The sequence below is a fragment of the Magnolia sinica genome, chromosome 6 (assembly GCF_029962835.1).
Source record: "Magnolia sinica isolate HGM2019 chromosome 6, MsV1, whole genome shotgun sequence".
Taxonomy (NCBI): Eukaryota; Viridiplantae; Streptophyta; class Magnoliopsida; order Magnoliales; family Magnoliaceae; genus Magnolia; species Magnolia sinica.
Window position 1 is genome coordinate 98,113,334 of NC_080578.1, and position 72,089 is coordinate 98,185,422.

Sequence of the window (72,089 nt, forward strand, 5' to 3'; positions counted from 1 at the left end):
AACAGCTAGACAAAGAACACTGTCCCCATTACACCACAAAATCAAAAAAGATAGTGGCCACAATATTCAAATTTGGAGATTTTGGGCACATGTTCAATCCACGGTGGGATAAACAAACAACTGATGGGCTAGATCACAGATAGCCATGGGCCCTACTCGTCCAAACTGAAAGGGTCAATCCCATCATTCATCTCTGGAGAAGTGTGATGTGATGGTTACTCCACTGGATTAGGATTTGTGTACAAGATCATGATTGTTAATCCAGTGGGCCACATTAGGAATTTGTGATGGCCCCAAAAGTAGGCCAATCCATAAATGATAGAGGCAACGGTCTAGGATTAAACATGGAGAATAACAGACTCACAGCAACATATATTCACCATGCGCAATCTACCCACCTATGGGAACCACCCTGCAAGAATTTTATCAAGAGGTCATTTCCGTTCACATACCATCAAATTGAGAGAGACTAGGCATATGCTAGGACACCGATTGGGTCCCTTCCGCAACTGCACCACCGCATGATGATCCAAAGTTCAAGGCCATCCATCAGGTGGGCCTCAGACACTGAGAAGTGCACTGATTGCAGTATCCTAATAACAAAAACAGTAGAGTTTCTGCCAGTTCACCATTGACTATTGACCAGTCTAGTTAACTGTCCGTTTGCAGGCTACCAATGGATCAAAATCAGTGGGACCCACTTTGTACACCCTCTCCTCAACCAATGGACCATCATGTGGCATTTACAGTGGCTGCAAGCACTAATCTCTTTTGTCAAAACAAGATATCAACAACATCATTTCAATTTCGTGGAGTAAGCAGACGTCACAATACCTTCTTCCACAGATTCAAATGCACAACTGCAACTTTCATATGAGAGGAAATGCACTAATATCTCATGCAGCCCCAGCAAAAATTCATGTAACAAAAGAGGTTAGAACAGCTAATATCATCTTTTGTGTTTTTGTCATCAGCAACCGGTATATTCCACAGCATTGCCTGCAGATGTTAGTTGTAAACCATGATCGGCTTCTACTTTCTTTTTTCTTTTTCTTTTTCTTTTTCTTTTCTATTTTGTTTCTGTTTTTGTTCATTGGTAAAGGTAAACAGTTTCTACTCCCCCTAACAGGTAAACAGAGAGGATCCATTTAGTCACTTAGCTTTGGCGCACTCCAGCCTGGCTGCGACCCACTTGTCGTCACTTATGGGCAGCAGGATCACACCTTCGGGTAGCTTCATGTTGGTCCCACGTGGGTACACCCGAATCCTGCTGCCCAAGACCAGAGGGCTGCTTCTTCCTACAGCCGGCACAGAAGTCAGGTCCGTGACTGACGGTTCGGAGCATTCAGAAGGTGTGGAAGATGACATCCCATCTTCCAGGTGCAGAGGTTCTGCAGGGAAAGGATCTCGGAGGCGCGAGTATATCGTGTCCGTCGAAGGGGATGATTCCCTGCTTTTCAGCAGAGGCTTGGCCGGGGAAGATGGTTCCTTACACTTTGGCATAGCCTCAATATGCAGTTCTGAAAGAGGCTGAGTCCATTGGTAGATGTGGGTTTTGTCCCTGTCTGAGGGCTCACTGGATGAAGCGTCCTGCTGATCTCTATCTGAAAACCATGGACAGAACTCATATGTCATAAATAACAAAATTATCTCTTGCTGTTTATAAATTATAATCTATGTTATCAATGTTCGGCCATGTCGGGTGCACCCTAAAGACTCAACCCGACCTGACTCATAATTTATAAATTAAAAATATTAGGATTACCAATAGATATCTAAATAGTTTATGTTATTAGTGTGTGGTGTGTGTAATAGAAACTTGAAGCTTTTGAAAAAAAAAAAAAAAACAAACAAACTTTTTTCTGTTTTTGAAGATTATTAAAGCATCAAACTACTTGATGATGTCTTTTTTCTTTTTTAATACAAACACAGACCCCACATGGCACTCAAACCCATGACTTCAATGTTGAAACGCAGTGCGTCTACCACTAAGTCATGCATTGAGACCCCTGGACGATGATGTCTTGGTTAAATCCTCTCCTTTATCAACATTTGTTGGATCAATTATCCTCATCAACATTAAGATTTTTAAGAAAATAAAATTGTGACTCACTGGGTGACTCAGTTCGAGTCACAGCATGTCGCACCGAGTCTTCCCAAGTGGCTGAGTCGACTCGACAAGCCTTCCCCCGAATCAGCATTGAGTCGAATTCAGTTCCAACTTTCCTAGCAACTCAGCTTGAAATCTCACCGAGTCTAGTTGAGTTGGTTGACTTTCAAATAAAAAAGTTGGAAAGTTTTAGAAGTATGGTACAAACCATGCCTGTCCATAACAAAATCAGCCTGACCATCTATATGCATATGTAATGCATGAACTGCAAGCTTGTATTAATGATAGAAGGAATTACAATGTCCTACTCAGAACCGAATCTACTGTTTGCCAAAGCACGAGATGCTGTGCATGAGGGGACCATGGTTTAGAAATCCATACGTTGACCTTACAGGACCCACTGTGGATGGAGAAAGCCTTGGCTGTTTCGCATCCATTGATTGTGGATCCTCAATGTAGCTCTTGAACTGTCAACTTCTTGGCTACCAGGATCTTCCTATACATGGGAACATAAGATGGGCCCCACATCTATGGAATCCTGTATTTTGGCTGCTGAGCAGGACCCTGTAATTCCTCCTGCATGCAAACTCTTTTACACAAGCATGTATCGATCACATCAGGGACTTGGAGCAAGATGTCATCTTTAATCCCTTCATTGTCATCCACAGATAGTATTCTGAGTTGAAAGCAAGATGTCACCTGTAATTCCTCCATTGTCACCCACAGATTCAGTGCTCCAAGTTGGAAGCAAGTTAGCTCTGGGCCCAGGGTTCTGTAGCGAGTCAGCACTGAAAGTCGACTGCAAGATGGAAGAAGCACTCCCAGGAGCATCCTGTGTTTTACAACCTATAGAAAGGTGTGCATGAATCCTCTTCGAAGCACCTAAAGAGGAAAAGCAACGAAGGTGTCAGTGCATTATTTCACACACACACACACACACACACACACACACACACACACAACGCAGAATGTCTTAGGCGCACAAACAATTCCTGTACACCAAGAATAAATCACGTTGGGGACTTGCTAGGGTTATAATGATTTGTAGGGGTGTAAATAGCGTTGAATCATCCACAGGTGGGGGATCTATGGTTAGAGGTCCAAGACTATTTGATGCAGTCCTGATGAATCCATCACACAGCAAAAGCAAAGAAGACAAGAATCCTTGACGAAATTCAATATGGGATAACCAACTCAGCCGAACCTGGTGGTGACTCAGCTACTGGACAGTGTAAAGCGCACAAAAACATTGAATTTCTACAAGCATCTTTCTACACATCTCACAGCTGGATGTTCAGGTGACAGCCAACGTACTGATCAATCATATTCAGGTGGGCAAGTCTGAGACCTGATGAGATCCATGGTCGGCACCCACAGATGATGGTGATTGTCCAGATGTGATGTCTTCTTGGTGGGCCAAAGGCTGTTTGTAGTGCCTCACAAGGGGTGAAGGTTCAATTGCACACGACACACTTGGCAGGTGTGAACAGGCACCGTGCCAGAGCATGATCCATCAGAACATGATCTGAAGGGTAGGCCAACTTGCATCCATATCATGGACCATCCAGCGATCAATGTGCCAAACTTTTTTCAGCCTCTACATGGCCAGTATCTTCATTGATCTGATGGGACCATCTGCAGATAAATGCCCCAAAAGGAAGTCCCCTACTGCAGGATCTGAGCCCTTCAATCAGTTGGCAACTGATAGATGGTTCACAAAACAAACTAAATAAATAAATAAAGCAACAGTTGGGAAGAAGAGCAAAAAGAATCGGTGGTTAAGATCTTCTAATCTGAAAGGTTTCTGGGACACCCTCTGTCCAATGTGGGGCCCATCAGAAGAACAATTTGGGTCACCGAAAAATAGGCCCCGTTCCTATGGAAATGGAATTCACAGCCCTATTCACATCAAAGTGCAACAGGACCCAGTAACTCCTCTAGAACAAATGTTGCCTGTAGCCTCTTCAACTCCATCCTTGGCTGCAATATTCAGAGAGGTAGATGGACTGGAGTTAGTTATGGGCCCTGTGCTCTTCAGCAAATCAATGACAACTGCTGACTGTGAGAAACTGAAGTGTTGCACTACGGAACTCACAGCTGAGATTCTACTTGCTCTACCCGAAAAGAGAAGGCATAATAGAATATCTTAGCACATGAGCATCGGTTTAATAGTTCGCCAGACTACATGTAACTCCTCTTTAATGGCATCACATAATCCTATTGGCTAAAAATAGGGGCCCTACTTCACGCATTGAGAACAGTATTTCTGACAAACTACAAAACAATTTCTAGCAGTATCTGACCTCATTCCTCATTCAACCCTCCATGGCTGGTTGGCAAGTGACCAATGTCAATGCATGCCCCTGCCACGGCTTATTCAAAGAGCTCAGAAAAAAGAAGGTTGATGTCTAGTGGGCTGTCGATCATAGAACTTTTCACCATTACCATCTAAAAGCCCACCCAAATTTGTTGGAAGTGTAAGACGATATTAATGGTCAACTTTCTTCAGTTCGGCAGAGTCAAGCAAAAACAAGGCCATTTTATAAGGGCTAGGCTCTGCAGTACCTATAATGACAATATCATATCCAATCAACCAAGCAAAAGCAAGCAAGATTATTGATTAACCATTCCACCTCAATTACTTGTCTTTCTTTATTGCTCCCATTGCAATACCCTCTCCCATTTTAGCTTCTTCGGAATGCAGATATTTAGATTGTTCCCTATCCTTTTATTACTTTCACTATCCCAAATAGAAATTTTGGAGATCAGAAACTCAGCTTAGAGTCAGCTTTGTCCTGAGTTAGATGCAACCCAAAACTCAGTCAAGTACAGAATCTGAGTTTTTCAAGTTTCCAAGTGTTGGTGACATAATCTGATTATCGGGGGGGGGGGGGGGGGGGTTGGATTCGAGATCTCAATGCAGTGTTCCAAATGCTCAATTATTTCTTTTCAGTTTTTATGATGTTAATCCCTTAACTCAATGTAAGCATTGATTGAGTCAACTAAGTAAAGTTTTCTTTACACTAGCTAGGACACTGACTAACAAAAGCTAATGCAGTACTGATACAGTACAAGGTCAGTCCCATACACTATAGGAGCAGTGCATTTGTCTCTCTGAGTCAGAATCAATACGTTTTCCTATCTTCTTTTGTTTTGAAAGTGGATGTTCCAGCGCAAATCTCAGCAATCAATCACACACGCTCATGTCTTCTTGTTTTGTCGTGGGTACTCTGGTCTCCAGGGCATTTTGGAGGATCCAGGCAGGTATTCAAGGCAGCAGATGATCTTGGAGGTGGGACTAGAGCTAGGCAGGGGCCGACTCAACTTGGTGGACTCGGTTTGTCTAACTCAGTCAGATCCGACTCAACCCGAATCAAATGGCAGAGTCGGGTTCGAATCAAGTAGCCCTATCCCGATCCAAAACCGGGCCAAGTTGAGTTCGTGTTACATAGTAACTCGACCTGACTCGAACTGAAACTCAATCCGGTCGGACTTGACCCGAACCAAAACCCGACTCAATCCGATTTTCAGGTACTATATAAACAAAAACAAAACCCATTCTCTACCCTAACCCAACTAGCCAGCCGCCACACCCAACCCGATCATGAGCCCCCTACTCCGGCACAACTGCACAACAGCACCCATCCGGCTCCTCTCTCTCTCTCCTCCACCCATCCACACAGATGCACCCGTTCGGCTCGATTTCGAGCTTCTCCTCCCCTCTCCTCCACCCGTCCGCACAACAACACCCATCCGACCACCCTGCCCATTCGAGCTCCTCTCTCTCTCTCTCTCTCTCTCTCTCTCTCTCTCTCGCACGGGAACACCCATCCGGCCACCCTGCCCATTCAAGCTCCTCCAGTCCTCCTCCTCTCTCTCTCTCTCTCTCCTCCACCCTTCCGCACAGCAGCACCCGTCCGGCTCAATTTTAGGTATTTTTTATTGTTTATTGTTTTAATTAAATAAATCATCAAATGGATGGCTCTAGGCGGCCTGGGCACGTTGTGGTGCGTCCAGGCAGACTTGGGAGCGGCCTGGGCTCAATGTGGTGTATCCAGGCTTGCTCGGAACAAGTGTGGTGCGCCTAGCCTAGCTTGGGTGCGGTGACGTCGGGCTCACTGTGGCTTGGCTCGGGTGTGGTGCAGTCGGGCTCGTTGTGGTGTGTCCAACCTGGCTTGAGTGCGGCCGGGCTAACCCTAAAACCTAACCCTAACCCTAAACCCTAAACCCTAAATCCAAACCCTAAACCTTGAACCCAAAACACTAAACCCTAAATCCAAACCCTAAACGCTAAATCCAAACCCTAAACCCTAAACCCTAAGACCTAAACGACTAAACTTAATCCCTAAATCCTAAATTGCTGGTGTGTTTTATTTATTTGAATTAAACAATTAGTGGTTAATTTTTTGGAATTATGGTTTACATTTCTTATTGCTTTGCTTATTATCGTGCATTAGATAGTTATCTTAATATATATGGATTACATTGCTTTTTGGCTTAACTTATTATTGTGCTTGCGCATTATATAGTTAGCTTATTATGTGTGGATTACATTGCTTTTTTCTTAGCTTATTATTGTGACTTGTGAGTTAGATAATTAGTTGCCTATTTGAGGATTTCTATGTGGCAAAACATAAATATAGTGTGTTTTTTGTGGCATAAAAATCACTAAAATTGTCTCATTTTGGATAATTCAAGGTTAGATAGATAGTATGCTTTCATATAACCTATTTAAATGTTCATGCCCGATCTGCACTCCATCTCCTCATTTCTCTCTAGATATGTTTCTTCCTTTTCATTTATAATATCAAATATCTTCACATTGCTTAGATATTTGGCATCGAAATGTGATGGAAGATTAACTTATCTTGAGAGATATGGGGAGATGCTACCGGATTTTCGGCGTGGGCGTTTAAATGAGAATATGAAAGTATTACAATCCATCCAACCTTGGATGAGTGACTAATTTAGGGTTTAGTATAAATCTTTAAAGCATTAGATTGTTAATGCTAATATGATTTATTATCTTTTAATTATTAGATGGCTAGTGAGGGTCTTTCCAATACCCCTGGCGGTTCATCAATTACATCGCTGATGATCATGGAAGATGAAAGATTAGGTCTAGAAGATGAAGAGGTGTCCATTGATATTAGTACCCCACAGCCACATATCACAGGAAAAACGAAAAAAAAAAAAAAAAGATCGGTAGTGTGGGAAGATTTTGAAGAAATAACCTTGAAAAACGACAAAATGAAGATACAATGCAAGTACTGCAAGGTTCAATATGCTAAACAAGTAGATGGGTCGACCACAACTCTGAAGAAACACATTTTGAAGTATCATAAATAAAATAAAATGACAAGTCAAACCTCAGGGCAACAGACACTTTCATTTACCCACTCTTTAGTGGGTCCGTCGCAAGGTACATTGTCCATCTATAAGTATAACAAAGACTAGCTGAATGAGTTGACAGCCATATTTATTATTACCAATGAAAGACTATATCAGATGGTAGAGAGTCCTTTTGTTGAATTAGCCAAAGGCCTTAACCTCAGATACGAGGTCTCCCATACAACAATAAAGAGAATGTGCATGAAGATGTATGAAAGCGAGAAACTCAAGCTGAAAGGACAGTTGGAATCGATTTCCCGAATTAGCCTGACATCGGATTTGTGGACGGCATCCAATCAACGAAAGGGGTATATGTCACTAACTGCCCACTACATTGATGTCGAATGAAGGCTCTACAAAAGAATCCTAAACTTTCGTTATCTTACGTCTCCTCACAATGGATTGATGATTTCAGACTGCATATACAAATATCTTGTAGAGTGGGGCATTGATAAGAAAATCTCCTTGATAACTTTAGACAATGCCTCTGCAAATGATATCGTGATAACGACTTTGCGGAACTAGTTTAGGGCCACCGATGACTTGTATTTTGGTGGAAAGATATTTCATATTAGGTGTTGTGCCCACATCTTAAACTTGATTGTACAAGATGGCCTTAAAATAATTGAGCCAACAATCGAGAACATAAAAGTGTGAAGTACATACGAGGGTCACCTTCACGATTATATACATAGAATGAGATCGTGAAGTGGTTGAATTTGTCATCTCCGAGAACGATGAAGCTGGATGTCATGACACGTTGGAATTCAACTTTTGAAATGTTGGATTCAGCGATAGCTTTCGAAAACGTATTCTCTCACTATGTGGAGCGTGATGGTGTGTATCTTTGGTTGCCTTCTGATGATGATTGGTCAAGAGCTAAATCAGTTCTCAAGTTCCTTTCAATTTTTTACGACACAACAAAGAAATTTTCAGGAAGCAAGTATCCAACAACAAATATATTACTACTAGAACTTTGGAGGGTAAAAGATGTCTTGCATAGAAGCTGTAGTGGACCAGACTTTTTACAAGTAATGACCATGGGTATGCAGTTAATGTTCGATAAGTATTGGTTTGAGTGCAGTCTGGTATTGGCTGTTGCAGTCGTTCTTGATCCTTGATACAAGATGTTTATGGTTATATTCATCTTTAATAAGTTGTAAGGTGAGAAGAGTGCCTCTGAGGTCGATAAGATTCATGATGCACTTGATGAGTTGTACAATTTTTATGTACAAACGTTGGGCTCCGCAAAAGACAAAACTGCAACCGCAAGCCTGTGTACTCCTCAAGTGGGTTCTAGTTCTGTTGTTGATGAACAACGAGACACGATCGATGATTTCATGTTTTTCCTAACACAGGTTGAGACTCACACGCAGACAACCCAATCAGAACTTGAACACTATCTCAAGAAGCCACTTGTAAAGTATAAGGGCGAAGATTTTGATGTTTTGGACTGGTGGAAGTCGAAATCTCATGATTCACAATACCATATGCTCTCGTTAATGGCACAAGATATATTATCAATTCCAATTTCAACCATGGCATCAGAATCTACTTTTAGTATGGGGAGTAGAGTCATGAACAAGTATCAAAGCTCACTTACACCAGAATCAGTTGAAGCGCTCATTTCTATACAGGATTGGTTGCGTCCAATCTGGGGGAAAGGGAACTCTGTTGATGAAGAGTTCGGTGATGAGGAGAGTAATAAACAAGATGAGACAGTAGTCCAATCGGGACACGCCACCAGTGAGCTCGGCCGCACGCCCGCACCGTACCCGAGCCAGCCCGGACCACCACAACGAGCCCGGACCACCAATCGAGTTTTGAAATAAATAAATAATTAATTATATTAGAAAATTAAAGTTTACCTACAATGGGCGGATTACTGCCAGACAGGTGGATTACTGCCGAACGAGTGGATTGTTGCCAAACAGGTGGAGGGAGGAAGTGGACTGGAGATGAGAGAGAGGAGGAGGAGGAGGAGGAGGGACGGCTAGACGGCTACTGGGTTCGGATAAACGGTAGTCCAATTGGCAGCGGCGCAGGTAGGGTTAGGGTAAGATTAAGAAAAAAAAGTAAACTTTTTATATATAGTACCCGATACCGAATCTAGTCGGGTTTTGGATCGGGTTGAGTCCAATCGGATAGAGTTTCAGTTTGAGCTAGGTCGAGTTACTATGCAACCCGAACTCGACTCGGTTGAGATTCGGATCCGGATGGGGCTACTCGATCCGAACCTGACTCTACCGTTCGGTTCGGGTCGAGTCAAATCTGACCGAGTCAGACAAGTCGGATCCACTGAGTCGAGTCGGGTCCTGCCCAGCTCTAGCTCAGAGTAAGCCCAAAGTTCTCCCACAGTTGAAGCCGTAAAAAGATAACCAAATGATGATTCTGGCGATGAAGGTGGCAGAGGGGGTTATTATTATGGAAAAGATTACTTACACGCAATAAAGGCATTCATCATACAAAGGATATTGAATGAATGAAAGTTTTATTGGTCTGTATGTGGATGTGGTTTATTTACTTTTGATTTTTTACAATGGTTTATTTACTTTTGATTTCAAAACGGGATCGAGTAGCGTTAGCTCTAACTCATTTTATGGGCATGGTTTATTTCCTTTTATTTACTTTGCAGTCGCGTTTTTTGCATGTTGTAACTTACAATGCAAAGAAGACCCCATTGCGGCCTTGCCATGGTAACCCAGTCCGATGACCCGATCTGACTTAGTGTCAACTCGATCCGACTCAGTATTTCTGACCGGGTCGAACTCGGTTCGGATAAGTCCAGCCCAGGCCCGAACTCGGATCAAGTCAGGCATGCCGGACTCGATACCAAGTCGAATCGAGTTCAGGTCAGCCCTAACTCGGTCCAACTCGACCCGATGCCCAGCTCTAGATGGGCCTAGGGTTTGAAAACCCTAGTTGTGATACAATGTAGAACCACAAGATGCTGCATTGTGGAAATTGTCATATCTCAAGTTAACTTAGAATAACATGAATATATAGAGTAGATGAAAGATTTGGGGAGATCTTACCAGATACACATATTAAGAAATAAGGAAATTTCCTAATCTAATAAGATTGCCCTAATATCCTCTAACAAAGAGAGAGTCAACACATTCAACAAGATAATTGAAGTAAAGTGTGCTCGAACATAAGTATCTAGTTACACCAAAATTTATCAAACAAGTACAAGCAATTATTGGGAAGACAAGGGCTTTAAATGGTTCATAGTGCAAACGTCGTGAGGGCTTCCTCATTTGTTTGTCAAATAAATATCAGCCAAAAATACGACAATCTAGCATAAAAATATTTTGTAGGATTTACACATCATATTTGGATTCATGTCACAGTGTGTCATAAAGGCCGCTATGGGACCGTAAAGATAACAGTGGCAATTGTTACACGCTACGGGATTGTAGTGGTCGTAATGGCCGCTACGGAAAAAAGGACCCGTAAAGGCCCTTTATTTACTTTTTATTAAAAAAAGGACCGTAACGGCCATTGCGACGCCTGTAACAGCCATTACACCCCATATTGTAAAGGTAACAGTGATGGCCATTACGGCCACAGTTACCCACTATGGAATACCTTGATTCCTGTTCAAAATGAAGAAGACTTCTTCTTCTTTTTTCCTTCTTCGGTGAAGGTGGTAGAAGTATTTATTCTTGTTCTTTTATAGAAGAATAGAAAGGAAATTTTGTTTTTTTATGCGAAGGGAGGGATAACTGTTAAAGAGGGAGAGCCTGGAAAGTTGAAACATGTTTCTATTCTTTTAGTTATACACATGCGTGCATGTGCACATGTAAGTGAATGTGTGGATGGATGCAATGCATATGGGTATGAATCTACGCACGAATGCATGGATGCATGCATGCATGCATGCGCCGATGAATATATGAAGGAATTTCTAATTATAATTATAACAATTTGATGAGGTTCATGTAACATGCAATGTCTAGCAAAGAAAGTGAGATGTTGACACCAAAAGGTGAATTGAACATGAACTTGTGGAATCAGTTTCACCCTGAATAAGAGATAAATATTGCCTGGATGTGTCTGGCACAACAACTTTGTAAATTCATGCACACTACAAATTTAACAGCATGCCTGTCTATATGGTGCACTAAAAAGCTTTGCTCTTACAAACAACATATGCCTCAAGTCAAAAGCTAGCTTACTTTAGAATCAATTTATTGCTCCAATTTTTAATTTTCTGCTCTTTCACGGCCAGGATTGTTTTTAGATCAATTAGATGTAATCTTGGGGTAATCATGAGGCCAATCATGAATCAATTACAATTTCAAAACAAATTATTATGTCAAATAATGTATTTTCCTTCTCATGACCTTTCAAAAAGAAGAAGAAGAAGAAATTATGCTTCTCATAAAAATAGATTAAAACATGCAAAAAAAAATAAAATAAAATAAAATAAAATAAAATAAAAATAAGGAAAACGTAATGCAGATCAACAAGTTATCTCAATTTTGTAGCACATAAGAAAATCTTAGTAGGCAATTGAACCAAATATTAGAGTAGTTAACAACAACCTCACACATTAATTCAGAACCATGAGTTAAGGGATAAAAGATTAAGCGATAACTTACGCTCTTTAAGACAAGACCAAGCAACCTTTGCTGCAATCATCTCTGCCTGCTTCTTGGTTTTTGCTGCTTTTCCAGAGAAAACCTCTCCTTCTATTTCAACAGTGGAAAAGAAAGTAGGCAAATGAGGTAGACCGGATCTAACGGTCTTATATACCGGTAGTGAAAAGCCTTCTTTCTGAGCTAATTCCTGCAAAAGGTTTTTGCAAAAACCAGCATCATCCTGCAGAAAGTAGGCCACAAATCAATAACCTCATTCATTAAGAAAAATTAAAATGCACAAAAAAAGTAGCTTACAACTAGGCACTAGCTCAATAACATTTAATGAGGAACACTTGCCTCTTGATCTCCTGCTGACAAAGATGCCAGAGCAACTTTTGCAGCGGCATGTTCTGCTTCTCTTAGTGTGCTGAAAAAATCAGGACTCTCAAAGGTTTGTCCATCTACCATAACGGTAGCCTTAAAGCGGAGGCAATGAGGCTGTCCATCACGAAGACTAGAATAGACAGGTAGACTCAGGTTTCTTTTCTGGGCCAAATTCTGTAGCTGGCTCTTGTAAATGTATTGCATTTCTAGAAAGAAAAGAAAAACAAAAACCAGGTGCAACTTTTGTGAGTACATGCTGACAGAAAGCAAGGTTATATAGGCTGGCAATGAGTAACAAGAACATTGGAGACAACAGAAGAATTTGTCAAATGAAATTTCTTTTTTCTTATGTAAATACATAAAAGTTTCAAAATCAATTGTCAGTGACAAACTAACCTTTGAAAAATCGCCAATCATTATTTACTGATCAGGATTTAGAACTTGCATATAAGAAAATCGCATATGCAGCTCAATGTCTAGGAGCAACTACCAAGTGAGCATTAAAAAGTCAAACATAGACTACATGAGCTTTTCATTTGTTTGGGTTCACAACTTAATTTCCAGATGCAGTAGGCAGTGACATGGGAATAGCAACGAATTTGCAACTGATCCTGTCTGAAAGACAAAGTTTAATTTCATGAAGCAGATATTAGAAAGTTTGCAAAGAGTACAGCAATCTTTTGTCACCAGACACTATATTAAGTTACTTTCCCTGTCGAATGACAACATCCCTTTGACCTATAATTGACGGACTTCTATTGAAATTTGAAAAGCAAAAATAAACTTTCAAAAGAGGAAAGGTAGAACCAACCACACATGCTTTCTTATCGCTCTTCTAGCAAGGGTCCCATGGTACCAAAACAAATAAAAAGAAAGGGAGAGGCTGATGACAAGTTTCGACGGAAACACAAGAAAAACTAAACAAAGAGGAAGAGAAGAGGAGGCCTTGCCAAACAGTCAACAATTCTGCTGATTCACATCTTTTACCTTCATCGGACTAGAAAAAACCATTTTGGCACAAACTCTTTTTATTCATATGGATGATGCCTCCACTCCCAGCCAAGCCCAAAGTCAACATAGCCTCTCCCAAAGTTCAGCTTTCACTAACCCAGAGGAGCAAACCATGTACAATTGGGATTGGTGTACCTAGAAGGGAAGCCAAGGAGGCCTACCAATCATAAGTAAGATTAATAATGCAGAGGCTACATAGCTCTCTCTTCACCAAACCTCAAAGGATCACGAAAACAAAGATTGGAGTCCAAAATTTTCTCCATGGACAAGACGCACACGGACACAAACGCACGCGCAGATATTCTAGAGCTCCTGCCCTTCCATAAGCCACACCTAATGGTATGAGAAATCAATCTTAGAAAGGATTGTTCCTCTAAGAGAAAGGAAAAAAGCCTCATACGTCAATTAAATCAATTAACCTCTCTTTGCAGACATGGAATCTCAAAAAGCAGCAATAACCAACTCAACAACTCTGAAGCCAAAGTGGAAATAAAATGAGAATATCCTGTTTCATCTCTTTATGGTTCTAAACATGCGCCTCCCTTATTGGACTCTCCACTAAAAGAAACTGGATCATGGAATGAACAACCCACTTCTACCATTATAATCTTGCAGTCAACTCCCACTTGATTTATCTTTCATGTACGTAAAAGGACCAATCATATCATCATCGTTTCAAAAAAAAAGGACCAATCAAAATTATTACAATGTTGGATACCTTTCCAGACACTCATCAGTACAGTTAGCATAAGCAGGGGACTTGTATCATCATGGAATATTAACTCTATTAAATATCAGCCATATATCAAGAAACATGAACTACAAAAATCAAAGTAGACAAGAACATAAAAAGGAAAAGGAAAAAGAAAGGAAAGGAAAGGAGTTTCAGACCTGTCAGTTCTCTATCCTCCCTGAAATTCAAACCATTTCTGTCAGCATGAGAATTTGTTGTCATTTCTTGATTTTTCTGCTCTAGTGCGGCTTTGGGGTTGGGTGTATTATTCAACTCACCGATTCCATTGGAAGGACCTAAAGGACATGCAGAATAAAACAATTGTAAGAACACAACATACAATTCTTTCTTCTTCCAGATATTAATTTCGCACAGTCAAGAGCCCAAGATTTGTTTCCCAAGGAAAAGAGCATTTCAAATCTTCTATTTGAGAATCCATCTTGACATCCTTAAAAAGTCTGATAACAGAAACATGCTAGAAAAATGTAAACCACCCAGGGAAACAAAAGATTCAAAGATCAAATTACTGATTTGAAGTCCAAAAATCTTCATAAAAAATAAGACCATATGTACCCTACAGTCGAGAACTATAACCTCACATGGACTCCAATAACAGAAAATTTGTATCCCTATTCGGAAGTAACTAAAAATTAAATAATAATAATAACACACGCACACAAATGCAACAAGATGGTCACCACAGCTAACTTGCGCATTGTATGCTTTCAATCCTTACCCACATACAACCACAAGAGTTGGCACTGAAACAATCACAAACCCTACAAAAAACGGATAATAGAAAATCAGGGTTTCTAATCAGAAAATCTATAGGAGGAACCCAAGGAGATTTGATAATCCTACGAGCATGTGTAGCTCAGCCACAGATGCCTCCACATGTTGACTACATGTGGAAAATCACAGCCATCTATCAAGGCAGGCCAAAAGTGTACGTGCCCTAGTATATCTTTTTTAAATGGTTTCCTGGACCCAAAACAAACAAACGGAAAAAAAAAAAAAAAAAACACTTAGTCCAGTCAACTTCAAAAAACACATGAAATCAGCCATACTTAGCATTTTAGGACAACTAATGCCAACCTGTGGTTTGCTCAGGAGCTTATCCATTGCATAATTCTCATTTTCATTCAGAACTCCAAGATGCAAAAGATCAGAGCACTTTGACCTCAGCCTTTCATCCAAGAGTCGTCCTTCATAAGCCTAAGAATAGGATCTTCAAAGCCTTTAAAGGGATCGATGCTAACGTATGGTCAGCATGCTTAGGATATTATCCTATGGACACCAACACCATATCATCCTAAATTCCAAGGTCTCAAAAAAGTCAAATCATTTAAGATCTGTATTCAAGACTTTACCTTAAAAACCTAAGGAATTAGCGTTTTCAAATATTTTTAAGGTAAAGTAATGGTAACCTATGCAAAGGCATTCCTCCAGCCACATTGAGCCTCACATTCATGAATCCATGAGGAATGGTTAGGATCTTATCCTGCAGCCTTGCGAGGTTGCTTTTAGCCTCCGATTCATTAATGGACATCAAAAACAATGGAATTTAGGGTTTTCAAAGCATTTTTAAGACAATAAGTGCTAAACTTCACATGCTAATAATCATACCCTAGCTTTTCATTCTTGACCACTGGACTCAAGGGAAAAAAAAAACAAAACATTTTATGCCCTATTCAAGAACGACACTTAAACCCAAGAAATTAGGGTTTCCATAGCATTTTTAGATAATTAGTACTAACCTTTTCTTTTCTTTTCTTTTCTTTTCTTATTTTTTTCTTTTTTTTTATTTTTGAAAGATGGTGAGCTTTTATTAAAGGAGAAAAAAGGAAATAACAAAACAAACAACAGACAGAGCCACCAAGGCAGCGACCCAGCTACATCCCAAGAAAAAAAATTTACATCCTTTAAGACTTGGAAGACCAGAAGCCCATTCAATGACAATTAGTGCTAACTTGCGCACAATATGCTTACAAACTCCAAAAAACATTTTTAAAGGCAATTTCAGTTTAAAGCCTTCAATTCAATAATCAGTCTTCGAGAAAACCTAGAAAGTAGCATCTCCAGAGCAATTTATTTAAGACAATCAATGCTAACATATGCATAGAATGCTTAGAAATTATCCTACACACCACTTTTAACTCAACAAACTCCAAGATTCTCTGAAAAAAAAAAAAAAATCAGATATTTTTTCTTAAGACCTTTTAATTCAAGAATCATTGTTTAAAACACCAGGAACTAGGGATTCCAGATCATTTTCAGTCAGCCAATGCTAACCTCTGCACGATATGCTTAGTATCTTATCCTACACACTCCATTTCATTCAAAAACAAAAATAAATAAATAAAATCTAAGATTCTTGATAAAACCGGGAAGTTCAGTTGAATTCCTTCAATGCAAGAATCAGCCTTCAATAACCCCCAGAAATTACGGCTTTGTTGGAAGCATTTCTAGACAATCAATGCTCACCTAAGGGGTCATTTGGATGGCTGTAAATGGGGCTACCAGTAAATGATTTACAGGTAAATGATGGTTTACAGTCTGCGTTTGCATGCTGAAAAATGCATGTAAATCATTTACAGCTTTCAGCCCCATTTGATTTCCCAGCAAAAAGCTGTGATTTCATTTACAGGCTCTCCATTTACAGCCTAATGGCTGGATTTTCAAAGATTGGCTCTCCATTTACAGGTTATCCAAACACAGACAATTATTTACCTATAAATCATTTACAGCTTACAGAAAAACAGGTCAAGCTTAACCTGTAAATCATTTACCACTTAAACCGTTTACAGGAATCCAAACTACCCCTAAGCAAATTCTGATCAGGATCTGATCCTATGCCCCCCAAGACTCAAAAGAGAATGAAAGGCGGGAAAAAAAAAAAAAACCACGCATTCTGAGCATTCATATCAAGAAATCATCTAAAAACCCTCAGAATTACAGAACTAATCTGGTGACAAGGGAAGAGGAGTGGCTTGGACCGCAGAGGAGATTATCAGTGATAACCAACAAACCTTATTTCTCAGAATCCTATACTAAACCCCCAACACCCAGAGGGAAAAAGAAAAGGGGGAGAAGAAAAAGGCATAATAAGCCTTTCATTTCAAGAAAGAACTTTCAAAACCCTCTAAATTACAAAAGCAACTAACCTGCACATATTATGCTAAGGATCTTTTTTTTTTTTTTTACACACGCACACACATCCCCACACACTCATGCTGCAGTGGGATTTCACTGCCTATGGATACTCGAACACTTGACCGGGTGTTGAAACTCCTGAGAGTCTACCACCAGAGCAAGAGTAAGGATCCTGCTGAGGATCTTACCCTACGCCCTAATAACTCAAAAGAAAAGGAAAAAAGGAGGAATTGAAAGGCATCCTGAGCCTTCAATTTCCAGAATAACTTTGAAAACTCCCCGTAATTACAGAATCCACCCGGCATTGATGGAAGACAAATGCATGGAAAGAGAAGGAGACAATCAGTGCTATATTACGCACCTGATGCTTAGGATGTTATCCTACACTCTCAAAGAACCAAAAGAAAAAAGGGTAAATAAAAAGCATTCCGAACCTCCACTGCAAGAATCAGCATAAAAAATCGTCAGAATTACGCAAATCACCTGGCAACAGTGGAAGAAGAGTGGATAGACATTGCCAGTGAAGAAGAGTGGATAGACACTGAAGGAGACTCAAAAGAAAAAGGCACTCTGAGCCTTCAGTTCAAGAATCGACCTCAAAAATCTTCAGAATTACGGAATTCACAGTGCATAAACAACAGAGGTGACAATCAGTGCTAACCTACGCACCTAATGCTGAGTATCTTATCCTACACCCCTAGACACTAGATGGAAAAGGCATTCCGAGCTTCCACTCAGAGAATCGGCCTCGAAAACCCTCAGAATTACAGAATTCACATGTTGACCGAGGAAGAGGAGTGCATAGACAGCAGAGGAGATGATCAGTGCTAACCTACGCACCAAATGCTTAGAATCTTATCCTACGGCAACAAAGACTCAAAAGAAAAGGTATTCTGAGGCTTCAGTTCAAGAATCGGCCTCGAAAACCCTCGGAATTACGGAATTAACCTGAAGAGTCTGAAAAAGGAGTGCATTGACAGCAGACGTGCTCACCTACGCAACTGATGCTGATGATCTTATCCTACGCCCCCAGAAAGTCAACACAAAAGGCATTCCGAGCATTCGATTCAAGAATCGGCCTGAAAAACAGACAGAATTACGAAATTCACCTGCTAACGACAATGGAAGAAAGGCAGCAGCCACGTCGAAGCTTCCAGCGGTGGTGAAATGCTCGAAAGCGAGCTTGGCGGCCATGTTCTGAGCTTCTTTGGATGATTTGGCGGAATCGATGGTCCGGAAATCGACGCCGTTGATGGAAACGGTGCCTTTGAAGCAAGGGTTGTGATCTGGACCCTCCTTTGAAGTGGCGTATGTGGGCAAGCTCCATGATTTCTGATGACAGAGCTCTTGCAGCCGAGATTTATACATTTTTCTTCTTCCTCTCTCTTCTCGGAGTCAGAAATGGCGGGGTACGATTGAGATTTTATCCAATTTATAGAGAAATGGGGAGAGCAGGAAGGGAGACGAAGGGAGAGAAGCGGAGCAGATTAGGTACAGCCCCGGCCTGATTGAAGACGGTGCGCTTCTTACTGCGGGTCCCACCTTGATGTATTTATTCTATATCCACACCGTCCATCTGTTTTTCCAAATAATATTAGGGTATGATGCAAAAAATTAATTAGAATAAATTCTACAGTGCACCATGCCATAGGAAAAACCGATGAATGACCATTAATGGTCCATAGAAGTTTTCGATCAAGCCGACATTTGTTTTTTCCATTCATACAATTTATCTAACGTATCAACAGGTTGGATGGAAAATGAACACTACGGATATGGGCCCTAGAAATTTTTTTAAGGGTAAGGCATTCAATCAACAATTTTTCCTATAGTATGGTCCACTTGTGTTTTGGATGTTCTTAATTTTTGCTATCGTACCTAAAATGATCTTCCAAAACGGATTGACAGTGTGGATATAGAATATATACATCGAGGTGAGTCCAATGGTAAGGGCTGCACTGTCTTGTGTGCAGCCGGGGCGGCACCTAATCCGCTCCCGAAGATATTACAATACATTGATCCGGACTGTTCATTAGGTTGAGCGCACATTTCATGACCTATCATGCAAATATTATACAAATCCAACAAATATTAACCATTGATCATTGACCATTAGAATGGACGGTCAGTAATGTTTACATAAAAATAGGATCAAACAAAATTTGATCCATCCGTAAGTTGTGCCCCATCAAGACGGTTATGATTCTAAAGAATCGTTTTTTTAGGTAATCACAGCCATCCGATCTATAGCTTAGAAAAAGGACGGCTAAACAAAAAAAAGGCTAAATAAATGATTGTTTAGATCATCCTATCAGTGTGATTTTTGCACAGTGGATCACCAAATTAGTGTAATTTCAGTTTTCAAGTCCAATCTAAAATGTTTTCAATTATTTGGACGGTTCATTTTTAGTGCCTGTGTATCAACCATCACACTCTTCCAGAGTATCCAAGTTTTCTTCTAACAGAGAGCGGTTGAGGAGTACGGAGGGAATAATTTGATACGTGGCCTGTGTTTCTCCACCGTATAATGGGCTTTTACGTATCAGAAGTGGGACCCGCATGGTGATCTGGACCATTGGCCTGTTTTGTCCCACGGTGGATGAAGATTTCAAAAAAAAGAAAAAAAAGTGTAAAAAATTTTCGGAAGGTTTAAGTGATCAATGGTATTATCTTTATTGTCTTAATGTGGACCGTTGTTAAACATCTATTTATAGGCCACAAATCGAACGGTTAATATTTTCTTATCAAGATATTTTCCTTTTCAGATAATATATTCACGTTAGGAGACAAAAAACTAATGGTTCAGATTCTTCGAAAATGGGCCCACTTGTCATACTTAAAAATCGTGTGTAGCATTTGAAAATAAGGACCGCGTATCACACAGTTCTTCTCTGACAGTTACTGGTTCCCGCTCTAAGAAGTACAGTGCAGTGATACCGTACATGCGCGACCATGGTTTGGTGATCCGAACCATGGTTCCCGTACATGCGCGACCATGGTTCGTGCTCTGATCTGATGAGATGGATGGATGGCTGGGAATGACTTGGAAGTATTCAAGATCGGAAAATCCTAACCCTTCGATCACTGTCCCAGAGAAAGACAGCTAAAAATAGATGGTATATTCTAAATAAAGAAGTTCATTCATCAAATGGTTTAAATATTGCAAGGTAGGGACCTTTTTTAAGTGTCCACCGTCGAGAGTGAAACCCATCGTATAAACGGTCTGGATCATCAAAAAATCTCACGACGTCTATGTAACGGGAATGGTTTAGGTATTACCCGAACGGTATATAATTACATTAGATGGGAGAGAAATTTACACTGTGGGAAGAGTGATTCCCACCGTTGAAACTATCCACAGGTTCATCACAATGTTTATTTGAAATCGTACCTGTGCAAAAGTTTTAAAAAATACAAATATCAACGTGATCTAAGGTCGTGTTTGATTTTCCAATTCCTAGGAAAATGCCCCGTGAATGGTAATAAATATTTCCCTACCTAATTGCCACACTCTTCCCCACGATTGATTCGTCGGTTTACTTTTTTTGGGTATAAAAATGGCAAATATTGTGAAATATTTGTGAGTCCCACTAATGATGCATATCATATATCTACACCATTCACCCATTATGTCAGATGAATTTATGATATAAGATAAATAATGAGGCATATCCAAAGCTCAAGTGGACCACGCCATAGAAAAATATGAATTAAATACTTACCGTTAAAAATTTCCTAAGGCCATTGTTTCTTTTGGTATGGGCTAGTTGAGTGTTGATTCTAACTCATTTTTCTTCTCATATCTCAAATTGTTGTGATAAAGTGGTTGGACGGAGCAGATATGTCGTATACATCAAGATGAGGTCCTAATATGGCTACTACTACTTTTGAACCGGTTTCCAAGAAATGAAATTCGCATGAATATTCATACAGGTAAAACGGTATTAATTACCCATTTCCAAAGTATTAACCATTTCTAGGTGAAATTATAATAATCAAATAGGCCCTAAAACTTTGTGGCCTCTAGAAGTTCTTAATGGTTGGCATCACTGTCCCCACTGTTGATACCTTCCTAAGGTCCCTTATGATGTTTGTCCGGCATCCCACGTGTTAGTATGTTAAGACATACATGAAAGAAGGGAGAAAACAAATTTCAGCTTGAGCAAAAACTTTTGTAGCCCTTTTAAATATTTAATGGTGGGCGTTACTCTCTTCATTATTCTAGGTCGTGGGATCCACTCAAAGTTTGGATTTAACTCATTCTTTGACTCATGTCTTAAATTGATATCACCATATGGATGAACGGACAGTGTAGATAAAATAAATACATCATGGTGGGTCCCACAAAATTTGGTGACATCACTTCACAGGCAAGTCTTGCTACTCATCCTGTAAGTATCTAATCCGCGTCAATTATAACCATCTTTGGGATAAAATTTTTGGCAAAACACTAATAAATCACAATGGTTATTCACTTATACATATGTATAACTAAAATATCACACATAAAGGGTGTATATGGATGGACGGTATAGATAACTGCGTGCATCAACGTGGGGCCACATGCATAGTGTATTTCAAAATCCTGGGACTCCTACATGACCAAATGCAATTCCACGAGATTAAATGTAATTTCATCCCACCCAATCCTATCATTTCTCATCTCTAGGCGCATGGGGTGGGACTAAATTGGGACTAAATGCAATTCTATCCCAGGCGCGGATTTGCTACTTACAGGTTGAGCAGGGAGACTCGCAAACGTCATCACATGATATGTGTGTTTTGTATCCACACCTTCCATCCATTCTGAGAGATGATTTTAGGCCAATGTGCAAAGGATGAGTTAAATCTAAAGATCCAGTGGACCCCGGCACAGAAAACAGCGGGGGCAGTGACACCCACAGTTAAAAACTTCTATAGGCCACAAAAGTTTTAGATCAAGCTGATATTGGTGTTTTCCCTTATTTCATGTCTTTTTTAACTTTTGAACATGTTGGATTTCAAATAAACATTATGGTGAGCCTTAGGATGGTTTCAACGGTGGGAATCACTCTCCCCACTGTTTTCTATGGTGGGGTCCACTACAGATTTTTACCTGGCTCATTCTTTGGCTCATGCCCTAAAATTATATCTTAAAATGGATGAAAGGTGTGGATAAAACACATACATAATAGTGGTGCCCACAAAACTCGGTGATGGCACTTTTGCCGTGAGAGTTGAGAGAGAGAGAGGTGCATGTTGCTTGATATGCAAGGCAAATGAGGCACAGAGGCACAAGTTGCTTGATATGCAAGGTAAATGCGATTGATATGCAAGGAAAATGAGAAAATATATAAATCTAATAAAAAATTACAAAACTCCTTCAAGAAGCAACGAAATCCAATTTTGTACTAACTAACTCAGTATGTTTTTATCGTACTGAGTAAATTATGTGGGGCCTGCCTTGAATTTTTTTGGTTCATCCATGCCATCCATCAATTTTTCCGGATTATTTTAGGGGTTGATACTAAATTTTAAATATATCCAATGATCAAGTAGATCGCACCATAGGAAACAGTGGGAATAATGATTACCACACAGTTGAAAAAATGGACTGATCCGAACCTTGCCCAATCCGATCCGACTTGGTTTTTCTGATCGAGTCGGACTCGGATCAGTTAAGGCCAATAAGAGTTCAGATCAGTTCGAATTAGATGACCCAAACTCAGTCTCGGATCGGATCGAGTTTGGGTCAGGCCCTGCAAATTTCGGACTGAGTCGAGTTGGACCCAATCTGATCTAACTCAGTTCGATGCCCATCTCTAACTGTGGGTAGGGCTAGAAAGTTGGGCAGGTTCAACTTGACCGACCCGACATTGGGTTGGGGTTGGACAATATGTATCAGGTTTGGTCCCGGGCTTGGGCCATATAAATGCCAACCTGATAATATTTGGGTTGGACTCGGGTTGAGGTCTTGGGTTGCCCGACCCAACCTGAACACGATCAATATATAAATTTCTTATAAATTAATTATAATTGAGTGTGGATCGTCTATGTTGAACGCATAGAAAATTCCAATGTCGTCGTGTTTCATTGGTCCGCGTCATTTATGACTCAAATTAACAAGATACACCAGATTTCTCTCTCCCACATACATTACTTGATACACAATACGACCTTTAAAGTAGTTGTCCTATATTTTAACTTGTTTGTTTAGAAAAAAATGTTCTTTACGATAAATAATTACATATATAACTATTAAAATTATGGGTATAAAAAATAAAACTTGTATTGACAATATAATGGACTAACATAATAATGAAAATATTAGCATACATCTACCCGACCAGCCCGGCCAACCTGACCGAACCCGCTTGGGTTGGGCCTGGGTCGAGAATTCCCAACTCCAGGTTGGGTTGGGTTAGGGTTGAGGTATATGAACCTTGGGTTGGGCAAAGGTTGACCACCGAACCGACCCACCCCGCCCGACTTTCAGCCCTTGCTGTGGGGAGCCCATGAGATTCTGGTGATTAATCCTATCCGCTAACAGTTTTGCTATACCACGATGGGAGATTAATTTAAAATCGGTCAGATTAAAAACTCATGTGGGCCACAGAAACCGAAACGGTCGTACCAGAAATGTCCACCGTTGAAACTTTTCTGATGCTGACCGTGATGTTTATATGTCATCCAGATTGTTCACAGGGTTATAATGTTGGGAGAAATCCTATCTGTTCGTCTGTTCAGATGGTAAAGATCAATGACATAATGTTTGTGAGAAATCCTATCTGTTCATCTGTTTGGCCAGATCATGTTAGGATAAAGCCTGAAAAATGACACATATCCAAAACTTAAGTTAGCCAGACAATAGCAAAAATAATGGTAGTAAAATGTTTATTGTTGAAACTGCCATAGGGTCCTATGTGATGTTTATATGCCATCCATACCGTCCATAAAGGTCATTCCTACTAGTGATCCAGACCATCGATCTTTACCATCTGATCGGGCATGCAGGCCCCCAACTGTACACAAGGCGCTGCATGAGTGAGAATGCACAGTGATCCAGGCCATCGATCTCAACCATCTTATTGTGCATGTGGGGCCTACTGTACACGTGGCACTGTAGTGTGCAAATGCACGGTGATCCAGACCTTCGATCTTTACCATCTGATCGTGCATATGGCGCCCACTGAACACTTGGACAGAGTGCAATGCTTGATTATGCAGGCCCATCAATCTTTACCAGCTGATCATGCACGTGGGGCCCACTGCACATGTAGGGCTGTGCGAAGCTCGGATGCACATTGATCCAGACCATCGACTTTTAGCATCTGATCAATGTGGCTCCCATGGCCCAAATCGTGGGTTACGATTGGCGATCGTCAAGTGGACGCCCTCAGAATGAAATTAGTGGTTGGGCTTGCCGAATAAGTAGTTTAGATAATGGCCTATCTAGAGTGATCCTGCAGTTTGGACTGCCTTGAGTCCCACATGGGCTACAGATCGCATGCTCACGATATTGGAACCGCCGAAAAGGTGGGCCCGTGAATATCGTTGGGTGAAAAAATGGGAATGGATCGCCAATGGTTTTTCCGATATTCACTGCTCTAGCCCATCTAATGAGAGGATTGGCCTGATTTTTTGGACTCAAGAAGACATCTTCCAAGGGCGCAGATCTAGCTGGAGTTCAAGGGGGGATCTGTGGGACCTACTGGGAAGTATATGTTTTATTGGGTTTGTAACGCGTTGCTTGGAAATCTCTCACCACTCTCATGGGTTGCAGACATGAAAATCCACTTACCTGGGTTTTGTCCATCCAAATTTCTATGGACCTGATAGTTTTAATGGTTGGAAAGAAGTTTGGCTACTCGGAGAGATAGGGAGGTGTCTATTTACTGGGAGACAACCGACACTTATCAAAGCAACATTGGCCACAGGCCATTCTCCTTTATTTCCCTATTCTAGGGCCCTACTGGGGTCGTCGGCTTTTGGCACATTAGTTACTCTTACAATTATGCTACCAAACTAACTTTTTAAGTGATAAAAGTAAAAAATTAACTTATTTGGTGGGTACCCAAACGCGCCCTTTAGCAACTGTTCCAAGCCTAGAGAGTCTCAACCCAATGCAATCAAACTGACAGTCCAGATTAATTTCCAAAAAAACAAAACCATTGATAGATTGAGAATAGGAAATGGCAATACAAGTAATAGCATTTCTTCAAATTCTATTACGTTGGGAGTAAAAGAGGCTGTCACAGCCTACCAAACAGTTTATATCGAAGGCAATAAGTGCCTTTACTACTACAAACTCATCATAAAACAAACCAAATATTATTTGTGAAACGAAAGGGGGGGGTCAAGGCAGGCTTCTTTTTAAATGGAATTTGTCGACTTCGAGAGGAAAAAAATGCAGAGGCAGGCTGCAGGCTCTTACTTGGCGCTAGCAAGCTGGGTACGGAGGAGCTTGGCTGCAGAAACCATGTTGGTCAGTGCAGGATTCACCTCATGATACTTGCGGGTCTTGAGACCACAATCAGGGTTGACCCATAGGATATTCGTCTCAAGCACAGCAAGCATCTTGTTGATGCGGTCGGCAATCTCCTCTGTCGACGGGATACGTGGGGAGTGGATGTCGTACACACCTGGACCAATGCCAGCACCATACTTGACGCCCTCGCGGAAGACGGAGAGGAGCTTCTCATCAGAGCGGGAGTTCTCAATGGTGATCACGTCAGCGTCCATGTCAATGATGGAGTGGATGATGTCGTTGAAGTTGGAGTAGCACATGTGGGTGTGGATCTGTTTTGGGCAAGATAAATACAAGGGAGATTAGTAGGTGTGAGTGTCCATCAGTTCCACCACAGAATAAATCCAAGAAGGTTAATCTGAATTTGGTCTCTAAATTTGGAATGTTAATCTGAATTGATATAAACCATGGGTACAATTTAAGTGCCTAAGTATCAACCATGACACTATGCCGAAGTACTAAATAACTCCCTCATTAGCTTTAGAGATTTCTTCTCTCTCTCTCAAGGGTTAGCTTGTTCTGGAAAAGATTAGTAGCTAAGAGAAAACCAAGATGTGTGAAAAGCAAAACAACCTGGGTAGTGTCTTTAACACCACAGTTAGTGATCCGGAATGAATGGACAGCCCAGTCCAAGTAGAAAGCTTGCTCGGATTTCCTCAGTGGCAAGCCCTCTCTGAGAGCAGCCTCGTCAATTTGGATAACCTGCACATAAGACAATCACAAAAAGCAAAAGAGAATTGGGAGAGGTTCTTTTCATGAATGAAACTCAGTCGTGAAATTTTAAAAGGTAAAGACTGAACCTGAATGCCGGCTGCTTCAAGATCCTCGACTTCGTCCTTGATGGCCAGAGCAATCTGATAGCATGTCTCAAATCTGGTGGCATTTGCATTTTGTGTTAAAAGCATTCCAAAAAGATAATGAAAATGATTGGGAATAAATATAGATTGTAGCACATAGCTGCCTGGCTTACCTAGGCTGGTCGTTTCTGACAAAAGACCAGTTGAGGATGGTAACGGGGCCTGTGAGCATTCCCTTCATTGGGCGGGCAGTCATGCTCTGGGCCATCGAGGACCAGAATACGGTCATGGCCTTGGGGCGGCTCACATCACCATAGATGATGGGTGGCTTGACGCAGCGGGAACCATAAGACTGCACCCAGCCATTGACTGTGAAGGCAAAGCCTTGCAACTGCTCCCCGAAGTACTCAACCATGTCATTCCTCTGCATACCAAAATGTCAATTAGAAAAACATCCATGAATTTGCTTTGCATGCTAGCTGAAATCGTTTCTGAGGAACTTTTAAGGTTAATCTCACACCTCAGGCTCTCCATGGACCAGGACATCAATGTCGAGCTCTTCCTGCAGCTTGACAACCTTGCTGATTTCCTCTTTGATGGCCTTCACGTATTCCTCTTCAGAGATCCTGCATTTTAATTCAGGAACCATAACTTTTCAGTCATTGAGAAACGAAACAATCCAAAACAAATCTCGAATGCAAACGTTATAGAGCACCCACTTGTTAGCCTTGTATTCACGGCGGACTCTCCTGAGGTCCATGGTCTGAGGGAAAGACCCAATGGTGGTGGTTGGGAGAATTGGAAGGTTCAGCTTCTTCTGCTGTGCGTCCAGCCGGGCGCTAACATTTGTAGCACGGCGATGCTCAGAGCCCCTCAAAGCAGCAGCCTGCAAATGTAGCAACGAGATCGGTTCTGGTGAGTGATGGAGAGTTTATTTTAAACAAGCAAAAAAACAGAAACAGAAAGTGCATAGTTCAAGTACTTACGGCTTTCTGAACTGCCTCATTGTTCACCCGTGGAGAGGATTTCCTAGAAGCCTGAGCGGCAGCATTGGCTGAGAAGAATGCCTGAAGACAGTGATAAATGATGAGACAATGTTTTAAAACAAGGACCAGACTTCAGCCCACTGGGCCCGAATTAGCCCGGTAATATGATGCAATCAAATAATAAAGAAAACAGCGAGAAGAAGCAGTTATTTGCTGTTAGCTTGTTGGTTAGAATATTTGGTGCTTAACTAGAATGCATGTGTTCAAGCTTTGATAGAAGCAGCCGCATTTTTTCGATGAAATAGTTATCCCTATAAAACCAAGCATATTTTTGGCCGACCCAGACCATTTTGGTGTCCACATCTGGTCCAAACCGGTTCGACCACCTGGTCGGTTCAAGGTTCTAGAATATCATGACAAGCATCTGAAGATGATGAAATCAACTTCCACCAAGCCCCAAGGCATCTGCGTTCTTGTGAAGATAACCAATTCGGTTCAGTTTGGCTGGGCTCTACTTTTACAAAACATGTGAGAGCTGTTCACTGATTCAGCTGGTAGGCCAAGGTTTACAAGCAAGCAAATGAATGGATTGAAAAACTTAACCAAGACTTCTATACTTCCCACCCATTTATAACATTTTGGCCACTCAGGGAATCTGCAGAATGGGAAAGAATGATGAACAGCTTCAATTACATGGAAGTTTCCATGCAGCATGTAGATGGCTGCCATGTTCACACATATGGAGCTTAGCAAAACTAAAATTTGTATCTTATCCCTAGGACAGAAAACATGCATGCTGGTAGACACAAAACACATGGAGGATATTTTAAAACAAGGAATGCAATTAGATGTGTGATTGCAGACCTATAATGAATACACACACACACACACGGTAATAGCAACACTATTGTAACAAACATTGTTAAGATATAATCCTAGCATCAGTGAATGACAAGAAGAATCCAAAGCACTTTGTATGAGGAGAATATTTACTATTTAGAGTAGATCGTACCTCATCCTTCTCACCAGCCAATGCCTTTGCCAAGGCATTCACCTCAACTACTTTCTGAGCAGCAAATGCCAACCACGATTTGATTTCACCGTCCAGCTTTGTCTCATTTACTAGATCAACAGCAGTGTGGAGGAGCGAGCAGGATGTGGAGACCACAAGCTTGTCTGTGGAACATAAAACAAACACGCATAAGCAGAGATTAAAGAGATCAACAGGGTTTCATAAAGTTACAAATGCATGAAAGGATGCATACCTTTACCAACAATGGCCTCAAGAGCATGAAGAGTGCTGAGAGAAGCAGCCAAATCATTAGCCCAGATGTTCCTTCCATCGACAACTCCAGCAAAGAGGTATTTGTTAGAAGGGAATCCAGCACTCTTGATCAAATCAAGGGTCTTTGTTCCACGAACAAGATCAAACCCAAAACCAGTGACACCCTTCAGCGCGGTGAGGGTCCTGTGACAGATAAACAAACATGTTATTGAACATCATAAGCAGAAATCCAATGATACTTCCAAAAGAAAAAAAAAAGAAAAAGAAAGAAGGTAGAGATACATCAAGATGCCTCCATTATATTGAGATTTCTTACTTGTATGCCTCTGCAGGAATGTCAGCAAAGTAGGTCTCAATGACAACATTCAAACCAGAGAGCGATGATTCTAGCTGCGAGTAGGCATGAGTAAATGCTTGCAATTGGTGAGCATCAAGATCCATCACGAGGGTGGGTTCATCGAACTGAATACATGAAGCACCAGCTGCCTTCAGTTCAGCCACAACCTCCCTGCACACATTTTGGTTAGACTGGATGATATTTAGAAGCAAGCAATTGCTGAGAAGCAAGTTTGCAATCCTCACTCGTAGACCGGAAGAATCTTTTCCAAGAGCAAGAGAGTGGAAAAGGACTTCTCCACTCCCTTTGCAGGTTTTGACAGCAACAAGTACGAGACTGGTCCAACAAGAACTGGAACGGTATCAATCCCAAGCTGCATCAGAGAAAGACAAATGTGTGAGCCAAGCAGATTCAGAAGTCCTCACAAATTACAATTTTCATGCATCACGTCTCTAAACAGAGTCTCATTCAAGAAAAAGTTCTTTTGAACATAGAAGGTCACTCTTTTCTCTTTTGACTACCTATACTCTAACCACATTCTACAGATATGCACAGCCTATATGAATTAATAGAAAGAGTATATGACTTTGTACATAAAGAACCCTTGCATTTTTCCCAGCGGTAGTTTCTTAAATTTCTCCTATTAATCTGAAATAATATACTTTTTTGGCATTTCTATAACATGTATTGAATAAATAATAATCCCAATTTTACTTTACATATTATTTACCACAAGGCTAGATCCAATAACAATGTTTCTATGATAAGCTTAACATACAAATAGGCACATGGGGGCCCAACGTGATGCTTTAATCTCATACAATCTGTCCATCATGTGTGCCCCTACTATACCCTCAGATCCAAAACTCAGGTGGGCCACACCATGTAAAACATGCCTAGAAGCTCTAAAACCACGTGTTGTGGCCCCCGAGTTCTAGAATGACCTTAGGTTTGGTGTGTCCCTTCATCCTGGTTGGATGCATATTCTAAATGGATTAGAAGGCATCTAAAAAAAAACAGTGGGCCGCACATACAACTGTTCCTTGAGGTGTGGCCTACCTGAGTTTTAGATTGGCTGGAATTTTTGGCACCAAGGAGAACATTAGGGGGTGCACATGTTGGACAGATTGGATGTCATTGAAATATCATGGTAGGCCCCACACCTATTCATATGTTAAACTTATCAAAGAAATGTGTGTACTGGATCCAGCTTCATTTACCATGTTGTTTACAGATTTATTACAATAACACTATATGGACTCATACAGTTGTGCTGAGCAGTTGCCTACACAAACAATTATATACCTTTTCCAATTCGAAACCATATACCTTTTTTCATTTCTAATAACATGTATAGCATAAATAATAATACCATTTTTTTAAAGGACAAAACTAAATATTATATATTTCATACAACATGTTACCAACTTTACCAATTATATACCACATTGCCTGTTGGCTGATTATAATAATGCTAGACAGATTCAAACAACTGTGCTTAGCAGTTATATTTAAATTATTTATTAAAAAAAAAAAAAACATTTATATAAATCAACGCTGTCGGGTCTTAAATGCCAACTGAACGCCTAACAGGACATTTATTTTTCAATGATTCTTTTAGAAAAGATTCAGTAAATTATTTTCAAATACGCTTCATTAATAAGAGAACAGATTTCATCACCAAAAGTCCAGATGACCAGATAAATCATAAAGCTAATGGATCACATACCACCTTGTATTTGTTTATATTAATCAACACACCCAGGTCTTATACATGAGATGAATACAGGAGGGAAATTTTTTCTAATCACTTTCTTAGAAAAATTCAGTGGATTTTTTTTTTTTTTATTTAAAATACATTTCATTAATAAGAGAAATGAGATTGCATCACAGAAGAACAGATAAATCATACAGCTAATGGATCACATACCGCCTTTGCCTCCTTGTATTCATTTACTGCCTTGTGAGAAGCATAAGAGAACTTCATGTCTGGTCCCAATTCGGGGACGATGAAATGGCTGCAACAAGTAACATGGCATAAAAACCAATTGAAACAATAACATGTCAGTGATATCTGCCAGAAACTATTAAAGTTTGGATAGATGTAACAGACAGATAGGAGAAATTGAAGACTTACTAGTTAGTGTCAAACCACTTGGTCATTTCCATGGCAGGCAGAGTGGCGTTCCCCCTCGCCATTGAGAAGTAGGTGTCAAAACCAATCTCTCCACCAGCCCAACCGTATCTAGGGGGAACTGCCCCAAGCATTGCCGTGGTGTCAAGCACCTGGTCATAATAGGCAAAGGTGTTGCTCGGGATGTACTTGATCCCAACGCCGGCCATCTGTTTCCAGATGGACGACCTCAGATCTGCAGCAACCTTCAGTAAGTCATCAGCGCTGGTCTTCCCATCCCAGAAAGATTCCAATGCAAACTTGAGCTCTCTCTTTGGGCCCATGCGAGGATATCCAACAATATGGGATGCCATTGCACTGGTTAAGAAAACAAAAACAACGATGGAGAGTCACTAAAGCAATACAGCCATATAATGCAATTTCAGTACTCCACAATCCATCATGACAAAAGAAGGCAAAGTGAAGAAACAAAAACTACTGAATAAAAACAGAACCCTTGGTGCTTTATAATGTAAAATCAAACGTGCAATCAGGTCTGATTTAGTTAAATTTCTTCAGGAGTTGCTAAAGAAGTAGGCGTCACCAGGAAGAAGGGAAAATAAGACAACTCGTGTTTAGATACACACAGTACATAGAGCCATGGAAGCATTCTACCCAATTCAATATCAGATGCATTTCAGGACCAACCTTGAAATGTTTTGAAATTTTATTTGGTGGAAAGATCAAAAAAGATATTATCACACATATTGTGGTTCCTGAAATCCAGGCACAGCAGAACAGATAAACTACCATTCACCAAAATATCAAATCCGCTTGCAAATTGGGGCGCATCCAAACACAAAACCAATGATCAATGGCACAGATGAAGATAAAATCTCAAGTATCAAATAAAAGCATGCGAAAAATACATAGGCAAACAAAACACGATGGTCATAGAAGAGGCTGATATATATATATATATATATAGAGAGAGAGAGAGAGAGAGAGAGAGAGAGATGACGAAGGCCCAAAACCAATTTCAGATTTACAAAGCAATATAATGACATCAGACAATCTAAATGATGTTAGATAGGTAACGGCATCTGGAGATGGGAGGTGACAAAAAGGGCCAGCGCCCTCTAATCAAATCAAATAAAAAGGCATGCGAAGGTCAAAAATTGCTCATTGCCCATTAATCAAAGCTAATATATGTAAACATAAGGCAGAAAGAGAGGGAAACGGATTGGCTAGTGTCCGTGCCACCAGCCAATGGCTAGTGGTTGGGGCGCTGTGGGCCCCACCATGATGTATGTGTTTCATCCATGCCGTACACCCTTTCTTCCAGATCATTTTATGGTATGAGCCCAAAAATGAGGTTGATCCAAATTTCAAGTGGACCGCACAGTGTTGATTGAACGCCCACCATTAAAAATTTCTTGGGGCTACAAAAGTTTTGGATTAAGCTGATATATTGTTTTCACTTCATCCAAGATTGTATGACCTAATCAACAGGTTGGATGTCAAATAACCATTACAGTGGACCCTAGGAGGTTTTTAATGGTGGACATTCAATCACTACTGTTTTCCTATGGTGTGTTCCACCTGAGATTTCGATCTACCTCAATTTTGGGATCAAGCGCTAAAATTATCTTTCAAAATGGATGGACAGCGCGGATTAAACACATACATCATGGTGGGGTCCACATAGCACCGACCAATAGCCAAGCAGCCTCCGAAAGAGAGATATACTCCGCAAAGCAAAGCAAGTTAAACCCCATTAAATCATCCATGTATTAATAGGAATTCAGTGGCTAGAACGGCTAGATCCATTTTTTCGAACCAGATTCCAACCAGATATACACAATTTCTCGGATCCAAAACCAGATCTGCAAACCCAACTGCTCTAAAACCCTAGATCTTAGACTCAAAAGCACGGATCAACAAGAAAATACAGCAAACACAGAAACTTTCATTTGAAGAGTACGAGACTAAAAACAGACAGCGCAAGGAGCAGCTCTCTTGAAAGGATTGAAGAACGAAAACGAAGGAAAAAAAAAAAGCAGAAAAATCAAAGAAAAACGGATCCAAAGCAAAGATTAGTTTCAGATATCCAGTAAGAACAAGATCTTCCCAAAAATCAAAGAAATGCAAAGAAAATCAAACCAAAGCCGTAGATCTGCCATCTCGAGCAAAAATCCAGAAAAAGAAAACGAATCAAAGCAGAAAAGAACATGAAAAAACCAGCATTTATATCGGCAGATCTTACCGAAAAATCGAATTCGTGTAAAAGAAAAATATATAGATCAGATCTTATAGCACCAGATCTCGAACCAGGAAAGGAAGGAAAAGCTAAAAAACTCGTCCTGAGAGTTCCAGAAAACGGAAATCCGCAGGAAAAAAAGGAGGGGAATCGAGAACTGGAAGAAGCGATATAAGCTATGGGCGGGAATCCCGACGCGGGAATGCAAAAATGGAATATCCGATAGCTTACCTTGATCGGAGGAAGGAGAAACAGAGAAGTTTGACTGCTTCTATCGCAGAGAGAAGAAGATAGATAAAAGAGGGGCACGAGTGAGGTAAGAGACGTTGAGTATTTTATAAACAGAGTGCGTGTAGATCTGCATTTCGAGGAAAGCTGCGACTGTACTCGATCACTTCCCCAGCTCCCGAGGGATGGTAAGACGACTCGTTCGAGAACTGTACGGGTCGGTAGTCGGTGCAACCAGTCGAGATCATGGAGGTGAAACGCGGTGACTGAGTGACTCGGACGAGTCACGGGACTCAGTGAGTCATTGCACGTCTGACCGGTTAACATGATTGGAAATGGCTGGTGAAATTTCATATCAGGGAACGGATTGCGTGTGAACTCAGGCAAAGAGATATCTATGTGCCCGGAGATTTGTGGGTCCCATAGAGATGCCAGTCTTAAATCCACTCCATCTATCTGTTTTGAAAGATCACAATAGGATAGGATTCTAAATAAGGTTTAAAATGGTGGATGTTGTTGTTCCCACTGTTTTGTTGGTATGGCCAACCTGAGTTTTGATCTATTTTATTTTTATAATCCTATCCCGTTGAGGTATTTTAAAACAGATGAACAGAGTAAATTTGTCACAGATATCTTTGCGGATCCCACAGAGCCCGGGTAGAGAGATATATGTAATCCCAGGGTCGCTGGTAGTCCGCTGCCTCTAATGCGTGTAATTATTAACATTTTTTTTTACGCGTAGGCCTATATGATGGGAGATCAGCTTTATTCTTGGGCCTATATATATATATATATATATATATATATATATATATATATATATATATATATATATATATATATATATATATATGTAGAAAGTGGACTCAACTGACGAGGCGCTTGGAATTCTCTCAAAATTTTGAAACCGGTAAAATAATATCTATGCTATGAAGTGTTAACGATTTGGTGGTGTGCCACACACCACCGACCTCTATGGTGTGTCTACGTCACCAAGTTCCGTGGGCTCCATCACGATGTGTGTTACATCCACGTTGTACATCCACTTTATGAGATCGTTTTAGGGAATTTCCTAAGAAGTGAGGCATTTAAGAAGCTTAAGGGCCTGTTTGGGAGCGTGGATTTGGAACCCCCTGGATTCACAACCCCCAGGATTGGAAACCCCCTGGATTGGCAATCCTCTTGGTGTGTTTGGCATCCTGGAGTGTGTATCAACTTTAATTCAAAAATACCTATACATGGTATATTTACAGGGGTTTGAATTTAATTACTAAATCAACTTTAATATCCTCAATTAGTGAGATATATAATTTTTGACACTATGGTTGTGATAAGACCGCTAAAATATATGCTTTGCCTAAAAATGATGAAATTTCAAGTCTCAGATGGACCGCAAGCACAAGATCATGTCCGAGTGACTAACCAACGATTTTTAACCGTTGATTAATATGGACAATGTTTGGATGGTGCTGGACAATATTTGGACGGTGCTGATCTACATGAACAATGTTTGAACGGTGCTGATTATCGTTAGTGGGCCATGTGCCCAGTAGAATGATAGTGTACAATGACATACATTTATACCTACAACTATTGAAATGATTTTAGGTGTAATCCAAGCTCTCACCTTGGATTACAAACCCCCTCAAAGAGGGGATTGGGAACCCCTTGGATTGGCAATCCCCAATTGCTTTATGCTGACAAACAGCTAAGGGGATTTGAAACCCCCTCTAATCCCCTCCAATCCAAGGTGTCAAACGACCCCTAAGTAGACCACACCGTATAAAGTAGTGGGAATAGAACGTGAACGGTTGAGAAATTTTTAGCAGCTATGGAAGTTTTGGATTTTCTCTTTCATCCGGATCTGAATGACCTTATCAAATGGTTGGATGACAAATAAACATCATGGTGGGCCTTGGGAAGGTTTAAACAGTGGGAATCATTGTCCCCACTGTTTACTGTGGTGTGGTCCACTTGGGCTTTAGATCTATCTAATTTTTTTAGATCATAGCCTGAAATGATAAAGCCGCATGGATGGACGGTATGAATATAATACATATACAATAGTGGCGACCACAGAATTTGGTAATGTCAACACACCACAAAGGGTCAACATAACCATGATGTGGCCCACCAAATTTGCAGACAAGATAGTGTCCACTTACCCAATTTAGAAAGGTTAAGAATTGCATATCCCAGGTCCTCTCAAAATATTTGGTACCAGATTTGCTTTAATACATCCTAACTCATTAGGATGAGATGTACGAGGACACTAGCCATTGTTGGGCTTGGTTTCTTTCAATGATCAAACCTCCCTTTGATTGTAAGTGTTTATGCAATTCAATTAAATACTTACCACATGTTGGAATGAAGGCATGTATTTAATTTTAGCGTGCAATTAGAAAGTGCGAGCATTTCAAAGTCGTACTCAACTCTATGTTTAATTGAATATTGGTGCCCTTTATGATAAGATGTACCAATTAAAACCATATTATGAGGATCCAGTTGTTTTTATTAGTCACCGGTTGTAATAATGATCAAGCCATTTAAAGAAAAGAAGGGGTTAGTTATTTCTTATTGATTTTATTTTATTGTACCTTGTGTTTTAAGGACTTATTTTCTAATCAATAATTACAACTAATGTATTTCTTAAGATAATGTAAATGGATAAATAAAATAAAAATAGGTTAAAACAATATTAATCTATTGATTTATAAATAATACTCATTACAATCAATGAAGTAATAAATAACTAAATAAAATAAATACATACATGAATGGTCCATATGGATAAACAATCTAGGTGAACGGCCAACAATATATAATTAGAATATTTGATCTTTCAAGTAAAAACTTAATTAATGGGGATTCAATAATGAAAGTTGTAGATATTTAATATACTTTTATGATACTATAGTGGCAACGCTGGACAATAGTGATTTATGCGAATGTTGTACTAGGTATGCTAAGCTAAAAGTAAAAAATGAAAAAGAAATAAATAAAATGAAGAAGGTAATGATTGAAGATGGATTGTGTTTGTTGTGGGCTTGGAGCTCTTTATCGCGACATACTTTTAGAGCTTCTAGAGGTGGTAAAACTCATATTAGGTTTTCTTATTGATCTAGAATCCTTCATATCCATAGTATTTTAGTAATATTCTCATAGGAGATAATCATAAATCTAAAACCATTTTTCAGATCTCCACTTTTACATGGCTATGACAATTTTCGTATATCGAAAATTATTTTAAAGGCATTGTTGCATCTAAATCTAGCTCGATCAGAGCCATCCCTACCAATCTCCTATCATGACATCAAAGATTCCTAGAACTAGTCCCATTAAATCCTGATTGATTGGTTTTTATCCATTCAGATATTGGTCCGATCTTGGGATCTTCTTAATTACTGCAAGAGCGCTGAATGTCTTTGAAAAAATCTCACATTTTAGAATGACGGTAAGACACAGCCTTACCAAATACATTCAAATTTACGACATGATCCTTGCTTTGGTGGGTCTTTTTTAAATGTTTGAGCATGTTGCCTTGCTCACGTGCCACACAAATTAGGATTACATGCTATTCGTCAATTTGTTCATTCAAAGGGCCACACAAATTAGGATTACGTGCTATTCATCAATTTGTTCATTCAAAGAATTATATATAGTTTTGTGCCACTGCATTTATGATGAAAGGCATATCATTTAAGAAAAAGCAGCTAGAGATATCATCGGGTGAGTATGATTCTAACATTATTGAGCTCATGGTGACAACAAGTAGAGGCTAAAAATGGGTGCACATGTGGATGTTTAAAAAAATAATAATAAATAAATAAATAAAAATACTTCAACTCTTTCATTATACAAAGGTTATGGTTATTTTTATAAAGTAAAAGAATCGAATCTTCCAGCGTTGAAATAAGCAAATTGATAGCTTTTTATTTATTATTTTAAATGTTTTAGAATTCGCGTGGAATCACAATTCAATGTTGGGAATTTATTTCTTAGAACTGGATTCATTTCAATGATCCAAATTATCATGCGATGGGCGCACTTCACATTTGGAATCCATGAAAAAAATTCTTTTTATTGAGCATTTAAACCGGCCCTTAGATTATACATAAGGTTATGATATATGTCCATATTATCAAAAGTGTCAATAATCCAATTAATGGCTTTGATTACACTTCTATCCATCATAAAAACTGTGGCCCATCATGTAAACGACTTGAATCATTGGAAGTTACTCCGGTCTCAAAGGCTGCAATGCGATTGGTTGCACAAATGGTTTGGATCATTTGTAAAATGACCTCAATTCAATTCAAAGGCTAAGATCCCCACCCACCTTATTACAATACGCAGGGATGTATCCTAGCAAAACTCACATGGCATTGCATGGACTCCGCTTTGGTTGATCGCTCTAGTACTCAACCACGTATTGGATGGTGTTAAAAAAAGCTACGTGGGCCCATATTCATGTATGTGTCTAAACCATGCTGTCCATCCATGGTTTACCGTAGTGTTTACTTGCCATTTAAATCCTTCGTACGGTCACATAAACCAGGATGAAAAAAAAAAAAAAATCAGCTTCAACAAAACTCACGCGGTTCTCAATAACCTTTTAATGATGGCCGTTCAATACCCATGTTTTTCACTTAAGCCTTTGATCTGCCTAACTCATACATGAGATAACCTATCAAAATGGATGAACATCACGAGTAAAACATATAGATCACGGTGGGCCCCACAGAAACTTTGCCAAGACCAACTCCATCCCTGCATGTACAGGATTCAATCCGCGTCGGCACCGAACGGCCAGATCTCTCTTCGACCGACCACATACGGACAAGAGTAGCCATTTCTTCTTTCTTCTCCTGTTTCAGCCTTTTTTTAAAAAAATAACTTACAAAAGGTTGCACAATAAGTTAGGTCCACCAAGTGCATAACTTCTAACCTTTCAAGCGTTTACAACATCCAACCCGTCCAATAGGTTGGCCCCGCTACAAGGATCAACATTTACAAAAAATTTATCCATATCCACTCATTAATTTGGGTAGAGATGTCTCTTCATTTATCAACGGATATAAATTGTTTTCATTGTGTGACCCACTAATAACCAAATAAGGCAAATTTTCTTGTATTAGTTGCTCATGATGGTGGGGTCTACCTATTGGAAGGGTTGGAATTCATATTATCTTAACAGTTTGAAAGTTATGAGGATGGGCCATACATTGTTGGTCCAACCCGTTGGATGTATGTTCGGTTGCGTGTATTTGCATACCACTGCTCCGGGTTTTCAGTTGCTACAAAATCCAGACTTAAGAATTTTGGCCCTTAAAATAATTCAAAAAAATGCTTGCATTCCTACCGTAGTCGCCTACCTAGAAAAATGACTTAACGTGGATGAAATCCGCCCGTCCATAAGGTGCATCACCACTTAATTAGCTTTGATCCAAATAAACAGGCTGATTCAACGCTTAGATGGGCCACCCAAAACGATTATTTATACAAACCTCTACATCCACTTTGTCATGGTCTACCTGAATTTTTAATACTGCTATTTTTTTTTATCATTATTTCAGCCCAATGAGGCACATGGATGACTAGAGTGAATGGCACGTCCAAAATAGAAAATCTCAGCAGTTCAATTAATGATATGAACGCTGACTTTTCTACTGATTATTGGTCGGGGTGGGGCCCACTGCTCCTCTCAATTTTAAGAAATTTTTACGGTGGGGATTTCATGATAGAGCACCAACCTGCGGTTCCATTTTCCCAGATGGGATTAGGTACGGCCTCTTTTGTATTCTGTACGGTAGGATTGCCACTGTCAGGAATGGCGCCACATCACAACGGTACGACGGTCTCGAATCTCTTCCCATTTCCCGAGGATGGGTTCCCAAAGCATCAAACAAATGGACGACGCGGATTGCCTACTTACACTTTATATCTGACGGTGCTCTATGGGACTCATCATAGTGTATGCTTTTTATCCGCACGGTAAATTTCTTTTTTCAGCTCAATCTAGAGGTAATCCTAATAATGAGGCATATTCATATTCATATATGAGGTGAACGACAAAATACTAAAAAAAAGATAGTGATTGAATAACGATCATTAAAAACTTCTTAGGATCACTGTAATGTTTATTTTCTATTCAACTCGTACGTAAGTTCACATGCGAGAAAACACAACTATTAGCTTGAAACAAAAAAATTAACATTTTTTTACCATGGTAGATTAATCACCATTCTTTCACATAACACGGTCCTTCACGTTATTTTATTTTGTACTCGTGCCTTAAAATGACGATGCAAAATGAGCACACGGGTAACATATGTTATGATGAGCTGCATACAGCATGTTGATGTGCACGATTTTGCTTGTGTGGGTCATGCTTTTGTGATCGAAGCCATTGAACCTGTCTTAAATCATAGTGATAATGGAAGAATACTATAAGGTGAGTTTTATTGGTCAACGGTCTAGATCACCTTAAAAATTGGATGATATAATTGGATGTACTAGCAAACTCCACTCACTTGTGATTGATCTAAAATTATATAAAGAGTAATTAGCTATAACCATATCACATATGTAGTGTTCTAATAACCTAAGGAAATCGGATTGCATACTGAGTTACTACACTCTTATCTTGTGAGTTACTTGGTACACTTTTATCGTACTGAGTAAACTCTCCTGAGCCCATCTTAAATGCAAGTAGTTTATCCATGATGTCTATCCGTTTTTCCATCTAATTCAAGGGTTGATCCCAAAATTGAAGCATATCCAATGGTTAAGTGGATCATGCCACCGGAAACAGTGGAGATAATGATTCCACTGTTGAAACCTTTCTAGGCCTCACAATAATGTTTATTTGTCATCAAACCTAGTTGTAATATCATAAATATGTGGATGAAGGGAAATCACATATATAAGCTTGATCCAAAACTTCTGTAACCTCCAAGAATTTTTCAACTGTAGATGCTTCACAATGTGGTCCATTTGAATATTTGATATCTTTAATATTTTGAGCTCAAGCCTTAAATTTCTTTGGTGAAGTGAATGGAAGGAGCTGATAAAATAAGCATCATGAGTTACTATGCAATCTACTCTCAAACCTAAGATGGAAAAGTATTATGTATTATAAAATCCTTATCCCAAGCCGTTATATAAGTAGGAGTTTGGATGGATTACAAACTCTTAAATCATAATAAAAAGAGTTTCGATGGATTACAAACCCCTTGATCCTCACGACCATATAAAGAGGAGTTTCACTTGTTAAAACTTCTCCAAAGAGCGTAAATTGAGTAAAGTGCAGCGTATGGCAACCGTCCACATCCAACTTGAAGTAGGCCAATGATCTAAGCGTTGGGATCTTCCATCAGACCTACTGCGATCCTTTTCACTACGGGACCCATCGGCTCAATATCATCTAGTGGGACCCACGTATGCAGAATAGGACGCGTATTTAAGTGTTGTTGGCCCGACGTTGGTGTGCCGATGTCTTGGGCGCTGTGGGGACAACCTTGTGTGTATTTTTTATATCCACGCCGTCCATCCGTTTTGCCCCCTCATTTTAGTAGCTGAAAACAAAAATAAGCAGATCCAAAGCTGAAAAATGGACCACACCATTAGAAAAAGTAGGATAATAATACTCGTCATTCAACCCATTCGGATGATTTAAAGACACAAATATCAGTCTGATCTAAAACTTTTATGGCCACCGATAAATTTCAAATGGTGGACATTTAATCATCATTGTTTCCTGTGGTGTGGTTCACTTGAGCTTTGGATCTTCGTTACTTTTTTACGTTTATACGCTAAAATAAAGTTACAAAACGTATGGACGGTGTGGATATAAATAAAATACATCATGTATGGCTTCATAGCGACCATCACGTTGGGTGTGGTGTATGCCACACCAGCTGACCCGCGTGTGCGTTTGTTTGCGACTCGAGATTATATCATCGTGAGATTCATTTTTAAGGTCCTACTCGCAGTCCGTTTACCGATTATTTTAGAGAAAAAGTTTTGATACTCGGACAGATTGTGGTGGATGATACTCAGGCACTTAGAACTTGCTTTCAATTTGTTTATTTGGAATATAAATAATTCAAATTAAACTGTCCAACTTACGGTTCTCAGTCTAGATTTACTATGAACAAAAGATTAAGATTATTTGATCACTTGAAATTCTGAATGGTGGACATGGATCGGACGGTTATAATGAAAAGCATCCAAGGACCCTATTTCAACAAACAAACGTCCATGAATCATAGGCTAATACTCTTTAATAAATATGATTTTGAGAATGGAATTAAAAACAGTAATTTTCACAACTTGAACGGTTTATATTTAGTTAAAATATGCCACGTGTACAACGTCAGGGGCCGTATATTAAGTGTCATAGGCTGCCAGACTTACGAATAATTCGTATTTTTCTATGACATTCGCGAGGTTGATTCTGGCGTGCGGAGAATGAGCAGAGGTTGGTGAGGGGAGACGATACCGTAGATAGAGAAGCACGGAATATGGTAGAGCCCTATTGCTACTTTACACGTGGCATCGTTATCTTTTAATCAGGGTTGTCCATTTAGTGGGACCCACAACGGATGGAAATTGACTCATTATACACTTAAAACAAATGATTCCAGCCACAGATAAATTGACTTTTAAATTTACGGTGGAGAAGAAAAACAGTTAAATTGAAGGCAGTGATGGCTATGGATATCTGATAAATATGATTTTCGATTTATGGTCCATTATTTATAAGTCCCACGGATTGGACGGTTCAGATTGATGGATAAGAAGGTAAAAGGTAACGTGGATAGATGTATGTACCGTACTCCGGTTGGTGAGTGGCACGCTGGAGTAGGTGGAGATACTTTACATTGCACGGCAGGGGGCTTGTTCAGTGCGTCCGGACTTCCAGAGAAGTGGGGCCAATGAATCAATGATCTAAAACGTTGATGTGATGGAAGACCTGTGGATGTTCAAGTTGCCAAAATTCCCTGCATTGAAAGATCCTAGCTGTAGAATATTTCGCCATTTCATGGTTGAACGGGAACCGTTCATGTTGATTTGTTTTAAAGGCGTAAGATTTTTCCACCGTTGAGGCTTTTGGTGAGTGAGGGGCCCATAATATATACTGTATGGATCAGTGAAGAAAAGGGCCACACGTGTGCAAGTTGAAACCCGAACGGCAAACGGTGTTGTACGATCGCTGGACCCGAGCATTGTGTAACAATACTTTGGAGTTGGTGAGGGAGCAAGGGTGGGTCCCACACATGAAGCACTGAGATGGTGTCGATTTCATTTTCAATGTTTAGGTTTGCTATTCTTCAAAGGACGGAGTAGTTGGGGTGGGTGAGTAGGTAAGGTAGACTTACTCACCTCAAGCCATACGTGTGAACACCGCACACACGTGTGATATCTGAGCATATACAGAGTGGCAGGTAAAGCTCGCGCCGACCTTTTATCTAATAAATGCATTTCTTTCATAAGTCAAGTTTTAATATAATTATTAAATTTAAAATTAATACGATGCAATTATTAGAATAACCGTTACTACCAAACAAACTATTATTAATTTAATAAGTCATTTACAGTTTTATGGTCCAAATTAATTCGTACTTACGTATACATGGTTTAATCTTTGAGACAAGTAAAAGACCAGCGAGATAGCAGTTTTCATAACGCTTGCGCCGCCGTTGTCCCAACTCGACACTTAGGCTATTCCTACGAAGTTGATGCAATGTTCCAAATAAACGAACGTCAGACTCTCGTGGTACTTTGTCAAGGCATGGATGCATGAAGCACTGACCCCTTGGCCTAATTTGATTGGATCACGTGTGCTGTTTGAAACAGATAAAGCATGTTTGAAAGTGAGTTAAATTGGAGGTTATCTTTAGTATAGAGCTTACCTTGACGATATTATGCATATCAACTTATCCATTTTTGCAACCCATTTTAGGACGTGGGCCTAAAAATTAAGTAAATCCAAATCCCAGGTGGACCACACCACATGAATAGTATTGATTGAACGCTCTATCATTAAAAACTTCCTAAAGGCCATCATAATGTTTATTTGCCATCCAACCTGTTGATAAGGTAGGAAAACTTAGATGAAGAGAAAATAAAAGTTTCAACTTGATCTAAAACTTTTGTGGCCCACAAAAAGTTTTAATAGTTATTCACCACTATTCCAATGGTGTGGTCCAATAGTTATTTGGATCTTCTTAATTTTTTTAGTCAAGTCCTATAATAATTTAGAAAAATAGATGGATGGCATGGATATACAACACATTCATCAAGGTAAGCTCCACATGGTTATGGTAGCACCCAATAACAATTAATCCACAATTTAGTAGAGTGTGTTCTTGGCCAACATCACACATGGTACTAGACCAACATCACACATGTATTAGACCAATCAAATCCTATAATGTCATGCCACACCTCGAGCTGTCCCAATCGGATTCATCCCATATTGCACTATCATTCTAAAAATAGTTGAACTCTTGAGAAAGTTTATTAGCATTTAGACCTAATTTCCTTGTGTGTCTCACTTTAAGTTATCTCGAAAATAGTTCAAATCAAGCAACTTTAACTATCGAATTAATGAGTAACAAATGGACACAATTACATAGGCATAGATTGCTTCCGTCAGCTTTGAAATATCCTTCAAGTAGGACATGGCTCAAGCTTTATGGGGCCCACCTTGATGGATGTGTTTTATTCATGCTACCCATTTATTTTGCTAGCTCATTTTAAGCCATGAGCCCTTGAAATAAGACAAATACAAAACTCAAGTGGACCACCATATGGAATAATAGGCATTGACTATCATTAAAAATTTCTTAATGTCCATTGAAGTTTTGGATCAAGCATTTGTGATTTTTCTTCATCTACGTCCGGTTGACCTTATAAAAAGGATAGATGGCTAAGAAATATCATAATCATCTTGGCAAAGCTTTCAACAATGTATGTCATTAGTCCCATTATTTATGTGATATGAGCTTTTTTTATTTGTCTTAAACTTTGAGTTTACACACTAAAAGAAGCTTAAAATTTGGATAAATAATGTAGATAGTACACATACATTAGATACTAACAGTTAGAGGTGTACACGAACTGAGCTAGCTTGGTTAGCTTGCTTGACTCGACTTGACTCGAAAAAGCTCGATTCGACTCGGTTTGAAGCTGAGTTTGAGCCGAGTCAAGCTAATTTTTTGAGCTTGAAAATGAGTTTGAGCCGGCCCCAGCTCAACTTGACTTGGATCAAACCCAGCTCGAATCGAACTCGGATCGAACCAGTTCGGTGACTCGGTTATTTTGATATTGATGTTGCTCACCAAGTGTTCGATGAAATGACTCAAAGAAGTGTGGCTGATGGCAAGGAAGGTATGTACATGAAATTAACACCCTTTTTTTCTTGATTTTTATGTTGCTCAGAAGGTGTTCGATAAAATACCTGTAAAACTATTGTTGTTGCCTCAAATACAGTGAGATTTTAAAGGTGTAGTTTAGGTGTTTGTGAAAATGCTGTAATGGCGAACTCAGCTCGATCTTGGCTTGAACTTGGCTCGAACTGGCCCGAGCTGCTGATTGAACCGAGTTGAGCTGGTCAATCAAGCTTGAGGACTGAGCCGAGCCGAGTTTGAGCTGAGGTCAGCCAGTGGCCAAGCCGAGTCCAGCTAAGGCCAACTCGACTCGATGTACACCCCTACTAGCAGTGCAATGTGAAAAGATTTGATTGCACAACACTGCTATTTAAGATAGAGGTCATGCAAAGCATGCTTGGAAATTGTTTGGTCTTTGATCATAACTATCTCTGAAAATAGTTTACCATCTAATCAAATCCCACCACAACAAGGACCAAAAAAGCTGTGTGTCCATTACCGTTAGGCAGGCCATTTAGTATAAATTGCGGTGCATCTTTCACAGTGTACGGTTCAAAAGTTTAAAAGGGTCGGTAAAGAATCATATTCCACAAATCTACGGCAATAGGAGATCCATTGAATGTAGACAGGCGTTGCTGTTAGTTTCCCACTTGCTTTCAAGCGGCCTTATGTCAATGCAAGACCAAGGCACCCTGTACTTGCCAATGGGTCAAAGTTGTGTGAAATGACGGCAGTTGATCAGGTACGTCCACTTATTGGTAGAGTTGGACTCGGGACGTCTGGACTCAGCAGACTCATTCATACCTGAATCGACTCAAATCGAGTGGGTGAGTCGATTCGAACCGAATAGACTTCGTCCAATCCAAACTCAAACCGAGCCGAGTTCGCGTCATCCAGTAACTTTACTCGGCTCGGCCTGAAATGAGACTCAATACCAACTCAACTTGATTTGTAACTTGACTTGTACATATATAAATAAATAAATAAAAATTAAAGTTTGACGTTTCATGTCTGAGATGCCATATAACTGATAGAGAGGCTGCAATTCGGACAATTGCACCTAAGTTTTGAGCTATGATTTCAACCTGTGAATACCCTTTATACTCGACCCAACTCGGTACCTGTAACTGGATCGGACTTGGTCCAAGTTAGTCCAGGCCAGACCCGGACTCGGATCGGGTCACTCACGCTGGACTCAATAGCCAGTTGGGTCGAGCTCAGGTCAAGTCTATTTCAAAACCCGGTCGAGTTAGGTCAGTTCTAACTTAGTTCAACTCGACCTGACGCCCAGCTCTACTTGTCCGATGGGATATACCTGTATGAAAAGCATATACATCTGAAAAACGCTTGCATTTATTTTAGGCCGTCTGTTATATGTGTGGCCTACCTGATAGCTGAATGCCAGACCGTTCATTCGGTGTGACCCATGCAAGCTTGAATGTCCTGCACACGTGCCAGGTGGGTGCGTGTGTGAAGAACGAAGAACTGATGAGGCATTACATTCAACCATAAACGATCCAAAATATCAACGGATAAGATCATTTTATATGGGAGCGATCATTTAACCATGGCCCCCACTTGGATCCGTTGAAGGCTAGCGATTCGCCTACTTATTCAACTTGTACGGTGGTGGGCCCACCGCGACATCTAATACATTCATCACTTGTGCCAGATCATTTTAAGACAACCTCGAAAAGTAGGGTAATCTAAAACCCAAGTGGGCCACACCATCATCAATGGTGGGATTGGAGAAGCCACCACTGAAATCTCCCGTACTGACATCAACCGTTCATAAGGTCATATGGCCATGATGGATAAAAAAAAACCAAACATCAATCTAATCCAAACCTTCAATGCGCCCCACTAAGATTTCAATGGTGTGGATGTTATCCCCATTGTTTCAAGAGGTGTGGCCCACTTAAGTTTTGGATGGGCATTTAAGATTCTATCTTAAACATCTGACATGACCTACCAGAAGGGTATATATTACTAGAAGTCCTTACATACTATGGCAGATGTGTGAATGGATATCAGACGTCCATGTGAGGGGTCCACAAAAATTCATGTGGCACCCACATGAGGTGACCCAGTTACCAGGAATGTCCTTTTGTGATTAGACATGGCAGAATTTCATTAGGCCAAGTGTCATGCTAGGGATGGCTCATATAAAACATATTTGAAAGTTGTTCGGTTAAATGCGTACTACTTATAGCGGCACTTACCATATTACTTAATTTTTTTAAACTTTTGAGTACTTACTCTTGCTTGGATGATAAACTTGCAGTAGCTGGCAGATCGTGTGGCTGCCCTTACACCACCCATGTGTAGCACACAACACCAAGCCCTACCTTGATGTATATGTTTAATCCGCACTATTCATTCATTTTTCCACCAAGAGCCCTAAAATGAGGTTATCCAAATCTCAGGAGATCCACACCACACGAAATAGGGTGATTGAAAACCCTTTCTAGGGCTCACTATAATGTTTATTTACCATCTAACTTGTCGATAAAGTGTCACAAACTTAGATGAAGGAAAAACACACGTGTCTGCTTGATTCAAAACTTTTGTAATGCCATCCTCATAAAGGGAAAACACCAGTGTGCCTGAATTAAAACTTTAGTAATACCACCTAGATTAAGGGAAAACAGGTGTTTGTTTGATCTAAAACATTTGTAATGCCCAATAATTTTTTAACGGTGAAAGTCAGCTATTACTTTTTCCTATATCTCAGAAGTCGGTTCATCCAATAAGAATAGATGGCATTACGAAATGTATGGATGGCATGTAAACATCACTGTCGACCAAGTAGGCTTCGTAGTAGTTCCTCTAATGACCTTTTACTTTAGTACAGCCTACTTGAGTCTTCAATTCGCTTAAAAATTTTTTTATCTAAGTTTTAAAATAAGCTCACAAAACGGGTGGACAGAGTAGGATTCTCAAAAACATCACAGTGCGCCTCACCTACATTTCCAATGTAGAAACTTTATGTGAAAGCGAATCCCTGTATGTTAGTCAGCTACAGTTCCCAACAACACAGCACGCCGAGTAAACTCTGTTGGGTCCACTGTGAATTCATGTAGTTCATGAATCATTTTAGAGGTTGAGCCCAAAATTGAAGTATATAAAAATCTTAATTAGAACAGGCCAAAGGAAACGGTCGGAAATATTGATTTCTACCTTTTAAACATTTCTAAGGACCCTCAGTAATGTTTATTTGTCATCCAAACTGTTTCGCAAGATTACCCAGACATGGATGAAGGGAAAACACAAATATCATCTTGATTTAAAAATTATGTGAGCCCAAGAACTTTTCAACAGTAGACTTTAATTCACCCTGTTTCAGGTGGTGTGGTCCACTTGAGCTTTCGATATGATTAATTTTTTATTCAAAGCCCTGAAATTACACGATAAAACGGATGGACGGATTTGATAGAATGCACGAATGATGGTGGGCCCCACAGAGTTTACTCAGTACGCAATCCGCTTCCATACAAAAACCGTATTATCTTAATCCATTTCTCTCCTTTCGCCGGCGTCCACCAACCCCTTGCCAACTTTGACTATTGAGGAGCCGTGACGCTCGTGTTTTCCTCATATGAGCTCACGTGGGAAAGCTGGGGGGCCCATCAAGACGACGGCTAGGATTTCAAATTGCGATTTGCCAGCATGGCTGCCAATCATGGCATACACGTGCATAATCCTTCTTGATGTGGAGCGCACCTTGGAAGTTCCCTTTGCATACACATGCATCATCCGTTTAATGGGCCCCGCCTCCACATTGAATATAGACCATTGGTCATAAGTTGTTAGATGATACTCGGGCTTTGTATGAAGCTTGATACGCGGGCACTTAGAAATTTACACGTGGCATAATTAGACTGCTTGAACAATCGTAATCTCTGATTCTTGGACAGCCGTTGGATATTTTTCATTTTTAACCGTTCAAAATAAATATGGACCAACGATTGTTAGATGATAAAATAAGTTTCATTTCTGGTTGATGATACATCTACACGTACCATAATTTAGACTGCCTGTATGCCACGTCTGCAATTTCGAAGTGTCTGCACATCATCCATCATACTCTGCCAGAGTATCAAAGTTTTCCTCATTCGTCATTTTGTTATAACCGTTCATTTTTTATAAAGCGTGGCCCACCTCATGGACGGCTAAGGATGTTGTATGTCTGCTTTATTTTTGCGATTGAAGCATATGAAGAAATTATAAGGCCCACCTAGCCATGCCTGTGCAAGATCTAGACCATTCATCCACGAAAATTACCAGGACTGAAAATTGGGTTCACCCACTCATCAGGTGCGGCCCACTTGATTAGCTGGCCAACTTTATTTATAGAACATAGTACGTACTCCTTAGAGTCAAACTGATGAAGGGCCTGGATCTCGCCCCATGCAGGCGCACGTGGGGCATGCTGTGAATTGTCTTAGCATTTCTCATTGAGCACACCTAGAGGTGTACACGAGCGGAACAGAGTCGAGCTTGGCACAGCTTGACTCGGCTCGGCCCAGTTCTGTTAGCAGCTTGGGTCAATTCGAGCTGAGTTTGCCTATGCAGCATTTCACAAATACATGGACTGCACTTTCAAAAACTCATTATATGTAAAATAGCAGCAGTGGTTTTACAGGTATTTCATCAAACACTTGTTTCGTACACGTACCTTCCTTGCCACGGGTCACACTTTGTTGAGCCATTTAATAAAAAACTTGGTGCGCAACATCAATATCAAAGTAATCAAATCACCAAACTGGTTCCATCCGAGTTCAATTCGAGTTGAGTTTGATTTGAGTCGAGTCGAGCTCGGGCAAGCTCCAACATAGTTCAAATTTTTTTCAAGCTAAAAAAAACAGCTTGAACTCAGTTTCGAACCTAGTTGAATCGAGCTTTTTCGAGTCAAGTCGAGCAAGCTAACCGACCTAACTCGGTTCGTGTACCGCCCTAAGCACACGTGTGGTAATGTCCTATGTGTGAAATCCAATCCAGCAGAGAGGGGAATCGGTGCACTCAGTTTCCACACCCATCTTTAGGTGGACCCCATTACTGGGCCATTTAAAGTGGCTAGATAAGCTTTCTATGCATCCTATCCATTGATCACACTCGTGTCCAGATTAGAGATGAGGAATCCAGTGGGCCAAACCATCAATGCCATCAACCTGCACGCTCGTTTGTACAATGAACGGATGAGAATACTTGGCTGATTCAAGTGAGGCGAACCATCGGCTAAGATCGGCCCGTGGCAGAAGATGTGTGTGGATGTTTAATTGAAATCAGTTTCAATAACAGTAGTAAAGACAATCCTCCAATTTGTTATTTCTATGGTTTTTATGCCCTAACCTCAAATGCATGTTGGGTCTCAATGGGCCGTGTTCGAGCCGGGCTGGGCCCAAAACTCCAGAGAGACTGATAGTACTGGCATGGGATCTGTGGGGCCCACTGTGATGTATGAATTTTATCCATGCCATCCATTTATTTTAATAGATCATTTAGGACATGATCTAAAAAAAGGAGCCAGATTGAAATCTTCAATGGACCACACCACAGGAAGTAGTGATGACCATAACACTTACCGTTGAAACCTTCGCAGGGCCTATTGTGATGTTTATTTGGAATCCAATCTATTCAAAAGGTCAGATATACCTCGATGATTGAAAAAAAAAATCAGCTTAATCTAAAACTTATATGGCCCCAATGAGGTTTTCAACAGTAGATGTTCCATCCCCACTGTTTCCAGTGGTGTGGTCCACTTGAGGCCTTGATCTGCATCCCTTTTGGGCTCATGCCTTAAAGGGATCTTCCAAAATGGATGAATAGCATGGATAAAATATATACATCAAGGTGTGCCCCACGGAGCCCCTACCAGGACCGTTCATATCTAGCTAGGTACTGGTGGAGTTAGTACCCAATCAATGTACAAAACACATGTACGTATGAAATTGGGTTGGGTTGGCCGAGTTGGGTAAGGCTAGAATGACTTGAGCCCAAGCCCAGTCCAAAAATCGGTGAGGGTATAGGGCTGAAAGTCGGGCGGGCTCAACCCGACCGACCCGACATTGGGTTGGGCTCGGGCAAGATGTGTTGGGTTTGGTCTTGAGCTTGGGCTATATACACACCAACCCGATAAAGGTTGGGTTGGACTTGGGTTGAGGTCTCGGGTTGCCCGACCCAACCTGAACCCAATCGTTGCATAAGTTATAAATGATAATTGAGCGTGGATCGTCTATGTTGAAGGTAATAGGAAATTTCAGTGCCGTCAATTCTTATTGGTCCATGCCATTTCCGATTACTTAAGCTAACAAGATATGCTAGATTTCTCTCTCAAATAGATTGTGTACTACACAACATGACTTTTAAATGAGTAGTCTTATATTTTAGTTTGTTTGTTTGGAAAAAAAAATGAAGTTCTTTACCATAAATAATTGCATATATAGTTAATAAAATTATAGGTACACAGAATAAAACATGTATTGAAATATAATAAACTAATGTAATAACAAAAATATTAGCATGTATCCACCCGATCAACCCAATCAACCCGACCGAGCCGTCTTGGGTTGAGAATTCCCAACCCAAGGTTGGGTTGGGTTGGGTTAGGGTTGAGGTATAGGAACCTTGGGTTGGGCTAGGGTTGAACATCAACCCGGCCCAACCCGCCAGACTTTCAGCCCTAGGCCATGCATGACCAGACCAAGCCCAGCCCATGGGCCAAGATAATGAGTACAAGCTAAGTCCAAAGCTGGTTAGGCCTGTGGGTCGGGTGCGATTTCAGGCTCACTCCCACCCTTAAGTGGAATCACAGTCAACATGGTGAATATTACCTGACTTGAAATTCTCCTGATATTGTTACATTATTGTAAGTCATGAGATTTTAAAAACATTTACAAAATTCTATTTTTGGTGCATTTCGCTTGCACATGAATGCTGATTGGGGCACCAGTTATAACGAGGACTCGTGAGAATCATCTCTTATCATATGAGTTTGAACCGTACCCCATGAAACCGTCTCTACTTTCAGGGTGATTTAAAACTTTGATGGGACATTTCAAAAGAGAGATAAATCAATAGAGGAAACTATTTACTTGCCATGGGGTTTTATAGGTGTTGCATAACATGGACTGGTCAAATTTTGCACTCATATAATGAGAGATCGTTGTGAAAAATTTATCCCCAGAAGACTACCTAAGCACTTAAGACTTACTAAGAATTGTGAGATCTTTTTTAGAACTCATCTCCCATAATATGAGCACAAAATTTGAACCGTCCATATGATGCAACACCCTATGAAACTCCTATGACTCAACTTTCACCATGATTCAAAACTTTGTGAGCCATGGCAAAAGAAAATAGTTTCCTCCCTTGATTTGTCTCTCACTTTTTATGGCCCATCAAAGTTTTAGATCTAGGTGAAAGTTAAGTAAAAAAAGTTTCATGAGGTGCTGCATCACATGGACAATTCAGATCTTATACTCATATCATGGAAGATGAATTCTGAAAAATTCTCACTAGTCCCATAAGATCTAGTTCCCAAGTGTGTGTGTGCGCAGCGCGAGAAAATGTTCTATACCAGCCGAGGTCATGGGAACTCCCCATAAGGTTAAGCTATGTGGGCCCCACCATTATATATGCAAAACATCTACCCCATCAGTTAGATGCACCATTCTATAGTGGGCCTAGGTCTTATAAATCAAGTCAATCCGTGACTTGTGTGGGTCACACCACATACAAAAGTTGAGAGGGGTTATCCTCCATTAAAACATTCATAATCATTTTTTGGGCCCACCGAGATGTGGTTCACAAATCTAGCCCATCCATTATGTGTGTCCCACTTGGAGGGGTTAGACCAAGTTTCAGACGCATCCAAATTTCAGGTCAGCCCCACCCATTGCTTTTATATGTTTTAGGCATGTCTTCACGTGATTTTAGATAGTGTAGCTCACCGGAGTTTCTTATAGGGATATCCCATGATTTAAAGGAGACCCATCAAATACACGGTGTTGATGTTTGACATACATCATGGTGGGGCCCACACAGCTCGGCCTTACAGAACCTTTTCCATATATATATATATATATATATATATATATATATATATATATATATATATATATATATATATATATACACACGCGCGCGCGCGAAAAGTCACCAACCTTAAATATATCATCCAAAATTTGAATTTAACTTTTTCTTATCACTTTTCATTATTTTTTACAATAGTTTTTCTAGTCCTTTCCAAAATGGCAAAATTTCACCTAACATATGCTTTTTGACATAACAAAATTACACCTAATACATGTGTTTTATGTGTTAATTATCCATTGACTTGTCACCTTCCATTGACATGGGCAAAGGACTTCATGTTGATAAGATCCAACCTGTCCATCATGTATACAACCCTAAGTTTCGAGCAGGGCCTAAAAATTAAGTCAAAAGTAGGTTCGACTGCATCATAGGAACATTTGAGACGGAAAGTCCCACCCGTACAAATCTCCCAAATTGTCTCTGGGATCCACCTTGGTGTTATATACCATCCAACCCACTCATCTGATAAGATACCGAGGGAAGCGGATTGCGTCCTAAGTAACTAACTGCACAATAAGCAACCTCTATGGGTTCACCTTAATTTATGCATTTTATGCACCCTATCCACCTATTTCACTAAATAATTTTAGGGCTTTAGCCCAAACATGAAGTATATCCAAAGCTCAGTGGATGACACCATAGGAAACAGTATGAATTGAATATCTTCCTCTGTTGAAAATTTCATTGGGGCCACAAAAGTTTTGGATCAAGCTGATATTTTGTGTTTTCTATTCATTCATGTCCGTGTGATCTCATTAATATGTTAGATGACAAGTGAGCATCATTAAAGGCCTTAGTGAGGTTGCAAATGTGAAAATCATGATTCCCGTTGTTTCCTGTGGTGTGGTTCCGTTGAGCTTTGGATATGCTTTAATTTTGGGCTAAAACCCTAAAACGAGCTGGAAAAACGGATGGACAGTGTGGATAAACTACATATAGTGGGCCCAACATAGTTTTCTTACTATGATAAAAGCAACAATCCCATTTCCACACCATGATGAATGAATTCCACATAAATCAAGACATTCAGGACTTGTTGTGTCAGTCAAGCCACATGAATTTAGAATGTTTAGGCATGGTTTAACGCATTTTCCTTTGGTGTGGCCAACACAATTCTTGGATTAGACTGATTTTTAAGATCTATGGTGAAAATGTGGCATTGCACTTCGTGAACGGACTGATTCTAACTCACATTCACCGCATGCCACAACTCTTAGAATCGAGGATAAAATCTGATGGATGGAGTGGATTTTACATATACAACATGGTGGGCCCCACAACCTTAGTTATTTATGCTATTGTTTAAAAAAGGTGTGGTAAGGGATTATGGTCTAGAGATTTGCTTGAATGTGTCTTGGTTGTTGGATTATATTATAAGATTACACATATTCAAAGGCTAAAGTACCAGAGTTTCGTATCCCAGTACATTGGGAAGTATCATCCCTCCCATACTTAGGGTATGATACCTCATTTTAACCATTGAACCCAAAAATCATAATAATCCAAAACCCAAAAAGGCTAGGACATTGGAAATAGTTGTGATAGAATTTCCATCATTAGTTTTGTGTAGGGCCCACCATAGTATTTACATCCCATCCAATCCATTTATCTGATATGCCCGTCAGGAGGAAAGAGATACCTAAGAATCACATTATTGCAAAACTCAGGTAAGCCATACAACGTGCATTCTCAGATTTGGAATCAAGGTTAAAGAAGGGAAGATGCATCTGATGGACGGTGTAGATTTCATTCATGTTAAGTCATTGCCCAAATGTTAGAGAAAGTAACATAGGTTGGTACACAAGCATTTTCCATTCCCTTAAACATGATAGCGCGTGAGGCATTGAGGCTTGATATAAAGGCACTCAGATTTTTTTTATTTTTTTAATTTTTTTTTTTTGGTTGTTGTTTTGGGTTAGCATGTTAGTACACACCCATGTCAGCACACATACTCCCGCTAGGGATCGATACCAAGACCTCAAGTGTTGAAACGAGGTATCTCCACTCAGTCTGCCAGTTGAGCCATGGATCTGGTTGTATGAGGCATTTTCCATTCCCTTAAACATGATAGCGTATGACGCACTGAGGCTTGATATAAAGGCACTCAGATTTTGTTGAACCCACTATTGCTAACTCAAGTTAAACTAATCAACTTGTAAACCCACTGTTGCTGAGTTAGATTAAAAGATTAGGTTATGGAATAATCCTAGCCTTTGATTCATGGACATTTGTTTGTTCAATTCTGACTGTTAGACGATCCTTCTATGGGTTGGGCTAATGGATCAAATAATTATATGAGAAGCCACTTTTGATAAATCTAAACCGCTAATTAGGTGGCCTACACTCTAAAATGGTAAAATCCATCGTATCTCATCTCTCGTATAAATGTCGTCAAAAAAAATAAAAAAATTGTATGGTTATAATTAATTATAAATATTTTTTCATTTTAAAAAATAAGTGACCGGGGTAAGTAAAAGTTAACAGAAAGTGGTAAAATAAAGTCAAACAAAAAAATGTAGGTGTTGACTTTTAAAGTTTGTTGTCTGGGGAGGTTATCTGTTTGAGCTAAAAAGTGAGTGGCCTTTTATAAAAATTAATATTTAAACATTTTCAAATTATTTATTAATTCGCAATATATATTTTTATATTTGGCAGGACTTTCTTGATGATATAATGAGAAAAGTCTAGAACTTTTAAAATCTCATGAAAAAATTTTAATTGAGAAATTACAAAAAATGACATTGGTCATTGATTACAACTAATTGTTTAGTTGTTATTGCTTGAATTGATTGAAATTTAGTTCAACTTATAGTGAATTTAATAAATTACAGTTTAATTTAATTCAATTATGCATCCAAAGGCACTTCAAAATTTTAAATTATGGAGCCTTTGGGAGCCTTTGCTTTTTCGAGGAGTTCTATATCAACATGCAAGAAGGCTATTGAAAATGTCCATTAGTGATTTAATGATTGAAACAATTTATTCAAAGGAAATTAAAACTAAATGGGGGTATGACAAGTTGTCTAAAGTGGAAGATCTTTACCCTTTATACAAATTGAGTTGATAAAATAGAAACTCTTTAAGGTATTTGAAGTGTGACATAATACATCTAGCAATGGAGTTTAAATAAAAAGCAAATTGTTGATGATTGAATCATCAGGGATATCTCCGGTGACCAGGTGTTGCAAGATTTAATTAGGTTATGTGTCATTGTTTAAGATGGGGCTTAGTAGAGTACATACAATCTTAATTAACATTCTTAAAGTAGGCACCATAGCATAAGTAAATAAACTATGTATTGAATAATATCCAAACCAATATCCAAGTAATTACTTATAAGGCTTATATAAATAAAAGTACTGAACTCCAACAAAATATTAGAATATAACCACTAAAGTCTCTCAACATAGAAGGGAAAGCTCAAAGCAATTATTCTTCGAGCCGTAAGATTGCTAAGCTCCTCCTAGGATAAGTAAGATCGCTTGTCCCTAGCATCAGCATCCTGCACCACATTTGCATGTATTTGTTTATCATCAACATCACCTGTTGGTGCAATCACACATAGTATCCATGAGTGGTCATCTCAATGAGATATACCCCCAAGATTTACCAAATCATCATAATAGTCAATATAGTTTATAAGGAAAAATTTACAACACAATAGATAGTCCATACTTGTAATCTTATTTAAATGCATGGTTGCATGAAATGCACTCGGATATGAGGATGCACATCTAGTTGGCGATTGAGAGTAAAACCCACCTTGTAAAGGGATGGTTGTACAATACTATTCACCAACAAAAATACACAATATACATGCTCAAAATGACTGATGCTCAGTAAAATCCCACAAAAGAAGATGGATAGTTACACAATGCCTAATCACTAGCAAAAATACCCAAAGCTACGTACTCATAATGACTAGTCACTTGGTAAAGTTCATATGTCATGAATGCATGATTTATCCAACCTCAACCGATCTAATTTACAAATAATCCATTTATGCAAAACCTCTACAACTAGTGACATACCCAAATCATGATCCTTAAAAGTAATCCTTACCATCGCAAATTTATACATAAATCCAACAAAGGATTTCCACCACAAGCCACACTTGGCACAAAGTCCATTTAAGAATATCAAATATGGACGCAACCCACAAGCCACGTAGGTATAAATGATCTACAAAAATGGTAAGTCTACCACACAATTCCATTTTATTCTTACACAACATTAATGTCAATCGTTCAAGTCAGAAGGTCATCCCTGATCCATCACAGATGAAGGAGAATGATAAGAGTTACTCTTATGACTTTTGAAATGCGGCAGAAAATAAAACTTTTCAAAAAATGTAATTTTTAATTTTGAAACTCTATAGATTTCTATTTATAAGAATCAAATTTATAAATCCTACAACTATGATTACTTGATCACCCTTTTCTATAATTCTCTTTCTCTAAAATATGAGATATATATAAGGAGAAATTAGAATTTCAGAAAGATAACATTTACGGTACTCTACCAACCCATAATATTCCTTATGCTCAACATCCTATTTGGCACCTTAGATTTGGTGGTAAATGAGTGTACTTTAAATGCAAATAGCTGCTTTTTGCATTTGGTAGCCTTAGATTTGGAGGTAAATGGAATCGAATGTATTTCAAATATACCTCTTTTTGGTGTGTTTTGAAATCTTAACAAAATGCTAAGATTCCGATATAATCCAAAGAAAATACATTCCTTACATCCTTTTTAGGGGCAAAAAAGTTGCACATGTAACAAAAAGTATATATAGACTACTAATCCACTAGACATGGCACGCTAATGATACCCCGAAATAATTCAATTATCGACTGCAACAATAAAATCACATTAATAGAATGATTTGAACCATCCAAACATTGGACATCGCAATAGATGATTAGAAAACATCGGTAAGTGACTTGTTTGTGATACTCGCATCTGTGGCCCACCCAAGGCTCAAAAGTTCCTCTTTTTTGGCTAAAGTATATATTTTAATGGGCTCGTTATGATCATTCTATCAAATATCACATATCTATACTAATTTATGATATGAAGTTGATTTAGTTAATCAAATTTCAGTCCTATGAATATATCAAAGAATTTCAATGCACCTTCCATATACAAGCTTCTAAACGTAAATTTAGATTTCAGTGCATTTCAACCAAACACAATAAGGATTCGAAATCAACTCGATTTCAATGTAATTGCGATTTGGATTCCAATACATTCCAAATCCAAGATCCCAAATTGACCCTAAAATCTTGTGATCCTGCTTTAACCCTTGTACCCAAATTGATCAAATTATTTTAATGTCATAGCCATGCACCATTAACCCAATATCCCATGCAAATTAAGTGGTGGGCCACATCATATTTAAATCATCATATCATCATCAAATCAGATAAAAATATTTTTAAGAGTTAAAACAAAAGTTTAACGATTGAAAATATTTATAAATCCTTTAAATGTTAAGCCCAGTAAAAAACCACTTGATAAACATTTAGTCCCCAAGATCTAAGCTAGAAGTGAGTTCCTAATCAAACCAATGTACCTCTTGTTAGATCATGAGAGCCTCAAATAAGACATTAATGAATGCACTCAACTACATCCGCTTTAATTAGCTACATGATGACCTTTAGGTGAGGTAAAGCACATGTAATCAACGCCTTAAGCTCCTTACGTGTCTTCTGATTTAAGGATTAATCAAAATTAGTATAACCCCATGTTGATCATAATTTGTGCATAATAAGCCTCCTCATATAGAAACTTGAACTTGATTCATCAATGCAGGTTTTCAACAAGTACGAGACTAGAAGCCTATTCTTATGGCACACTCGTACTTTTATGTGGGATAGGGCAAAGGCATGCCTACTTGACGTTATGCCCGATGGTTGAGACCTTTTATCCTAACTCATTACCAATCCCTTCGCACAAGATGATCACATAATAATAATAACAACCACATGTTTGTTATATAAACTATTAGATGGTCATGACTCAACGTGATCGAGATCTTTAACCCACAATTCTTCCTTTATCATTGATTGTTATACCTACTCTTAATTTTCTTAGGATAAATAGATGAATCTCTCTCATTTAACTCTTGTTATATATATTCAAGATAGTCCTGCACATTAATTAGATAGAGCTAAGAAAGATGCATAGAGCCATCTATGCAGTGGATATCACATTTGTGAAATGTGTTATGGATGGAAGGATGAGGAGATGGAATCTCTCTATCTACTTTCTCTGTAAGTTATGCTTAAGACTGGTGACATCTAAAGTCCCCTCTTCTATACTCCTATTTCTCTAAAATATGAGCTATATATAAGGAAAAATTATAATTTTAAAAAGACACCATTTACAATAATATACTACCCTACAATATTCCTTATGCTCTACTACATTAAGACCTTATTTGGCACCTTAGATTTGGTGGTAAATAGGTGTACTTTAAATTAAAATAGCTACTTTTTGCGTTTGGTGCGATCCCGCCGAAATTTTCTGCGTCCTTCTTAGGCGTTATTAACACTTCAAACATCTGAAATACCTTAAAACTTCTGATTCTTCCTTACCTCTCGAAATTAATAAAAACGAGGCATGTTTTGCTCATAACCTGCTAGCCATGTAATTCCATGTAATTGAAACTGCAACATACAAATACAATCTTATACCCTTAAAACCTTTCTGAGATAATTGTTTGACCATAGGCATAGTGAAAGATTTATTATTCACTAATTTGGATAAGAACTAAAATGAGAACAATTTTTGACTGAGATTCAAAGGACAACCTTATAAACATGAGGCTTTTAACTTACCAATGAATTATAATATTCCCTAAATGCTTAAGATGATAAGCTTACGGAATCTCAGAACCATATCCATGTGAAATATTCGTAGCTCAACACAATTCTCAATCCTGGACGACTACCGACGAACTCATTGTTTTGACCGAGCAGAAGACCAGGATCCATCAGAATTAGGAAGAGATACAACGAGCTGTCTGCCTTAATCAGACAAACAATCAAAGTATCAGATTTGAGCCTCGTATTAGCCTGATCATGAATAACATAATATATCATCCTTAGGCAAACTTTATTGACAAATACATAGTGCGATAATAATAATTTAGACATTTGTTTTTTAACCTCGTAGGTAGAAACTTTTAAGGAGGACAGATGTAACATCCTAGATTTTTACTGTTTTGGATTTCCAAAATTCCGTTAATTTTTTTTTTATTTAATTAACTTATAATGTTACTTATTAACCATTAACGCTCAATGTTAGTGTATATAGGGGTGGTACCAGTAAAGAACCGCACAAGTCCGATTAATCAGCCGTAGGAAGCTAAGGAATCCGCCCGATCACTTGAGCATCAGGTGTAGTGTAACGTCCCACCCAACCAGAACAGTGTCCTGGGGCGTTCTACGTAAGATTTTCCACAAGACCGTTCGTTTAAGCTACTCGTGGTGAGGTATCACAAATAAATTAGACCAAGATTTGCCCAATTGATTAGGCCAGACGGGTCCTGATAGAACCTGATGTGGGCCTCCAAGCTAGATGGCCGTTTACACCCAGCGACAGCCCGTACGGGTTGTACCGCGACGCGGGAAGGTTAGAAAAATTTAAAATTTTAAGGAACCATAGAGCTCACTGGGTTTGTGGACCATCGCGGACCACGGACCCAGTGGACACCTAGAAGTAGGATCTGGCACTGACTAAATGCACCTCACTTATGCCAGGACCAGAATCTAGCGCTCGCAAATGAAGCTGAGATACAAGGCTATCCAGCCGTCGGATCTCTTCTACATTTTCAGGGGAGGTCTAATGAATTTTTTTACACCCGTCCACAAACTCTGGGACCCGATCGTGGCACGATGACCGTTGATCGCGAATCAGACCCGTGCGACCAAACCCCATATCTGATCATTCTCAAATTTTGCATGGCCCTTCATCGGGCCATGAAGCACCTATCTTATAAGTTTCATGGTCAAAGGGCCACCAGAACTGCCCCGGTTATCCAAACAAGCTCTAGATCGCTCGTTGGTGGACCACTAGTTCCAAAACTATAGAATAATGTTCGTCTTACTGGGCTCGACGTCCATCGCGGGAGTCAGACCCGGGTAATGTCCTGAACCGGTCAACTTGAGCTGAAGGACGAGTGCATGAGAAGTACAAATATCCTAAAGGAAGGAGTTGGAACTTAAGTGAATTGAGTCATCCACTCTTATGCAAAGTTGAGGATTTCGGACCGTCGGTTTGCGACCAAACTTTACCCATGGAGTAAGGATATTTTTCTGCTCATATTCGTATAGCCGCGGCCCTGATCGACTATCGGTGACCGTTGAACAGATTTCTAATCATATCTGTCGATCGACGCATCCAAATGGCGGGCCGATCATGTTCATACGTAGATCATCATTAGGGCTAACTATCCTACGGTGTATATCAATATGTATACCGTATAGTGGGCCCTAGATCTTGAAAAGACCCTCCCATAGGTCTAGTATAGTAAAAACCCAACACTTGGGGCCATTTCCACCAAACCTGGCATTATAAAAGGGCCTCATTTGGGCTCTTCTCTCCCTATACGATTTTGCCCTAGAGAAGGAAAGAGAGAAGAGAGAAAAAGGAGAAGAGAAAGAGGAGAAAGGAGGAGAAAGAGAGAGGAAGAAGAGAGTGAAGGAGGGTGTTGTTGATGGTGGGGCTCAAGGGAGCTCAACCTTACAACTCTCCACCTCTTCTCCAAGAAAATCCGCCACTACAACCACAAGAATCGTCCGTTGGTCATCTAGGTAAAACCCCTCACCCCTTTTTCTTGAAATCCATGTATTGAGGAGAGATTAACATGGATTCTAACATACAAATGCTTACTTTAGGGATTCCGGCCGTTCAACCCCAAAAATCCATCTTCCTAGGTCGTTTTTTAAGCCTTCAACAATCCGGAGGTGCGGACTATTGTTCTTAGGTGGCTTAGCACCAATTTTAATATGAGATTAATGATTTTGGTTGCTTAGATGTCATATTTGGAGAATTTAGAGAAACCCTAGGAATTGTAGGTTTGTTGAAATAATATGGAATTGTTGCTTGACTCTTATGATGATTAATTTTGCCTCTCACATGACTTGATGTATGGTTGACAGTATGCCCATGGTTGCTTGATTCTTTTCTTCACATGTGGTGTTACTTTGTGTGTATGATTTATAACCTTGTGCACATGATTTCTTGAGATGGAGGAAGTGTTTAACTTCCTCACACACTCACACACTCACACACTCACACACACCTTAGTTATTAACAATATATATTTGCTTGCGAGGATGTCTGTATTGTATGGATGGAATGCATACGTATATGATACTATTATGCTTGATGATTTTTGGATAGTTGGTATGCTATGGATCCCCTCACCCTCCTTGGGTTGGTCAGGAATTTGAGAAGTGACGGTAGTCCCATCGGTTGGACTATGCTATGGCTAGACCCATGCGTTTGGGCGGGTGTGTTCGGGTGGCTGTAATTCGACTACATGGGTCCTTTGTGCCCGATGTCACTCGCCTCATACTCGCCCGACTCGGGTGGTCTAGCCTACTGTCTGACTAACCTTGATTGTTAACCCTGCTTGTTCACACTTGTATGGAACCTGGAACACCCTACGACCGTTGTAGCTCATCAATAACTCACTTGAAATTTGGTCCACAGCCTCGTGAGCCGGGCATGGTGGAATGGGACACTGTGTCCGAGCTGTCGGCCTATGCTGAGGTACCGCGCCTCCCGGTAGTGACCGCGAGCGATCCCTTTCTCATGGCACTCCTTATGTGCTTGAAGTCGGGGATGAGGAACCCGACGGGATCATGGACCGCGGGGTCTCGGCCTCACGTATTGGGGGGTCTTGGCCTCGCAACCCGTTTAGGGCATTGATACGTGAAGTGTACCAGATTCCTAAATCTGCTGGATGAATGGACCTAACTAATCACACGGCTAACATGATCATTGCATCGCACTAGTTAGGGTGGTGACTCGGCAATCGAGGTCGCACTGAGGGAGTGTTGGCATTGGCGATCGTTAGATGGTGTCGCACGAGGGAGCGTTGTGGTGAGGGCATGCATCATGTCATGCTGCATACATGCGCATTAATAAGATTACTTAGACGTATGTGATTGTCTGCTTTTAATTAAGATCATATCATAATTGATGCCTGTGATAACTTAAGACTAATAGCACCCACTGAGTTGATCACTCACTTCCACTCTGGGACGGTGTTTTAAAACACCAACCAGACCCATTCATAGATGCAGGTGACTCGGGACTGGAGGAGCCTGGCGAGACGAGCCTGGACGAGGAGGACGAGCTGTCCTACTTCCAGTTGATGGACGGTTCTCCGCCAGCTTGAGAGGCGGGATTGGATCGCTGAGCAGGGGCTCAGTTTTACTCTTTTTGGTCATATTATTCTTTTGTGATTTTGTTGGGTAGCATCTTATGCGACCCTTGTATTCCTTTGGACATGTATATGTATATATTTGTATTCAGTCTCTTTCATTTCAGTGGACTTGTGTGGATGTACTTCATGTTCCAGGAGATTCCAGGCTGCGCATTTAGATTGGATCGCATATTAATGAAAATTGGCTATAAGTGACCTCAAGAACTCAGGAGTCGAGTATATGCACGACCCCCGATTTTCAGGGCGTTACAGCAGACCACAATAAGCCAAGTTAATGGAGTTAGTATATACCCTAACATGTATATGAATATAAAATTAATAGAAACTTAGGCTTACAAAATTATAATATCTTTACATGTTGACATTAGGCAATTTCAAGAATAAAATTGTTTTTAAGAGGGGTAGATTGTGACATCTCAGATTTTCACTGTTTTGGATTTTTTTAAAAAAACTCTTGAAAACCTTTAATATGACTAGCATATGTTGTCACTTATTGATCATTAACACTCGAAGTAAGCCTATACATGGGTGGTATTAGTAAAGAACTGCACAAATTTGATAAATCAACCGTAAAAAGCCAACAAATTCACCCGATCACTTAAATCTCAAGTCTAGCCACATGATTTGTTCACATACGACCCACATCTAGCCGACCTATCACTAACTAATCAAGACGACCACAATTAAATTAAATATCTACCCAAAGCCGAGACAACTAGGGGTCGGATCGTAATTAATAAACCAAAGTGACCCAATTATCAATATAGCTTACGAACCAATGGTTTATAGTGATTATGAGTGAATCGTCATTTTCACTAATTGCGAATAGTCCACACTATGAACATAGTTAATCCAAACCTTAATCATTGCGCATAAGAAATCTTGCTACCTAATCCATTCCAGAAATGCCTCGATTTTCCAAACGAGCTCTAGATTGCTCGTTAGTGGGCTACTAGTTCCGAAACTATAGAATAATGTCTATCTTAGTAGGCTCGATTTCCATCGCAGTAGCCAAACCCGGATAGTGTCTGGGATCGCTTAATTTGAGTCGAAGGACGAGTGCTTGAGAAGTATAAATATCCTAGGGAAAAACCTGAAACTTAAGTGATTTAAGTTGTATACTCTTTCACGAAGTTGAGAATTTCAAACCGTCGGTTTAAGACCAAACTCAAGGTACGAGTCAAGGATATTTCTCCGCCCGTATCCGTATAACCGCGACCCCAATTGAATATCGTTGACCATTGATTTGACTCAGGCTCCCTATGGCCGATCTATATGTCCGATCATACCAAGGCTATGTCCTCACATAGATCCATTGGTAGGGGACCTACCTCATGGTGTAGATAAGCTCGCGGGCCATCCTAGGGCCCCTGTTAGTTAGAAATGACCTCCCACGGGGCATATATGATAAATGAAGTGGCCTTACGGCCATTTGTGCACCATATGGAGTTATAAATACCTCTTAAATTGCACCCGTTTCTCTATATCCGATTTAGCAACCCTAGCTTAAGAGAGAGAAAGGAGGAGAGAAAAGAGGAGAGCGATTGAAGGAGTGGCTGTTAGAAGAGATTTCCTCTATTCCCTTTGGCCCACAAGCCTGACTTCTACCGTTTCTGTTGTCAGAATTTCTTCAACGACGATTAATGGTAAGATTTAGGGCCTTCCTTATAGATGTAGGTTTTCAAATGTATTTGACCCAACCCTTACGAACCCATATACTCGTGTAGGTGGTCGACGATCCTTTCTTGGAAGCATAACCCTATAAACGAGTCTGAGTCGGACGTACTTACAAGATGTGCGAACCATAAGTGCTGAGGTTGCGATTTATCAATGCTACAACTCCAGTTAATAATTTATTATTGCTAATGTACTATGTAAATGATAACTTACATATATTTCAATTTATGTTCAATGGATTGCAATTTATAGTATAGTGACACTTATGTGTTCGATGAAATGCCTGAATGAGTAGATTATTAATTTTGATGATTGAACGTGAATCTAATAATCTTTAATGCTCGTTGACTTGATTAGATTAAGAAGTATGACTATAAGAGTAGTCTAGTTAGTCAGGAAATTCTCGGATATGAGTTGACTAAATTAGATTGACCACCTTGGACATGTTCGATTATTTCGAGTCAAACACGGATGACAAACAATGGCCGGGCCACGCGGGGTGCTTATACACTCTATGCCGATTGCACCGGTGTTCGCCCGTATCAACCGAAATTGTCCAAAGAACCGGCTAACCACACACACACACACACATACACACACATACACACACACACCATTTATGATCACAACTGTTTGAATCTGAGACACTCCCATTACCAATTGCAAAAGTTTACTATTAACCATTACCATCGGGATCCTCAAGACCCGTGTGCCGGACATGATGGTATAGGACGCCGTGTCCATACTGTCGGCCTACGCTGGGGTAAAGAGCTTCCCCGTAGTAACCGCGAGCATTACTTTTACAACATGTCTTTCATATGTATTCACCTGGGAGTGACGAATCCAAACGGATCAAGGATTACATGTGTCTAGTAATTCAGTTGAGACCAATGACTAAAAGGGAGGTATCCTAGCTTCCCCAAACTGCTGAATGAATAAGAATAATTAACCACTCGGCTAGCATGATCATTCACCGCATCGCGTTAGTTTATAATGTGGCAAAATAGGCGTTGAAGCCGCATGTTGAGGAAGTGTTGGCATTTGTGAACCGGGTGGTCGAAGTTGCGTGTTGAGGGAATGTTGACATTTGCATTGGACTAGGTAGACATGGATAAGGAGGAGTTCTCTTACTTCCGGCTTTCTGATGGGCCGATGTAGGCTACACACTTCTTGACAGGGAGAGTCGAGCGATCGAGCTTAGCTAGATGCCACATTTTCACATTTTTCTTGATTTTGAAATTGTATATTGGACCCAGCTAGACTCATACTCTGGATAATCATACTACATACGTTTCGATTAATTTTTCTGTTTTAATCGTATTTATTCCGGAATATGATACATTGTTTAGTATAATCTTATACGTGCTTGATTGTCTAATGTAGATATAACCGAGAAATTGACTTTCGCGAAGCATAAGTGATGCTCGGAATCTCGGTAGTCAAGCATTTGCTCGACCCTTGAAATTCAGGGTGTTACATTATATAACCCCAAAATTTTCTTCCATCTTTTCCAATACGGGACTATTCCAAAAATACTTAAAAAATAGATTTTTGTAAAACCTACTTTATAATATATAATAATTTTTTATTTAAAAAATATATATATTCAATATTTTACAACATTCCATCCATCCATGTCTGCGTGATCATATGAACAGATCATGGTAGGACGGAGAAGGCTTTAACGGTGGACGTTTCCTGCTTTGTGGTCCTGGGAAGGTTTTAACGGTGGACGTCACTGTCCCACTGTTTCCTGTGGTGTGTTCCACTTGAGCTATCAATCCACCTGAGCTATCAAAACGAATAGACGGCGTGGATCAAACATATACATCATGGTGGGCCCCACACAATCGAGTCACGAGGCAATCCGCGTACACCTAAGCCAGTGCAACGTATCCTTCCAAAGTTGCCATGTGGCATGTAAATATCCCGCATGGCAATCTAAGTACTTGCGTCAGCATTATCCGAATAAAAAAACAGACCCAACCAGCACAAGCCACGTGTCCATCCCCTGCAAGATGCCGACTGGGCGAGGGTCCGCACCTGGATGGCACGTGAAGGCATCAGAGTAGAGTAACGCAACGCCTTCACATTCCGGATTATACCGACAATACCCTTGCTAACGAACTCCTGTTTAGATTGGGAAACCGGGGAGCTGATTAGGTATTAGCCGGGTAACACCATCATCGGTGTTTCCCTAACCGTGGGGCCCACCTTAATTTATGTTGTGTATATCCACTCCGTCCATCAGTTTTTTCAGCTTATTTTAGCTTATGAAATAAGAAAATATGGAAATTCAAATCTCGTGTAGGCCACACCACAGAAAACATTAGTTATTGACAATTAAAAACTTCATATAAGCTGTGGATCAATCTTGTATTTGTTCTTAACAGTCATCCAAGTATTTTCGAACTCATTAATAAGATTGATGGAAAACAAACATTACACCGGGCCTACCAATTTTTAAATGGTGGGCATTCATTCACCACTATTTCCTGCGGTGTGGTCCACATGAGACTTTTATATTCTTAAATTTAAGAATAATGCTCTGAAATTATCTGGAAAAACTGATGAACGGCGTAGATATACAGAACATAAATTAAGATACGCTCCACGGCAGGAAAACACCCACTCACCAAACGAACACCTGATCAGCGCCGGGTAAATCAACACGAAGAGCGCCTATAAGGAACGCAGTGGGTACACTACGCATACCATTCCTTTGATAATGCTAGCCGTTTGAACAGGGACCGTTGCTTTGAATGACTATGAGGTAACTTCGTGTGGATGAGATGGAAGCGGATTGCGTACTGAGTAACTCAGTACGGTAAGCGTACTGAGTAAACACCATGGGCCCCAGTGTCATTCATGCATTATATCCACTCCGTCCATCTCTTTTAACACATAATTTTAGGGCTTTATTCAAAAAATGGAGTATATCAAAACCTCAAATGGACCACACCACCGGAAACAGTGTGAATTGAACATCTGCCATTGAAATATTCTGGGGACAACAGAATTTTTAGATCAAGCTGATATTTGTTTTTTCCCTTCATCTAAGTCTTTCTGATATTATGAACAGGTTGGATGACAAATAAACATCACTCGGACCTTTGAAAGTTTTCAACGGTTGAAATCAATACTTTCACTTTTTCCAATGGTATAGTCCACCTGTGGTTTGTATATGTATCAATTTTGGTTTGAACCCATAAAATGATCCGGAAAAACGAATGGACGGCGTGGATAAACCAAATGCATTCGCGGTGGGCCCAAACGAGTTTACTCGGTACAATAAGAGCTGACCAAGTAACTCAGTACCTAATCCGATTTCGGATGAGATTCACCTAAGTAACTCAGTACCTAATCCCCATTGGGAAGCGGATTGCGTACTGAGTAAACCCTGTGGGGCCTAATGTGATTCATACATTTCATCCGTTCCGTCCATCCATTTTACCAGATAATTTTAGGGGTTCAGCCCAAAAATGAAGGATATCAAAAACTCAAGTGGAACACACCTCATGAAAAAGTGTGAATTGAATATCTACCGTTGAAAAGTTCTTGGGGGCCACAGAAGTTTTAGATCAACCTTATATTTTCTTTTTCCCTTCATCCATGTCTGTATGATCTTATGAACTGGCTGGATGACAAATAAACACCACTGTGGGCCTTAGGAATGTTTCAATGGTGGAAATTAATATTTCCACTGTTTCCTGTTGTATGGTCCACTTGAGCTTTTGATATATTTAAATTTTGGTCTCAACCACTAAAATGATCTGGAAAAACAGATGAACGGCGTGGATAAACTACATGCAGTCACGATGGGCCCAACAAAGTTTACTCAGTACGATAAGAGGGCACTGAGTGACTCAGTACGCAATCCGATTCCCCATTACGTGGACTACGGTCGAAAAATAATGCCCATTCAACGCTACGTTGTCTAAGACATGAAAATAGTTGAGATGGTAAATCTCACCATTAAAATACTTCAAAATGTGTGGGGCCCACCATTATGTGTATATGCCATCCATCACTCATCAGACGTGCCACATCACTCATCCAATTGAAGATAAGGATATTCCAAGACTCTTGTGGGCCCTGACACATGAATTTAGGCCTAATTTATTTTTGGGCCACCAATTCCTAGTAGGGTTATCCATATTTATTTATCGGCCAGACAGTATCTTAATTTTGCGTAATTTAATACAAAAGAAGCTCTTCAACCGTACAACTATGGTATGAGAATCAATACTCTGATTTTGTCTTTGAATCTGGACCATTCACTATTTTGCTTGGGATGACTCATTTAATAACCATTAATTGAACGGTCATGATTGTTTGATTAGCATGATTTTAGAGATAAAGTCATATCTACTGGCAGTGGACCTGCAAGCTGATTGCGTGGATTGCGGTAACATCTATACCACGCGTGGAGAGGAAATGTCAGCGGAGGGTGCTGCCCGGCCTCTCCAAACATGGCGTGGCATTGATTGTGTGACCCTTGATGTATGTGTAGTGTATCCACACCGTCCATCCGTTTCTGACAGATTAAATTAGGGCATGAGATAAAAAATAGGCAGATCCAATCTCAAATGGACCACACTACTGGAGAAAGTAGTGATTAAACGCCCACCATTAAAGTCTTTATAGAGCCGACTATAATGTTTATTTTCTATCCAACCTGTTGATAAGTTCATACATACCTGGATGGATGAAAGGGAATAAAGATACAGTTTTTAATAAGGACGAGATGGCTCGTGTTTCCCGTAATCCAGATCATCCATCTCTCATGTCCCATCGTGGACGGACTACACCTCAAAAACCTTTTTAATAAAGCCATCTTGACCTGTCAAATTTTAAGCAGTAGGATAGACGGCTGAGAATAAAAATACGACAAACTGGCCGTATTTTTTGTAATATTTCGAATTCTTAAGTCTTTCAATCCGGGAGCGGATTAGGTAAGAAACCAGCCTCACTCAAGACAGTGCAGCGCTTACCGTGGGCTTGTTGTATGTATTTTGTATTCACGCCGTCCATCGTTTTAGTTAGATCATTTTACGGTATTATCTTAAAAAATGAAGCAGATCCAATCCGCTGGTATGATCGAATGGAATGGTTCACCTGTAATTGGATCTACTTCATTTTTTTAGGATAATACCTAAAATGATCTGAAAAAATGGATGAACGGCGTGGATACTTACTACATACATCAAGGTGGCATACACCAATTACATCAAAAATGTATAGATTGACTGATATTTTGGTTCTTCTGACCATTACAACGAATTACATGCATTGGATGGGTTGGATATCATAAAGCATCACATGGGCCCCACAATTCTCTACCTTGCCGCTTTTGAAAGAACAAAGTGGAGAGTGCGCATTATGGTAATTTCACATTTCAAAACACATTCTAAATAACTTTAGGGATGAAATTATAAAAATGGCTTTATTTAATTATTTTCTTTAAAAAATTAGTGAAAGTCCAGACTTATTAACCCGACATGATATATCTAAAATATTCAACCTGTCCAACATATGCACCCTACCATAATGATAACATGAACAAAATATCAGGATTATTAGAACATAGATGGGCCACACTTGGGATATTTTTAAACGGTGTATTCTGTGTTTTTATGAATTGGCCCACCTTTAATAATAGATTAATTGTATTCTTAGCTAGTCTAATAATTATATTGGGGTGCATTTGTTGAATGGGTTGAATGTGAGACTTATCACATGAGCCCCACAATTCTTGCTTCTCAACTTTGTTATTAAAAAATAAAAAATTGATGGCAATAATGTAATTTCTCATTTAAAAAGCAATTTGTGAGAATCTAAGCCCTAAGAAAAACATCAAAAATCTGAGAATCTTGCCGTACATTCAAATTGTTAGGAATGATGGGCTACTTGGGTTGGCTAATATCCAGCTTCTTTTCCAAAATGATGGCTTACAGGAAGGATTGAGTGCAGTTCTTCCACCTTAGCATTATTGTATATGTTGATTTTATTACACACTGCATAAAACACTCAAGCTCCATGGTCCCACAATGGTGATGAAATCCTCTCCGTCTATTCCGTGAGAGCTCCTGCACTTACCGTGCATGCAAAAGATCAACTTAATAAAAAGATTCGAATCAGCCACTTCAAAGAAAACAATATAAAAATGAAATCGAACTGCGTACTAAGTTAATCAGTAGGCTCTTATCGTACCGAGTAAACTTTACTAGGCCCACCGTGAATGTATGTGGTTTATCCACACCGTCCATCCATTTTCCCATATCATTTAAGGGGTTCAAACTAAAATTGAAGCACATACAAATCTCAAGTGGACCATAGCATAGGAAACAGTGGGAATAATGGTTTCCACCGTTGAAACCCTTCTAAGTCCCACAGTGATGTTTATTTTTCATTTAACCTGTTCATAAGATCAAAAAATCATGGATGAAAGGAAAACACAAATATAAACTAAATCCAAAACTTCAATGGTCCTCGAGAAATTTTCAACAGTAGATGTTCAATTCACACTTTTTCCCATAGTGTGGTCCATTTGAGCTTTGAAAATGTTTCATTTTTT

At 39.8% G+C, this 72,089-nt stretch overlaps 2 protein-coding genes across 3 annotated transcripts; both read right to left on the reverse strand.

Moving 5' to 3' along the window:
- Positions 1-787: 787 nt before the first annotated feature.
- LOC131249204 (double-stranded RNA-binding protein 1-like) lies at positions 788-18,823 on the reverse strand. 2 transcript variants are annotated; one of them, XM_058249827.1, is made up of 6 exons: positions 18,478-18,820; positions 14,374-14,511; positions 12,445-12,677; positions 12,109-12,328; positions 2,810-2,992; positions 788-1,604 (listed from the first exon to the last, which is right to left on the reverse strand). In XM_058249827.1, the coding sequence occupies exons 1-6, from the start codon at positions 18,734-18,736 to the stop codon at positions 1,153-1,155; spliced, it is 1,485 nt and encodes a 494-aa protein (XP_058105810.1). In that variant the 5' UTR covers positions 18,737-18,820; the 3' UTR covers positions 788-1,152. The 2 variants fall into 2 exon arrangements, with proteins under 2 accessions (XP_058105810.1, XP_058105811.1); XM_058249828.1 differs by lacking the exon at positions 2,810-2,992 and having other exon boundaries at positions 18,478-18,823.
- A 6,717-nt stretch (positions 18,824-25,540) lies between these two features.
- Positions 25,541-34,026, reverse strand: LOC131249205 (5-methyltetrahydropteroyltriglutamate--homocysteine methyltransferase 2). Its single transcript, XM_058249829.1, has 14 exons — positions 33,884-34,026; positions 31,417-31,770; positions 31,210-31,297; positions 29,525-29,652; positions 29,259-29,450; positions 28,923-29,125; positions 28,670-28,833; positions 27,658-27,738; positions 27,391-27,557; positions 27,192-27,297; positions 26,845-27,095; positions 26,675-26,747; positions 26,448-26,576; positions 25,541-26,146 (listed from the first exon to the last, which is right to left on the reverse strand). Exons 2-14 carry the CDS (start codon positions 31,764-31,766, stop codon positions 25,778-25,780), a joined length of 2,301 nt encoding a protein of 766 aa, XP_058105812.1. The 5' UTR covers positions 31,767-31,770; positions 33,884-34,026; the 3' UTR covers positions 25,541-25,777.
- Positions 34,027-72,089: the final 38,063 nt, after the last annotated feature.

Coding starts and splice junctions, on each gene's coding strand:
- LOC131249204 (XM_058249827.1), bottom strand. CDS start 18,736: ATGTATAAATCTCGGCTGCAAGAGCTCTGTCATCAGAAATCATGGAGC. Junction 14,512..18,477: donor TCTTCCATTGTCGTTAGCAG/GTGAATTTCGTA, acceptor CATGTCCTTTAG/GTCCTTCCAATGGAATCGGT. Junction 1,605..2,809: donor TGACAATGGAGGAATTACAG/GTGACATCTTGC, acceptor CATGGTTTTCAG/ATAGAGATCAGCAGGACGCT.
- LOC131249205 (XM_058249829.1), bottom strand. CDS start 31,766: ATGGCATCCCATATTGTTGGATATCCTCGCATGGGCCCAAAGAGAGAG. Junction 31,298..31,416: donor AAGTGGTTTGACACTAACTA/GTAAGTCTTCAA, acceptor TACTTGTTGCAG/CCATTTCATCGTCCCCGAAT. Junction 26,577..26,674: donor TTGAAGCAGCCGGCATTCAG/GTTCAGTCTTTA, acceptor TCTTATGTGCAG/GTTATCCAAATTGACGAGGC.